General features: G+C 32.0%; 3 protein-coding genes across 3 annotated transcripts in view; 2 read left to right on the top strand and 1 right to left on the bottom strand.

Annotated features, from left to right (window-relative positions):
- The window catches only part of LOC130963022 (very-long-chain aldehyde decarbonylase CER1-like), a 13419-nt gene extending 9593 nt beyond the window's left edge, over positions 1-3826 (top strand). Inside the window, exons 5-8 of the mRNA XM_057889171.1 lie at positions 267-642; positions 1742-2050; positions 2890-2985; positions 3692-3826. Of these exons, the coding sequence (XP_057745154.1) occupies positions 267-642; positions 1742-2050; positions 2890-2985; positions 3692-3715 (805 nt within the window). The 3' untranslated portion in view covers positions 3716-3826. The remainder of the gene's footprint in view (positions 1-266; positions 643-1741; positions 2051-2889; positions 2986-3691) is intronic.
- A 25452-nt stretch (positions 3827-29278) lies between these two features.
- Positions 29279-43045, top strand: LOC130961168 (very-long-chain aldehyde decarbonylase CER1-like). Its single transcript, XM_057886902.1, has 9 exons — positions 29279-29381; positions 30117-30340; positions 32275-32507; positions 33639-33858; positions 38633-39008; positions 40991-41191; positions 41319-41417; positions 41885-42058; positions 42839-43045. The coding sequence occupies exons 1-9, from the start codon at positions 29322-29324 to the stop codon at positions 43013-43015; spliced, it is 1764 nt and encodes a 587-aa protein (XP_057742885.1). The 5' UTR covers positions 29279-29321; the 3' UTR covers positions 43016-43045.
- Positions 43046-44909: 1864 nt separating this feature from the next.
- On the bottom strand, positions 44910-54353 carry LOC130962012 (uncharacterized). Its single transcript, XM_057888093.1, has 13 exons — positions 53907-54353; positions 53492-53569; positions 52043-52200; positions 50917-50980; positions 50475-50542; positions 48948-49212; positions 48624-48758; positions 48399-48505; positions 48269-48322; positions 48082-48165; positions 47317-47480; positions 46423-46576; positions 44910-45332 (listed from the first exon to the last, which is right to left on the bottom strand). The coding sequence occupies exons 1-12, from the start codon at positions 54202-54204 to the stop codon at positions 46429-46431; spliced, it is 1623 nt and encodes a 540-aa protein (XP_057744076.1). The 5' UTR covers positions 54205-54353; the 3' UTR covers positions 44910-45332; positions 46423-46428.
- Positions 54354-72089: the final 17736 nt, after the last annotated feature.

Here is a 72089-nt window from a genome sequence, read left to right as displayed (position 1 = left end):
TTTATTAAATAACACAGAGACTGGTTTAATACTATAAAAAAGGAGACAGATTTATTTTTTTTTATCAAAAGTTTAAAGTGAGAATTGATTTGTATTCGGAATATTACTCCTTATTTTATGTGTAGCTATTTATTGAAACACATCGCTTTGTTATCTAAAATTAATTGTTAATTTCACTCTATTTCATTCTATGATTACAAGCTAATGAATTCTAAAACAAAAATATTTCTCTTCTAATCATGCGTTATCTATAACATTATTTCCAGATTTCATTCTTTGCACCACACCCAATTCAGAACAAATTACTCCCTCTTCATGCCACTCTATGATTACATCTACAACACCACTGATAAATCTTCCGACGACTTACACATCAAAGCGCTAAGTCGCCGCGAAGAAATACCAGAAGTGGTACATATAACACATCTCACAAAACCCGAGTCGATCTACCATCTTCGACTCGGGTTTGCGTACTTGGCTTCGAACCCTTTCGCGACGAAATGGTATTTGTGGTTGATGTGGCCCGTGACAGCATGGTCCATGACCCTCACATGGGTCTATGGTCGAACCTTCATTGTTGAGAGGAACCGATTGCACAAACTTAACCTTCAAACTTGGGCGATCCCAAAGTACAGTGTCCAGGTATGACTAAATATGATATTTTGGGTTACATATAACATGCACTTCTAATTAATATGTTATTTCTTTCAGTTTGAAACATTTGTTTATTAAAAAACTGGTACATTTACAAGTCAATATATTTTAGTATATAAACTGATTTTGTATATTGAATTGTTAATAAGGGGTTAAATTTTTTAAGATAATACTTAAAAAAAAAATAGTCAGAACTTATTTTATTTAATATTTATTAATTGTTATAATAAAATAAGATAAATTTTAACTATTTTTGATTAATTCTTTTTTATTACTAAATATTTATGAAGTTTTTAATATATAGAACAAATAACCCTACAAACTGAAATGAGTAGATCAATCTGATTATCTCTATCTACATTAAAATTGGAAAAAAGTGAGCACAAAATACATTACAAAGAAATCTTAATATATATTTATGTTCATAACTTGATTTTTTTTTTAATAAAGGTAAAGTACTAAATTGATCCTTTATGTTTGGGCATAATTCTGTTTTAATTCTTAAGGTTTAAAGTGTTCTATTTGAATCCAAAAAAGTTTTATTTAGCATCAATTTAGTCCCACAGTGAGGTCAAAGTTAAATAATTAACGGAATATCCTACATAACAATAGTACAAGAATAAAATCGATAATTTGGAGAACAAGTACAAGTTCCAGTCGCACAAAATTAACCGTTGATGCATCAATATATTTATTTATTATTTTTCTTATAATATAAATAAAATATTTTCTATAGAACTAAAGAGAATGATAAATAAATGTATTGATGCATCAACGGTTGATTTTGTGCCTCTGGAACTGGTACTTGTTCTCCAGATTATCGATTTTGTTTTTTACGATTGTTATGTAGGACATTCCGTTAATTATTTAACTTTAACCCCACTGTGGGACTAAATTGATGCTAAATGAAACTTTTTTGGATTCAAATAGGATACTTTAAACCTTAAGAAATAAAACAGAATTACGTCTAAACATAGGGACCAATTTAGTACTTTACCCTTTTAATAATTAATACCCGTTGAACTCTTAAAAAAAATCTTGGTTAACTTATTTTTTCCAAATCATTTATTTATTTGATTGTGTGTAGTACTTGATGCAATGGCAAAATGTGGCTATCAACAAAATGATTGAGGAAGCAATTTTGGAAGCAGACAAAAAAGGCACAAAAGTGGTGAGCCTAGGCCTAATGAATCAAGGAGAAGAACTCAACATATATGGAGGCTTATATGTTAGTAGGCATCCAAAGCTAAAAGTGAAAATTGTTGATGGAAGTAGCCTTGTAGTTGCTCTTGTTCTTAACACCATTCCTAAAGGAACAACTCAAGTTTTACTTAGGGGAAAACTTAACAAGGTTGCTTATGCCATTGCCTTCAAATTGTGCCAACAAGGCATTAAGGTCAGCCAACTTTCTAATTTTTCTTCATTTTTTAAAAAATAGTAATTTTAAAAATATTTTCTGTGTACATATATAGTTTAAATAATTATGTTACATGTACATAAAAAATTAGTTATTAAATCAACTACTTAGATAGAATATATTTATATATTAAAATATAAAATATATATTTAAAATAAATTAAATAACACATATATTTATATATAAATATATAGTGATTAATTTAAATAATTATGTTACGTATACACAAAATATTAGTTATTAAATCAACTACTTATATAAAATATAGATATTTAAAATGAGTTAAATAACATACATATTTAATCATTATATATTACATATATTTATATATAAATATATAATAACTATTTTTTTGTGTACTTGTATTATTTTTTATCTTCAAATAAGCCCGCTTTATTAATCGATAGTTAATTAGTTAGCTTCTGAATTAAAATTGTATATCTTTTATTTATATGTTTTAAAACAAATAATGTTGGACTTTGTTTTTGGTATATTATCCAAAAATTAATATATTTAGATACAAAATATTTTGGATATATAATTAAACTCATAAATTAGTAGCTAATCTCCTACCCGTTGCATTAAATTTTTTGATACAAAATATTTAGATACAAAATATATTTAGATACAAAATATTTTGGACTCACATTTCTATCTGCAGAACATACCCTATAAGAGTAATCCCTAATTTGCATATAACTTATCTAAATTTTTAAAATTTTTATACAATATTTAAATACATTAATTTTTCAATGCGATGATATTTATTTTGAGATTTTAAATCTAAAGCCTTCCCTATTCTGTTAACTTTGTTTTAGGTTGCTACAATGCATGAGGATGATTATGTGAAGCTCAAGAAGTCGTTTAACAGCTCTGAAGCTAATTTGGTCATCGCCCTAAATTACACTCAGACGGTAATAATTATTTTAGAGGCTAATTACTCTGTCGGTTTCTATAATTTTATTGAATTTTTTATTATATCTCTATACATTTTTTTTAATTGAATTTTTATACCATATTAAATTTGTAACTATGTCCTTATCATGATGACAAAAATATTAGAATTAGCGAAATATTTTCTGTTGATCCTAACATTTTTGTTATGACAATGACTTAATTATAAAATCTAACATGATACAAGGACCTATAAAAAAATTATAGAAATCTAATTAAAAATTCAGTAAAATTTTTAGGGAGCGACAAAGTAATTAGAGAAAAGGACAAATAGGTCCCTGCCCTTTTGTCTTGCGGACATTTTCGTCCCTGACCATTGAAAAATACTTTTAAGTCCCTGACCTTCACAAAATTTGGACAGATCAGTCCCTCGTCCAAATGTCTCCGTCAGGGACTGATCTGTCCAAATGCCTCCGTCAGGGACTGATCCGTCCAAGTTTTGTGAATATCAGGGACTTAAAAGTATTTTTTAATGGTCAGGAACGAAAATATCTGCGGGACAAAAAGTCAGGGACCTATTGAAGTAATTAAACTTTATTTTTTTATAATAACCCAAATTTACTTCTTTTTTACTTTTGGATGTTCAACTTATAAGTTGAAATTATTCTAAGGTACTTGATTACTTAGATTTCAATAATTTGAATTAATTTTATTGGATATATAAAGGTATGGTTAGTGGGGAAGGATTGACAAAAGAGGAAGAGATGAAGGCACCAAAAGGAACATTATTTATTCCATACTCTCAGTTCCCTCCAAAGAAATACCGAAAAGATTGCTCATACCATTACACCCCATCAATGGTTGCTCCAAATTCTGTTGAAAATCTTCACTCTTGCGAGGATTGGTTGCCAAGGAGGGTGATGAGTGCATGGCGCATAGCTGGAATAGTACACTCATTAGAAGCATGGAATGAACATGAATGTGGCTACACTATGCACAACATTGACAAGGTTTGGAATGCAACTCTTCAACATGGTTTCCAACCTCTCAATGTCCCTAATCATACAATTACTTAATTAATTATATTACCCCATATACTTAATTAATATAATCAATGCTCTGTGGCTGGGTATTATTCCCAGGTAATGTTAGGTAGACAAAAAAAAAGCAGTCAAAATTTGTCTTATTTAGCATTCATTAATTGTTACGACAATTAATGAATGTTAAATAGACAAATTATGACTGTTTTTGGTTGATTTTCTTTGATTACCAAATATTTTCGATAGTTATTGCCTTACTTTTCTTATTTACAATCAAATTAAGTATGGTATGCTATGTATTGTGCTGAAGTTAATTAATTATAAGCAAGTGATTGATGGCTGGATATTTGGTGGTAGTTATCTATATCTATATATTATGTATGTATGTATATCCGAGATCTACTTCAATCAATATATTTATATGTTGCCTTTCAAATTTCAATTACAATATGGGAACCATGTTAGAATAAATACAATAATGTTTGGAAGATAATAAGAAATTAATCCAAATAACTTAAAGTTATTTTATTTTATATTAATTAATTATTATTGTTGGAATAATGATGTAATTTTAGATATAATAAATGTGTAATTACATGTATATGATTATGTTATGTAGTAAAGTAATTTAGATATTATTGTCTTTTAACATTATTGAAAATCAATTCAAACAACTTAAAATTACTTTAATTAATATTTATTAATTATTGTTAAAATAATTGTGTATTTTTAGATATAATAAATCAAAAACTCTTGATAACTATATTTTTTTATTAAATTTAGCTAGTACAAGTATCAATTTATGTTCAATAAATAAATTTTTTATTAATTTATGTGTATAAATTTTGATAAATATAAATTGTGTTGACTTAAGTGGATAAATTTAGATAAATATAAATATAAATTATGTATTTTATCTATGTAAATACTTATAAATAAAAGTATAAATTTTTGTTGACAAAATACTGACAAAAAAAATAATATTTATTAATTTTATAGTATTACACTGATAATAAATATATAATTATAAATATTATATAAATAAAATTATAGAGGTCAAATATCCAATAAATATCTTTATCTATTTTTTTAAGACACCCTTTTCATCTCTCTCTCCAGCCACCATATTATTGAGGATAGCAAAGTAATTGACCATTAGAGTGATCAAGAAACTGTTAAAGAAACTGCTTAATGGGTTATTTGTTTTCTGTTTTGTTTTCACTTTTAGACGGTTCATATGTACTGAACTTTAATTTGGGTGAGAGAGGTTGAGTTCATTCTTTGAATTCATTACTCATGTATTGTTACCATTTTCACTCAATGTTAATATTCAATTTATGCTTCTAATTTTATTCATAGTATTTTTTTTCTGATGCATTTCATTGGTCTTTTCTTTTTTTCATGGGTTAATCACAAAATAGTTTTGAATTGTTATTTAAACGGTAACAATAATGACCTCCATTTTATTATTAACAAAAATAATCTCGAATAATATAAAAAAAATATAAAAAAATGATAATCATAAACAACGCAAATAATGGATTAAAAAAGAAGGTCAAATTAAAATTAAAATTAAAATTCAGATTCTTAACTAATTAATTAATATCAAATTTTAAATTTGAAAAATTAGGATTAGCAACCAAACACATTCACACTATGTAAAGCTATTTTCAATCCCACTATAACCTCATTTCCGACGTCTGCGGCATAACCCACACAGTCCCTCTCTGATACTCCACCACCACTTGCCGTCGTTGTCAGAAACAGCCGTTCAGACGCAGTAGAATGCTGTTGTTCCTCGTCACCCCGTTCAGACGCAGTAGAAACCCGCAACACATACCAACGCCACCGCAACCTCACCTCGCGCCGCTGTCCCACAACAGTCCGAACTGATGCCGATGCCGTCACAGCGTCACGCTCCGCCGTTGCAGCCTTATGCTGAAGCCGCTATTCATCCTCTTATGGACGAGGTTCTTCTGCGATCGTGAAAAACGAGAAAGCATTTGGGAGAAGAAAATCTGGAGCGGATCACATCTGCCAAGGACACAGCTGGATTCGGCGTTGACACCTTTGAAACGGAAGTCATTTCTTTTCTGTTGGGAATAACAAAACAAAACTCTTTTTTTCTTTCTTTCTTACAGAGAAATGAAAATGGTGGGTGATGTTGATGGTGATAGGTAATTTCTTTTCACGCCCACTTCTCTCTTTGAATTGTTGTTCATTTTACTAGGTATGTGAATGGTTATTTTCATTTTAAAGTGGATATTTATTTAATTTGGATTGGATTTAACTAGGTATAATGAAATTTGCTGGATGTTCATTTTATTAGGTATGTGGATAATTATTTTTCATTCTAAAGTTGATATTTATTTAATTTGGATTGGATTAAGTCGATATAATGAAATTTGATGAATGTTCATTCAATGACAAACACAGAAAATTTATGTTGGGCGCAAAAATAATATACATTATTATTAAAAGATATATTAATCTAAATTCAAAAAAATAAAAGTGCACATTAATTATTCGAATTAAAAAAAATTGTATATAATAAAAATAGAACGAAAGATATTTTTTAAAATATTTTTTCATTATTATTTCTATAAATAAAAAATATATAATCTAAATTAGTAAATTGATCAATTGATTTTAAAAATTTATATGCAACATAATTACATATAATAAAATAGAATGAAAGATAAACAAATAAATAATAAGGATCACTAAATTGAGAATAAAATAAAATATATAAATTTATAAAGAGAATAAACTATAATTGCTTGAATTATAATTTGTAATTAAAAACATCGAAAAGAGAAACAATAAAATTGAAAGATACATAGAGTCATAAAGAGTTATATTAAAAAAAATAGAGAATTTAAAATTTATCTTTTTTGATGAAGAAAAGATGACCACTAGAAAAGGAATAGAAAAAGAATGTTGAAACTAAGAAGAGGATGTAAGAGAATAAAGAAGTGATGACGGTTGGAATTTAAAAATGAGAAAAGACTAAATTTGATTAGGTTAACTAATAGTCAAAATGATAGAAAGATAAAGTGGATTTGAGATTTTAATTAATTTGACTAAATTTATTTGTAATGATGTCATTTAAAATTTAAAATGAGAACATATATATATATATATATATATATATATATATATATATATATATATAAATAAGAGTGGGGGCAAAAGCCCCCATATTACACTACCTGGGTCTGTCTCTGTGTTCATTTTATTAGGTGTGTGGATGGTTATTTTCATTCTAAACCGACAATTTGATGGAGAAGAAGCTCGGCGGCGCTGAAGCTGGCTGGTGACGGAGGGATTGACGGCGCATGAGGGTTCGGGGAGAGGTATATGGCGGTAAAAGGGTTAGAAGGTGCGTGGAGGTAAAGTGTAAAAGGTGAAAGTAGAGTTTTTAGGAGGATAATTTGTGATGAACTTTTTTTTTATCTTCTGTGGGCAACAAATGCAGCCCATTGTTCATGTATTTTACAATCTTTGTTGTCTACCTAGTTGAACTCTAATTAAAAAATATGCACGAAATAACCAACTATCAAATGATGCGTTCTCCGTTAATGAAAGTGTCTAATGTAACAAATAGAGAAACATATATGGCAAATAGAGATGCCTAGTTGGACCCATTTTCAAATTTTCCAATTCATTAACCCTAATTCCCAATTTTAAAATCAGAATGTGATGTATTTGAATAGAGGTTCAATCATGGATAGAACTGGAATGAAGCGAAGGTCTGCATCAATGACAAAAGAATGCAACGATAGGTGTGAATAGTATATTTCGAAGTGGTACGATGGTACGTGTCTCTGCTCTCTTGTTGGTATTGCTCTGAAATTGAAGACGAATGCTAACTCAGGGAGGTGGTTGTTTTGGTGCCCACTATGAAAGGCAACCATGATTTGTTTTTGCTTTTCAATGGGTCTTCATTGTTGTTCCTATTTTAATATTTTTTGGCACCTTTTGATTCATCACTATTATTCATCGCTTGTTAGTTTGTGTTTTTGACAAAATAAAAACCAAAATTACAAATATTTTTAATGTATTGATGAATGGGAAGAGAAATACATGATTAAAGAGGAGGAATGTTCTTGGAACAACAAACCCATGGTCTCTTCACGTAAAAAACTCAAAAAGAAGAGCATTAGGAAGCTGTCTGAGTCAATGGAGTGTGAGGACATAATCCCCATGATGTTGCCTGTTTTTACTAAAGAATTGAAAACAAAATTGAAGAGAATTAAAATTCTTCTAATCATGATATGTATTGGGGTTGTAATTGGCGTCTTCATTAATTTTGTTGCTCTATTTAAGTACTAATTTGTACTAATGCTAAGTAGTGGATGAAGAGTAAATGTCAATTATTAGAGTATATTTTGATAATTATGGATATACTAAATTTAGTTGAAACATTGAATGACAACTCTTGTGTTGTATTTTGATGAGAATCTGATGTGTATTATGTTTTTTAAAGTGCAGTAAAACTAAATAAAATACTTATAGTATAAATTTCATAATTAGCATTTAAATATAATATATCTGATCACATTAACAATAACAATTTACATAACATTTATCAACAATTCTCAAAAAGTGAATTAATATTTTTTTGTAATTTAAGCATAATCTATGATCAAGTGAAACTATTTAGATGACCTAAGCTAAATAATGTACCATAATAAGTATTAAACAGAGTTAAACACAACTTAAACAATTCATCCAAAAAGTTCATTAACACCTAAAAATAAGAATACTAAATTAGTTCCACAATATCAAAAGATCCTAATACATTGGTTTTATGTACAGTAGTTTGATCTTCCTTAACTTGAGATGTCTCAATTGATAGTACATTAGTGACCTGGTCTTTACACCTTTGTTGTTTTCATCATGCACTTCAAAAACAACATTACCCTTCTTTTGACCCTCATCTTCAGCATCATTGTACTAATCTTCTAGCACCTCATGTTCTCCCTGTCTTTCATCATTAGCAGAAACATCCTCATTATCTACCTCTACAACTTCTACCTCATCATCAGATACCCTAACTTGATTTACGTACTCAGAATTTTCTATAACAAGATGCTCAAAATATAAGTGAATCCTATTACTATTTTTCATAGCTGTCTCACACATACTAACAATATTAGCATCCCTTTTAAGCGGCCTTAAACTATTTGATAAGTCAAAATTGGGTTCCAACCAATAAACTTTCTTAATCCCAGTGTAACCTAAATCGAGAAATAATCCTTCTACTAGAAATAAATTACAAATATCCATACATATCCTGTCAATGTTGCTAACAGAGTAATAATATTCCCAGAATATTGCCTTCCACCCTTTTGATTGCTCTTTAACCTACCTATGTGGAGCATTATGAATGTTATGAATGATGACATCTGAAACTCCAAGCGAAAAAGCGACACATTTTAATACTAATAGAACTCCAATCAACTGCTAAAATTATTCTTTTGAAACAGAAAAAAAAGAAACTAACTAAACCGTAACCAATGCAATACAACAAACAACTTATATGCTTGAAAACAAAATTTTAACGCCCAAACATCAACACGGTCACATATTTAGTTGTCATTTTTTTTCATCAAAAACCATATAACAACAACATAAACGATATAAAATTCCTAACGGAGAAGAGAATATGTGTATCTTGTCAGATGAACAACCACCAAGATGTGACAATGCCTTTTTAAACTAACGACACAACGACGATGGATGAACGTTGGTGACTCGATTTGAAGGAGAAGATGGAGAGATGACAATAATTGCAGCGATAATTCTTTTACTCTCTTTGACCTTTTTTTATAATGTTAGTCTATTAGAATGTTTTAACTTCTCAATACATTATGGGAATTAAGTTATTAATTGGAGATTAGGGTTGGTGAATTAGAAAATTTGAAAATGGGTCTGACTAGACATTTTTATTTGTCATATATACTTTTTCGTTTGTCATCATATCATACATTTTTATTAACAGAAAACGCATTATTTGACAGCTGAACACTTCGTACACGTTTTTAAACTATTTAAGATTATTTTTGTCAATAATCAAAGTGAGAGTTATTATTATCAATGTTTGAATAATTTAAAAATATTTTTGGTGATTAATCTTTTTTCATATATGCATCATGCCTTTGGTATTTAGAAAAGTTAGAATGAAGAGAAAAACAAAAAAATGTCAACCGTGTTGATGATTGAAATTATATTCTATTTATTTTTGTCATAAAATTATTAGTCTCAATTTTTAAATAAATCGGAAAAAAAAATATGAATGATTGTAAACTCCTAATTTTTTTTTAACTTGGATGGTTGGAGTTAGTGTCACTCCATCAAAATTCAAAAACGCTAAGACACGTGGCACTTAATTAAAGAGTGATAATCATGTCTGATTCAACTAACCATTTAATTTGACTAATTTTGTTGAAAAAATATCTTATTATAGTGATACGTGCGTGGAAGATGAGATACACAGTGGAAGGAAAAGTTGTTGGATAATTAAGAACACTCACTTTATCATTTTGATAGATAGATTCTGATTGATGGAGAAAGTGGACGAATCAGATTCACATTTTCCACAAATGATTTTCTCTTATAAAACTGGATCCATTTGACGCCGCTCATGCAATGCAACCACAATTTAATTGAATTTTTATTCCTTGTATTTTACATTGACACATACTAAATTGGAAAAAAGAAAAATACTAGATAAATAAATTAATTTTGTAATAAGTTCGATCAATTTTTTTTTAATTTTTATATTTTTTATTTTTTCATTAAATTTTTTGAAAATAATACTATATAATCAATAAATATTATTATTTTTGTCCAGTAATAATTTGTATTATATATAAATAAATTTTACACACACAAAATATATAATTTATATTTATATTTATCAAAATTTTACACACATAAATTAATATAATTTATACCTATATATATTTTTTAAAAATTACACACATGAATTAATAAAATTTATTTATTAAAAATAATCTAATATTTGTAATGACTAAATAATATAAACAATATTAAAAATTATTGGTCTTCAATTTTTTTTTATTTTTTTATTATTAATCTTTAAGTTATTAAATCAATTTAATTAAATTTAATTATTAAAATAATTTAACCATATAACATTATGGCTCCAAAAGTCTCTTTGAATTTGAGGGATTGGAGGATAAGAAGACAAAACAAAAAACAGATTTTGTTAATTTGAAAAAAAAAAAAAACAGAATCTGTTACTTAACAACTAAGTGGTGCAATAAAAGGGAATTTAATTCCTTCAGTGTTCCTTCAACATACATTCGTCTCCATAATAATCTTTCTCCTTTTTCTTCTTAACCCTCTTTTCAAGAATAATCCTTTCACACCACCAGACACGATGACATTGACTATACAATAATAATCCCCCCGGACCCCATAATATAATGTTTCTTATACATAAGACATTGCATAGTTGTTCACGTGTGAGATGTGACAATCATAATTTAACCACTAACAAGAGGGGCTTAGCAATTTATAACAACTTTCTTTCTCACAAAATCAGCCTCTCAAGACCAGATTAAATCCACCAGTTCGATGCGGTTAAGAACCGCCACTAAATTGGTCTGATTTAAGATGATAATCGCTAGACAATAATCGATCATCAAAAACTGAAAAATTAGTTAGATGTAAATTTTTAATGACTAACTTATTTAAAATAATAAATTATAAATCCTTTTTAAAAGAGTTATATATTTTATACATAAATATATTATTTTATTATATTAGATGTAAATTTTTAATGACTAATTTATTCGATTGGAATAATGAATTTTGTGAGGTTATTTGTGAAATAGAACTCTTTTTTTGGTAAACTAACGAATGCTTGGTAAGGATATTCCGAAATGAAATTTGGCAAAGCATACACAGAAGGTTAAGAATTGGAATTGGAGAGTTTCTATTCTTTTAATTCAGAGAAATGTAAATAGTGTTACAGATTATATAACTAAAGCAGCACGCAGACATTCACTCGAATTATTAGAGTCAATCATAGAATGAGTTTCAATATTTAATAAATTTAGATATAAATTTAATCAATTAATTTGGTTTTATCTCTATTTATTTTCTTTTTTTTTGGTTTAATCACACAAAAAATGGAGGAGCCAGTGACCAATACCCAGCTAGTAGCCACCCGACAAATTTTGTATTCGAACGTAGCAAATACCATCAATGAATAAGAGACTTTCCATGCAATAAGATCAGTGGTTCACCTATAATTTGCTAGCACAATCAATGCTCAATCCACAATTAATTTAGGTTATTATTAGGGTGTGTTTATTTGAATTCACTTGTCCAAGCAAGTATCGAAATTATTTGAATCTAAATTTTTTGTTGGAATAATTTATTGATTAATAATAAATTTTTAAATAAAATTTAAATTCATAACGAATTAATTATTTTTCTATCAAGTCCGAATATATCACAAGAAAAAAAAAAGTCAAAGCTCAATAAACCTCGCATTCTTTGTTCTAGTCCTCATGATAAGATGTACACTGGGCTTACTCACAAACCTGCCACGTAACTCAAAGATCAATCAATTTTGCTGGTACCCGGCCCAGTATTAATTAATTATATTGCTTAGATTAGATGGGAAAATAATTTAATTTGCATACCCTATGATTAAGAAAATACCGTGTGTTGAATTTAGGCTATGAGCATGGGTGTTCACCAATTAAAAAAAATAATATGTTTTTTATGAAAATGATTGTGAGAGGAAGATCACATGCATTAAATAAATAGTGCAAACAAGCTTTTCACGAAGAACACGACACTTAATAATTAGTTGAAAGGGAAAGTAGAGAAATTGAATCAAGGACGATTACATAGTCTCTCAAATTAGTTTTATTGGAGTTTAAAACTCCTATATATTCAAATAACAACTCCTCCCTCCAATATTTAAGAATTTGGCTTCTCTAACCTAATCTCATTTCATGTTCTTTTTTTATTATTTCTATTTTTATTTTTTATTTTTATATACAACAACAACAAAGTATTGTCCCACTAAGTGGGGTCGGCTACATAAATCAAACAACGTCGTTATGCTTTGTCATGAATCATGTCTACAAAGAGACTATTTACATGTAGATCTCGTTTGACCACCTCATGGATGATCTTCTTAGGTTTTCTTAGATCTTCTTCTGTCTTTCGTCCTTTATCCATCTTCCATCTCATCCACCCTCCTGACTGGATGTTCTATCGGTCTTCTTCTCACATGTCCAAACCACCTGAGACGCGATTCAACCATATTTTCCACAATGGATGCTGTTCCTACCCTGGCCCAATAATAAAGGCCCAGGTCCAAATAAAAGGCCTAGTCCAGAGGATTGAGCCTTACTAAACACCAACCTTCACACTTAGAAGTTGGTGTCAAACCCGACTTACTCCCAAGAAGTCGGGACGGAGAATAGTTGGCAGATAAGCACTCATTCAAATGAGTAACTGCCCCTAAAATCTCTCTAACTACTTTAATCAAGCCATATCTTAACCTCCCTAAGATAATGGGACGGTTAACACCCTAAAATATGGCACTACTCCAACGGTGGTTATTGGCTCACCACTACAAATACACTGACACCCCTCAGGTATCTCTAAGCCCAATACTCTCTAGACCTGCTCACACCCTTGCTAACTTAGGCATCGGAGTGTCTTTGCAGGTACCACTCCCCATTCACTCACGAGCACAAGTCAGAAGGAGGCTCCAACGTGCAAACTAGCTCGGAAGCCACCATCCGCGGACGATTGGGCCAACCAAAGCCATCCATCTTATTAATCTCCGGTTACCCATCATAACATTGGCGCCGTTGCCGGGGAACCTGAGAGATCATCCAACGATGGCAGATAGATCCCACGAAGAAGGCCATGTGGAGACAGACTCTGAACAAGAGAATCTGGACACAAGCAACAACGATGTGGACCTCACCCTCCACCAAGAAATCGATAATCAACACAGGGAAGGCACTTCCGGAATAAAGAATCCGAAGGTAAACTCCTCAGAAGGGCGCGAATCAGAAAAAGAAGAACCACCCCATGTAACTGAACTCATGGGATTAGTCCACAGCCGCCTGGAACAATTAGAGCAGGAGCGAGAACGACAAAAGGAAACTGAAAAGAGCCTAAAAGAGGAGATGGAACGACGAAAAGAGTTAGAAAGAAAGCTCTTATAGTTGGAATCCTCCCTCAAAAGTCGCAACTCCCGCGACGAACAAGAAGAACCACCCCTAGGTGGGGAGGATCCCTTCAGCGAGGACATCATGAGGGCTAAAGTTCCGAGAAACTTCAAAAGCCCTGACATGGACCTCTATGACGGGACCACGGATCCGAAGCATCACCTGAGCAACTTCAAAAGTCGGATGTACCTAGCTGACGCTTCTGACGCTACACGATGCAAAGCCTTCCCGACCACTCTATCGAAAGCAGCGATGAAGTGGTTCGATAGCCTCCCCCCGAGGTCGGTTACTAGTTTTGAAGACCTCTCAAGGAAGTTTTTGATGAGGTTCTCAATCCAGAAAGACAAAGTGAAACATGCATCGAGCCTCCTGGGAATAAAACAGGAGATCGGAGAATCTTTGCGAGCCTATATGGAAAGATTTAACAAAGCATGTTTGGAGATCCAAGACCTGCTCACAGAGGCAGTCATAATGGGACTAGTCAATGGCCTCAGAGAAGGTCCCTTCTCGCAGTCCATATCTAAAAGACATCCCGTTTCTCTAAGTGATGTACAGGAAAGAGTTGAAAAGTACATCAATATGGAGGAAAACGCCAAACTAAGAGACTTGAGTTGGCGACCTGGGCCCCCTCCCTCAACAAAAGAGAGGGAAAGGGAAACCAAGAAAAAGGAAGAACTCGGTCTCGAAAGGCCAAGAAAATATCACTCTTATACTCCTCTGAAAGTCTCTATAGTGGACGTATACAGAGAGATTTGTAACACTGAGAGATTGCCACCCCCTAGACCCATTAAAAATAAAAAAGGGGGAAGCCGCAACGATTACTGCGAGTACCATAAGATATATGGTCACTCCACAAACGACTGTTACGACCTTAAAAATGTGATAGAAAAGCTGGCTAGAGAAGGTCGGCTTGATAGATATCTCATAGAAAGGTCGGACGGTCACGGAAAGAGAAAGCGAGACGACATGGATAGAAGAGACCCACCACCGCAGACACCAGAGAGACATATCCACATGATCTCAGGAGGGTTCGCAGGAGGAGGACTCACCAAATCCTCTTGCAAAAGACATCTCAAAAGAGTCTATCAGGTCGGGGAAGAGCCATCCGACCTCCCTACCATTTCATTCACAAAAGAAGATAGGCGAGGAATAATCCCTGGACATGATGATCCAGTAGTGATAACCATGATCCTAGCAAATGCCCATCTCCACAGAACCCTGGTGGACCAAGGAAGCTCGGCGGACATCCTTTTTAAGCCCGCTTTCGACAAGCTAGGGTTAGATGAGAAAGAATTAAGAGCCTACCCCGACACCCTATATGGATTAGGGGACACGCCAATAAAACCACTAGGATTTTTGCCCCTTCACACTACTTTTGGAAAAGGGGAAAAATCAAAGACTCTGAGTATAGACTTCATAGTCATTGATGTGGGGTCAGCATATAATGCTTTAATCGGCAGAGCTACCCTCAATCGACTCGGAGCAGTGGTATCTACTCCCCACCTCTGCATGAAATTCCCGACCTCAGCGGGAATAGCAACGGTAAGGGGAGATCAAAAGTTGGCAAGGAAGTGCTACAATGAAAGCCTAAACCTAAGAGGAAAGGGCAGAGAAGTTAACACAATAGAGCTCGGTGGCGCAAGGGCCAGAGAAGAGCTGCGACCACAACCGGGAGGAAAAACCGAGGAGATACAGGTTGGTAAAGAGGAAGGGAAGAACACTCATATAGGAGCCAACCTTGGGGAAACTCTAAAACAAGGGTTGACTAGGCTCCTAAGAGATAATTCCGACCTCTTCGCCTGGAAGGCCTCTGACATGCCTGGGATTGATCCCGAGCTCATGTCCCACAAGCTCTCGGTTTATCCAGGATCCCGACCTGTACAACAAAGAAGACGCAAGCTCGGCCCAGAACGAGCCCTAATAGTGGAAGAACAAGTACAGGCGCTCCTGGAAGCTGGCTTCATCAGAGAAGTCAAGTACCCAACATGGCTAGCCAATGTAGTGCTAGTCAAAAAACAGAATGGCAAATGGAGAATGTGTGTCGACTACACCGACTTAAATAAGGCATGTCCTAAGGACCCTTATCCCTTGCCAAGTATTGATACCCTAGTAGACTCTAGCTCGGGGTACCAATACTTATCATTTATGGACGCCTACTCGGGATATAATCAAATCTCAATGTATGAGCCAGACCAAGAGAAAACATCATTCATCACACCCAGAGCTAATTTCTGCTACGTGGTCATGCCATTCGGATTAAAGAATGCGGGGGCCACATATCAAAGGTTGATGAATAAAGTATTTTCCCCTCACCTGGGGAGTCTAATGGAAGTATACGTCGACGACATGCTGGTAAAAACAAAGAAAGAAGACGACCTCTTGACAGACCTCTCGCAAGTCTTCGACACTATAAGGCTGCACGGGATGAGACTAAATCCTGCAAAGTGCGCCTTCGCAGTGGAAGCAGGGAAACTTCTAGGATTTATGCTAACACAAAGAGGGATCGAAGCCAATCCCGACAAGTGTAGAGCCATCATAGAAATGAAAAGTCCGACTTGTTTGAGAGAAGTCCAGCAGCTAAATGGCCGACTTGCAGCCCTCTCCAGATTTTTGTCAGGATCGGTACTGAAATCCCTTCCACTATTTTCCTTATTAAGAAAGGGATGCCAGTTCGAATGGACTCCTGAATGCGAGGAGGCATTCCAGGAGTTCAAAAAGTTTTTAAGCCAACCTCCTATTCTAACCCGACCCGTACCTGGGAAAGACCTCGTCCTGTACTCATCCGTAGCAAACAAGGCTGTCTCGTCAGCCCTGATAAAAGAAGACGAGGTCGGACAACATCCAGTCTACTTCATCAGTAAAGTTCTACAAGGCCCCGAACTAAGGTACCACAAACTAGAAAAGTTTGCTTACTCCTTAGTAGTAGCCTCGCGAAGGTTACGGCCTTACTTTCAAGCTCACACCATAAGAGTCCGTACAAACCAACCCATGAAGCAAATCCTCCAAAAAACGGATGTTGCAGGGAGAATGGTTCAATGGGCAATAGAGCTCTCCGAGTTCGACTTAAGATATGAAACTCGGACAGCGATCAAAGCTCAATGCCTCGCCGACTTCGTTGCAGAATACGCAGGGGATCAAGAGGAAAAACCAACTACATGGGAACTCTATGTAGATGGATCCTCCAACAAAATGGGAAGCGGCGCAGGCATAATATTGGCGGATGAAAGAGGAACCCAGATAGAGGTTTCCTTAAAATTTGAATTTCCGGCTTCAAATAATCAGGCAGAATATGAAGCCTTGATTGCTGGACTAAAACTAGCAGAAGAAGTCGGTGCTACAAAGGTGATTATATACAGCGACTCACAAGTGATAATCTCCCAGATAAGTGGAGAATACCAGGCAAAAGACCCAAATATGAAGAGGTACTTGGAAAAAACTTTGGAGTATCTCAGGCATTTTGAGAAATCGAGGTCAAACACATAACTCGGGATCTAAACAGCAGAGCAGACGCCCTATCCAAGTTAGCAAGTACCAAACCAGGAGGGAACAACAGAAGCCTGATCCAAGAAACCCTCCAGGAACCCTCAATAATAAAAGATAAACAAGAAGTACTTGAGGTAGGCGGTTTAAACCTCGGATGGATGAACCCCTTAGTTGAATACATGAAATTCGACATCCTCCCTAACGAGGAGAAAGAAGCTAAAAAGATCCGAAGGGAAGCACAACACTACACCTTGGTGAAAAATATCCTCTACAGAAGGGAGATATCAACACCATTGTTAAAGTGTGTACCGACCTCGAGAACCACCGAGGTATTGGAGGAAGTACATAGTGGAATATGCGGAAACCATCTCGGAGCAAGGTCACTAGCCAGGAAAGTAATCCGAGCTGGATTCTATTGGCCGACCTTGCAGAAAGATGCCACAGAATTTGTGAAAAAATGTCAACCATGTCAAATGCATGCAAATTTCCACGTGGCTCCACCAGAAGAGCTTATCAGTATTACTTCTCCATGGCCTTTTGCAAAATGGGGAATGGATTTGTTAGGTCCTTTTCCCCAAGCGCCTGGACAAGTCAAATACCTGATCGTGGGAATAGATTATTTCACAAAGTGGATAGAAGCAGAAACATTGGCCACCATCACCGCTCAAAGAAGTCGGAGGTTCCTCTACAAAAATATCATCACAAGATATGGGATACCTTATTCCATCACTACGGATAATGGAACCCAATTCACCGATGCTACCTTCAGAAACTTAGTAGCCAGTATGAAAATCAAACATCAGTTCACCTAGGTGAAGCACCCACAAGCCAATGGGCAAGCCGAGGCAGCCAACAAAATCATACTGGCAGGACTAAAGAAGAGACTGCAAGAAGCAAAAGGGGCTTGGGCTGAAGAGCTCCCTCAAGTGCTATGGGCTTACAGGACAACACCCCAATCCGCCACTGGAGAAACACCCTTCCGACTAGTCTATGGTGTGGAGGCAATGATACCAATAGAAATCAATGAGCAAAGCCCAAGGGTAATTCTCCACGACGAGATCGGAAACATACAGGGGCACAAAGAGGAGCTCGACCTGCTCCCCGAAGTCCGAGAAGATGCCCAGATAAGAGAAGCAGCGTTAAAGCAAAGGATGACTACAAGGTACAACAAAAAAGTCATTCGAAGAACATTTGCTCCAGATGATTTGGTCTTAATCAGAAACGACATTGGAGTCAACAAATCAGGAGAAGGAAAGCTTGCCGCAAATTGGAAGGGACCATACAAAGTCAATGAAGTTTTAGGAAAAGGTTATTATAAAATAATCGACCTGAACGGCACTGATCTCCCGAGGTCGTGGCATGCTTGTAACATGAAAAGGTACTATAGTTAAAAGCGAACTCTACTCCCTGATGTACTCTTTTCCCAACTTCATGATTTTTTCCCAAAAGGGTTTTTTCTGGAGAAGGGTTTTTAACGAGGCATCATAGTAGAGGCTAAGGGAAATAGATTATCAAAACCCTTAGTAGCAAAAAGGTACCTCCCCGATTAATAAAGATCTTTTTCATCTACGATATCTCTTATAAAATCCTTTTCATTTTTTATTTTTTAAGTCTTTCTACGAAACGCGCCGACTTAAGCTCGACAAAACGTGAAAATCCCATGAACCGACCTAAAAGGTCGTCAGGATAAAACGACGAGGTACAAGTCGGTGTAAAGAGGTTATAAGAAGTCGATCGTAAAAACTCGGGAACAAATCTGACTCATAAGTCGAAACGAGATCCCGGGTAGAAAAGCTCGGGAATACTTCGATCCATAAATCGGAGTGAAGGACCAAGTAGAAGAAAAACGCATCGCAAAAATAACCTAAGTCATAAGAACTCACTAAAACTAAGTTGAGTATGAGGGATAACGAAAAGAGATAGGAAAACCTAGGAAGAAGTTTAAAGGTTGTCCCAAAAGTCCTTAAACAAAAAAGCTCAGAAAAACAAACAAGCCAAAAAGAAAGATTTTCAAGAAAAGGTCAAGGGGAATTCAGAAAATCAAAAAGACATACACGCATAAGGTAACTTAAACCCTTATCCAAAAAAGGGTATTTATTTTGTTAAGTTAAAACCCTTATTAAAAAGGGCACGCATAAAATATTTTGTTTATGGCCTCAAAGGGCCAAAGAAAATTGTTCAAACTAGAAATAAATAAAGAGTTTAAAAAACGGGGGCCCACAGGCCGGACCCCAAATAGCCACAAGTCATTTTTTAGAAAGATCACCACCACCGGAATCAGGAGGAGCGCCACCAGAGGTATCCATGGGAGATGAAGAGATAGGAGGAACTGCTGAAGAACTCGGAGCGTCTTTGGAATGAGGAGGGGACTCAATAATCCTCTGCCCCCGAGTCTTCAATTCTGACTCGGAAACAATTACGGGGGCAGGAGGATCCACGATGGCACCATCAATAACAACTTTGTCAGGATGTAAAGGAGAAAGATCCAAGTCGGGAGCAATCACCCTGACTTGCTCCAAGAAAATCCTCCAAGACTCCTCGGCGCCATCAGCAATTGAGTCCTCCAACTCATTATATGCCTTCCAAGAATTCAGCAGATCATTCTTCACAGACACAAGATCCTTGAATAAGCTTTGATAGCTGGCCTGCGCCGTTTTTCTCAACTCCATCTCCATGTTGTACTGGGCCTGCAAAGCCTTCCCTTTCTCCCGGAAGGTATCTCTCTTCTCCCTCAGCTTGGCAATCTCCTTCTTCAACTCTCCCTCATGCTCCTGATATGAGCGAAGCCTTCCCTCTAGCTCCTCGACCTTCGAGGTCGTCCCTAAAGAGCTAAGGAGAGCCTTCTCAAAAATATCCAAGAGCTTGCCACAAACCCCCGCCGCCTTGAGACTCTCCTCGACCATAGTGGTAAGGTGGCCCCGAACAGACATATCATCCATGCCTATACGAACATGGGGATAGATATTCTTTCGGACAAACTCAATAGCATCCGCCTTAACCTCACCAGAAGCACCAGACTCTAAAGTCTTGCGCTTCTTTGGATCAGGGGAAGGTCGGACAACGGGGAGCGACTGAGGGGGAGCTGAAGAAGAAATTACGATAGGCTTGGAAAGAGTCCCAACGTTCCGAGGAGGAGGAGGAGGAGAGATAACCCTGGCACCACCGGCCCGAGCGCGAGACTTGGCCTTGGCCTCCTGGACTCTTTGGAAAGATTCTTGAGCATTTGTCTTAGCCATTTCTGAAAGAGAAAAACAATAGCTAAAGAATCAAACAAGTCGGAATGATCAGTTGATAAGTCGGAAATTTAAAACAAGAAAAAGCTACCTAGCTGCGCCTGGACAAAGGTCGAAGACCCTTGGAGAAACTTCTTAGTATCCAAATATGGGGCCCTCCCCCACACTTCTCGGAGGAACCCCACAATGGCAGCCTCTACTTCATCCAGGTCATCCAGACCATATTTCTCACAAGGGGAGGCCTCCAGCCAATATAAGGGAAAGCGAAGAGAAGAGTTATCATCCAGAAAAAAGGGGTGGTGACCCTCTACAGCTTGCACTTTGAAAAAATAATTTTTGAAGTCATGGAAGGATTCGTCAAAAAGGGTGAAAATCCTCCGACCTTGTATGGCTCGGAAGGACACCCATTGCTGTTTGTTGTTTAGCCCACTAAAGGGCTTAGTCATGTGGAAAAGAAAAAAGAAAATCCTCAAAGAAGTCGGGAAGTCCAAAGCTTGACTAATAAATTGATAAATTTTCAGAAAACCCCAAGAGTTGGGGTGAAGTTGGGTAGGGGCAACTCGACAGTGGTGCAAAACAGACATTTCAAAATCCGAAAAAGGAAGAAAGACACCCAGACGGGTGATCATACATTCATACATAAAGAAGAAATGAGAAGACGCCTCATTGGCCCTCCCAAAGCAAACCCGGTCTTCTGGACCCGGGACTACCAACTCATACTCCGGCTCGTCATCCTCAGAAACACAAATCCTGTGGTGAGTACGAAGATGAGTAATAAACTCCGCATCAACCAAAGGTTCCTCTCCTAGGACTGTGACATCAACCCATTGAGAAAGAGCCTCTACAGAAGACATTTTCTAAAAACACGACGAAAACCTACAAAGGAAAAAGGAAAAAGAATAAAAAACGAGAGTCCCTAAGGGGATACGAAAGCCTACAACGTCACTTCTCCCTCTCCAAAGAAAATAAAAGCATGCAATCACAAAGCATGTCATAAAAGTAAAACGCTAACCTTTATCCGAAACCGAAGGTTGAAAGAAGCAGAGGTCTCCGAATGCAAGAATGAAGTACGAACAAAGCAAGAAGAAATTTGAACAATTGCAGAAACGAAAAAATGAAAGAGAGGGAAAGTATTTATAAACATACTAAGGGGCATAATGGTAAAAGCGGGGCAGTCATTAATGAGAATGCACCGTTACCAAAGTCTACGCACATCCCTAACGGACACGACACTTGATTAGACGTAACCGTCAGAACCGAAGAGACACGGAAAGTCACGTCGGTTTCAGAAAATCACGTCGGTCCTCCAACAAGTCGACTACGATCCCGAGTAAAATACTAGAACCCAAGTCCTATAAAGATCTTGGGCTCAAGTAGGGGCACTGTTCCTACCCTGGCCCAATAATAAAGGCCCAGGTCCAAATAAAAGGCCTAGTCCAGAGGATTGAGCCTTACTAAACACCAACCTTCACACTTAGAAGTCGGTGTCAAACCCGACTTACTCCCAAGAAGTCGGGACGGAGAATAGTTGGCAGATAAGCACTCATTCAAATGAGTAACTGCCCCTAAAATCTCTCTAACTACTTTAATCAAGCCATATCTTAACCTCCCTAAGATAATGGGACGGTTAACACCCTAAAAATATGGCACTACTCCAACGGTGGTTATTGGCTCACCACTACAAATACACTGACACCCCTCAAGTATCTCTAAGCCCAATACTCTCTAGACCTGCTCACACCCTTGCTAACTTAGGCATCGGAGTGTCTTTGCAGGTACCACCCCCCATTCACTCACGAGCACAAGTCGGAAGGAGGCTCCAACGTGCAAACTAGCTCGGAAGCCACCATCCGCGGACGATTGGGCCAACCAAAGCCATCCATCTTATTAATCTCCGGTTACCCATCGTAACAGATGCTACTCCAACTCTCTCCCTTATATCTTCATCTTTTATTTTTATATATATATATTTCTAAATATTAATAGAAAAACATGACTAAATAATATTGTTAGCAAAAAACAAAAAAAATATATCACTGTTTATTTAAAAAAAATTGTGTCACAAAATTATTTTTCTAAAAAAATTAAACTTATTTAAATAAACATAAATGATGATATATATATATATATATATATATATATATATAATACAATTCTCACACAAGAATTTTTTTATTTTGGATTTAAAACATGAATTATGCACAAGTTTTTTTTTCTTTTTTTTATATCTTATATTTAATTTTTTTCTTTAGGAGACAATAAAATCAAATATTGTGACTTTTTGGCCATATAAATTCTAATATTATATTATAAAATTATTTTTCTCAAAAACTTAAGTTCTTAGGTAAACAAACATGAATAATTACATATATAACAAATTATAATAAACATATAAATTATATTGTAAAGATTTGAACCAAAATAATGTTAATATATGAAATAATATAGTTTTACATCAAACTAAACGGATTATTAATTTCAAAAATAATGAGGAACCAATTTAATAGTGTCTACTATTGCATTTAAATGTTGCTCTGTTCTTCATCAATTAGATATGGTCACTAGATTGATCTTTAAATATGACAAATAATGGTTGATTTAGTGATCAATATGTTAAATTAATAACCGATTTAGTGAAAAAAAAAGTCCTGTTCCTTTATTTATATAAGTAGTCTAAAAACCCTTATTTATGTTCACAAAAAAATAACCCTTATTTATTAGTTGTTGAAGAAAAATAATGGAAGAAACTTTTATGTAAAATTAGGCAAATATTATAAACAAACTTACAATATTAGCTGTGTATGTATCTTAATTGATTTAGTGGACCACTTATTTATTTATGTTATGGACAGAACATAGGCACTAATGTGGCTAACCGTTTCATACTAAACCGTTCATTCATGAGGGGAATGTGTTAGAGAATTGAAAAAATGATATCATGGCCTGGTGAATAGTATTTTTATAAGAGTGATGATCGAAAGCTAGTAAAAAAATAATTACAATATAGAAATATTATATAAAAATTTTATTTTTTTGATAAATAAGTGACATATATTTCTTTATTATTTAGTCTCTTTATTACTTATTATTTTTACTGTATGTTTGGAGTCATTAATGTTCTTTTCAAAATTAATTTCAGTTTTTTTCTAAATGAAATCCCTAACATCTCTTAATCACATTATTATCCATTAAAATGCAATAATTCTTTGCAAAAAATATGGAAATTAAGTTAAAAATTTTTAACAATTTTTACTATACAACTTATATTTTACATATAAATTATTAAAAAAAATAAAATATAAAATATAAACAAAAATTAAAAAATAAAATTTTAAAAATAATTATTAATTCGTCATATTAAAATCAATAAATAAGCATACATATGAATATTAAATAAAAATATTAAAATAATTAAAATCATGACCTATTAGTGCACATATGAGATAATTTGAAAAATACAATAAGACGTATAGTTTAAAATTTGATAATATTAATTATAAAAATTTATTAATTATAAACATCATAGGTATGAAATTATGAATATTATGAGTATAAATTATAGATGTTATTAATATGAAATAATGGATATTATATGTATGAATTTATAGATGTTATGAGTAAATTTATCAATTGAATAAATTAATTTAAGAATTTAATATTTTTTTTAAATTCAACTATGATCAAATTTAAAAACATATGTGTTAACTTTATAGTTACTTATGCAATAATTAAAAAATGATATGTGTATGGACGTAATATCTAATAAATATAAATTTAATTTTTAGATGTTAGTTGTATGTAATTATGGATGTTATGTATATGAATGTATGAATGTTATGTGTATGAACTTAGTTAGTACAACGATGAAGATGACATCATGGTAATTCCTCAAAAACAGAATGAGGCATTAGCTCAGAAGAGGAAATTAGCGAAGCAGAAAGAGAAGGCGCAACAATATAGACCCAAAAATCTCAAAAAAGGTGTGTAAAATAGTTTTAAAATGATTTTTAGCTTTTAGAATATTAGGGGGTTAAGGGGCGTTAGGAAATTGAATATGGTTGAAATTGATATGCAAGTTGTAACTAAGTTTGATGTAGTACGTATTTGGGGGAGTGATGTTGTGGGGTAGGAGTTTGTAGGGTCGGAAGGCATATCTGGAGTCTGTTGTTAATATGGGATAACATGCAATTTAAGATGAATAATTATTACAAAGGAGAAAGATGGTTATGTGTTGAAGGAGTGCTTTTAAAAAATGAGTTCAGCTGTGCATTTTGTTTAGTATATGGTGTTCATACTAGGATGGAGAAATTGGCTGTGTGGGAGAAACTGAACTTTGTAACTGGGTTATGTCAAGATTCGATATGTTATATGTGAAACTTTAATAAGGTCATACAAAATAAAGAGAAGAAAGGTCAGGACAGGTTAATAGTGTCAGCACCAGAATTTAGGTATGGTGTGATTGGCTATCTGATTTTGGGAGGTTGTGGTCTATTCAAAGTTCACTGAAAAAATATTTTGAGAGTTGGATAGGCGGTGCTAATAGAAAAGAGGAGCGTAACAAGTGGCTCTTTCTTACCAGTTATTTGGAATGTGTGGTTAGAAAGGAATGTGCAGATCTTTAATAACAAAGAATCCGGAATAAAAGAGGTGCTTCACAGATCCTTGACCAGTTAGAGGGATTGGTGTAACTTGGATCTCTGTTATTGTTGATGGCAATGACGGAGATAATATTAGGGATTTTTCTTAGGCTTTTTTCTTTATTTTTGACGGTTGTGTCTCTGTTTGAGATTCTATCGCTCCACTTTATTGTGTTGAGCTCTTTTGTTAAAAAAAAATTAGTTTATTACCATACCTCATCAAAGTCAGTGTGGTTTTCTATATTCTCGAAAATTGGTTGACAGACAACAACCTCATCGAATGAGTCCGTTTGTTGTTCAAATTCTTCATCAACACTTTCTACCATAAGTACTGTATTAAGATCGAATTCAAATGTCATACTATTTGCAATGATAAACCGACTTCTTGTAAAATTCTTGCTTGATTGATATTAAATGCCTTAAAGAAAACAAGGAATGAAGTGCAATTAACTAAATTAATATATATTATTGTTACTGTCCATTATTATTATTATTATTATTATTATTATTATTATTATTATTATTATTATTTAATGTATCTTTAAATATAAAAATTAAATTATAAAAAAAAATATTAAATAGTGATTACAAGAATGGCTAATAGTTAGGGGTATGATATTATAATTATTTAATAAGTGAACTGATAAGAATATGATAAATAAAATGATAAAAAAGTAAAATAAAAGATAAAACTATTATTAAGTGATATAAATGAAGTAAATTATGAAAAATTTTAGCTAATTATGGCCAAAAAATTTTTATTACCAAATTTTTGTCTATAATAAATAGTAATTTATATTAAAAAATAATATCTTTTTATAATAAAAAATAAAGACATTATATATAATGCATACTTCTTTAAAAAATTTAGTTATAATAATTATTCTTCACCAAAGAAATATTTTTGAAAAGAGAGAGAAATTTACAACGGCTGAATTTGTTTTCACATAAAAGAAAATTGACAACTAACATGTGCCATGTTATTATTGAATAAAAGAAATTACTTTACTTTTAAGGAGTGGTTTTTTTAATATAATCGAACCAATTGAATTTTTTTTTTAATTTTGCAACAGAATCACTCATTAAATACAAGTTAATGTTTTTTTGTTGAACTACAATATGATACGAGTAAAAAAAAAAAAAAAAATCATTCTGTATCTTTACGGAAAGAGAATTATAGTTAGGGTGAGTACGAATTTTAAGATAAAATTAAAACTGAACCAATTAAATTGTAATTGATTCGGTTTGATTTGAATTTATATTTTTTTTTGTGTATCCAAACTAAATCAAACTGATTAAAAACAGATTAGTTTAATTTGGGTAATTGAGTATTTGATGAAACAGAAATTCATAAAAAAATATAAAAAATAAAATTTTTATCTTAAAAATTTTGTAAGTATAATAAACATGTAATATTAATAGAAATAATATAAACATATTAAACACTAAATACACTAAAAATTAAACACATTAAAATCCAAACATATTAAACGCTAAAGATATTAAAATCCAAATATATTAAAAGATATGCATATTTTTTAAATTTTTATTTTTTATTTAATTAATATATGATCGGATCTACGGATTGGTTCTGATTTCGCACTTCCAGAACCGTTACCCAAACCAATTATTAAAGAGAGTCATTGGTTTGGGTCGGATTGGACCCGATTACCCATTAGTTCTAGAACCAATTTAATTAGTTCGATTCGGGTTCGGACGGGTAATCGGATATCTACGATCCATACTTACCCCTAAATGTAGTCATCTTTATATAAATAACTACTTAAAAAATAACAAAAATAAAAAAAATAAAAAAAATATATATGTAATTGAAATAACACAGTATGACTGCAAATGTAATACTTCTTTGGTATTGTGTCCAATAAATTTTTGGTCAATCCATATACACGTACAAAAATCTAGGGATGCAAATTCCAAATTGAAAAACGAAGATTATATTTATAGAAATGAAGATTTATGATAATCTAATTGAACGTCTAAAATTTAATACCAAAAAAACATTCAAACACCATAATAAGAGAATTTAGTTGTGTCAACAGCAATAACGTCGATGTTGGTAGTTATTTTTAAGTTATAGGAGATAACTAATAATTTTTTTTAACAACATAAATAATAGATCTTAAATTTGACTATTATTAGATATTAACTACTCATGTCACTAATTAAATGTAAGATTAATTTACTTTTTTAATTCCATTTTTTACATTGTTCAACAATATTATTCTCTACTTATATTTTTTCTTATTTTTATCAACGGACAACGGCTCAACCACAAGTGAAATTATGTGGATAAATGATCCATTCAAAAAATTTGGTCTCAATTCACTAATGGGTTAAACTGTCGGTAATATTAAAATAATTATAGGCATGACTTGATCATCAATAATAAAAAATTATTAAAAAAATAATTAAAAAACAATTTATATTTATAAGTCATTGGTAATAAATAAAATTTGTTTTTTATTTAAAAAAATTTGTATTTCCGTTGATAATAATTAAAAATAATTTTTAATTCATGAAATAATTAATTTACCAACATCCGAACAATCGATAAAATTAATTTTTTAATTATTATAATTACATCCATTCATTATAATTTTTAGTAGCATAGTAACTTTATTTTTGGATAAAGCTTTTCTAAAATGGATTCGGTAAAATAATAAAGTAAAAGATTAATTATTTTTAAATAAAGATAATAAGACTCATATATATAAATTATAAATTTAAGAGTGACTAACGTTTCCTTTGATCTCTTTATCAATTTTACTATTAATAAGACTAGAGAAATATTATATAAAGTTATCTTATATAATATATATAACATTTATAATTATATATATATATATATATATATTTATATATAGTATCAATAATTAAATATTTATTATATCTAAAATTATATAATTATTTTAATAATAATAAATAAATATTAAATAAAATAATTTTAGATTACTTGAACTGATTTTTATCATCTCCCATCTCATGCATTATTGCTTCACCATATTTAAATTCTTTGCTTTTCTTTTATGATGTACGGACACTGACACGAACACGGGACACGACACGACACAGGATACGCCGACACGCGAATTTTAAAATTTTACATGACACGGGGACATGCATATATATAAAATATAAAGTATTTTTTAGATAAATTGTAATGATATTTTGATATTTTATTGATATTAAAATATAAAATATAATTTTTAATTTTTTTAATGTTTTATTTTAATTATATCAAGTATTTAAATATTTTTGGTTTTAATAAATAATAATATATACTATATCTAAATTTATTTTAAGAATATATGTTAAGAATAAGACTGGACACGCGGATACGTGATGGTATTTAGGTGTATCCGAAAATTTTTTTTATTAAGACACAGTTAGATACAGCAGACACATGTATCAGACAAGTGTTGGTGAGTGTCATGTCCAATATATGTCTGACACGCGGACACGATAACTCATCGAAGTGTCCGTGCTTCATAGCTTTTCTTCCTTATTTAAGAATGCGAACAAGGACGCCATGCATGGGCCACAGGGAGGTTTTGAATATTGAAAATATCTTAAACTCTCATAAATATATGTTTATAGTTTTTCGGCCGCTATAAATAGAGCTACCAATATACCCGAGTGATTCCAAGATGTTATGAGCAAAGCTTCACATCACACACACCTCAAGCATTTGCATCAAGAAAGATATGGCGTCCAAACCTGGCATTCTCACTGATTGGCCATGGAAACCTCTTGGAAGTTTTAAGGTTTCATCACTTCTTATTATACCTATCTTATGTTTATCATATCATAGTATTATTTAAGCCTCACAAATCATATATAAACCCCATAATAAGTCTTTGAATTCTTTTTCATCTTTTGAGTTTTTTCGTTAGAGATCTTAACATACAAATTTTATGGTGTGGTCGAGTATTATTAAATGGAAGATATTCTTATAAGGGTAGTGCTAGGGAACCAATGGCCTAAGCGTATAATGTGTACAATGGATTAAATTTTTTGTCCATAAATAAAATGAACATCACCTATACTATCCAGAATAACCATCCGGATACCAGAGATAATAAATATCTCATATCATAAAATCACTCATCCCAAAAACTTAAGTTGATTTTGGAGTTCACCAAGGATCGAATCCTTGACCTTTTGAATCTAGAACTCTAATACCATGTCATGAACTCACTCATCCCAAAAGCGTAACTTGACAAGACAATGTAACACTAATAGTCATATCTCTACTACTTCCTAAACCTCTATTGTACACATTGTACGATTAGACTATTGGCTCCCTATACTTTCTCTTCTTTATAAAGACATCTTTATATTAATAAATTAAATAGTTCAGTCAAATATATTCAGTAACGATTTATAATATCATTTTCATCGTGTGTTTTATTATCATGTAGAGATCATGCATTACAATATATTTTATTTTATAAAAAAAACATAATTTTTGTTTGTTTGTTTTGTGATGATATGGAAAGTGGGTGATTTTGACACCATGGATAGCACACAGCACCTACTCTTTCATAACGAAGGATGAAAATGAAAGAGACATTGGATACTTTCTAATATTTCCATATATGATGGTGAGAATGCTCCATGATCAAGCTTGGATCACTCTTTCTCGCCACAGAACCTCCATAGGCAAAACCAGAATCCTTGACAAAGGAATTGAGTTTGAACAAGTTGATCGAGAAAGCAATTGGTTAGTGCAAGTACTATTACATATATATAATTAAATTATATAATTCAGATGTAATTAACCTCATGTGAAATTGGTAGTCGAGAATTGTTAGACTTATTAAATTATTTAACAATTTTTGACTATCAATTTTATATAAAATTAATTGCACATGAGTCTTCACTATATCTAATATATAAGAATGATTCTAGTATGATTATGTTACCATAACTACGGTGATTATAATATTTTAAAAATATTATTAAAATTAAAATAATATTTTTTTATTATTAAACAATATTTTTTAAAAAATATTATTAAAAAAATAACTAAAATATAAAATATAATATTATAAGATCAATATAATTTATTTTTTTATCAACACTTAACTATAAATGTATTTTATAGGTTAATGTTAAAAAAAAGCCCTAAATATTCTAATAGAATGTGTCTATGCTGACTACAATTACTAGTATGTAAACTTTTTTCTTTTATAAAATGAGATATTAAATTAAACTAAACATCCCTATCTATAAAGATAGTTAACATTAGCTTCTTTCTAAAAATTTAGATTACTTTAATACAAACAAATAGAAGAAAATATTATAATTAACTTCACCAAGCCCAAGGAAAAATCATTATAATTTGCCTACATAAAATTATAAGAAATAAGTTAGAAAAATGTTATATATATACTTATTAAAAAAGGCATATTTATTTGAGCATATACTTTTGGATTTGGATCCTCTAAAGTTTGAATTTCACTTTAGAGAGTAAAGTGTGATCTTTCACCATTGATTTCATAGGTGGGACCAAGAATAAATATGAAAGAGAAACTATTTAAGGGTAGAAGATCACATTTTACTCTCTAAAGTGAAATTCAAACTTTAGAGGATCCAAATCCTATACTTTTATATATTTAAATGGTTACAAATAGTGGTTAAATAATTAAGAAAAATTTTCAAACTTTTATCATACTTTATTTAATATATGAGAAAACTTTTTAGTAAAAAAAATGACCATTCAATAGGAGCAATAATGTTAACTATAAAGAACTGTTCTCAATATTCTCTTTACTGCCATGATTTTCAGGTTTTCAGTTTTCCATCGTACCTTTGATCTAACCAGAGTTTTGTTATGCATTTTTTGTTGGGAAAAAAATCCAAAAATAAAAATATATTTTAAGAAAAATAATAATTGGATTTTTTAATAAAAATCATTCTTGATATAAATGAACATGATTATTTAATAATTATTTAATTATTACAATTAAAAATTAATATCATCCAGATTAAAATAGACAAGTAATTAAACATCAAATGGTTCATTTTAAAATAAATATTTTAAAATAGAAGGAATAAGCAATTGAAATTAAAGAATTAAATATAAACGATGGATAAGCAAATGCAATATGAAAAAAAAATTCATTGTTTCACAAGTTCTAGTTTTTTGTTTTTTTTTTTATTAAATATTCTTTTGGCTCCTAATTATTTATCTGAAAAAATTTATTTTTTTATAATTTAAATTTTTTTAATTAGTTTTCAACTATTTAAATAATTAATTTAAGCTGTCTTTCTCTCTTATACTTTAACAGATTATCAATTACAGAAATTACTTAAACTGGTTACTTAAATAATTAAATTTTTTAAATTATAAAAAAAATTTATTTCTAGAAAAAAGATGAAGAGACCAAAAATGACAATTGTTTTCTCTCTCTTTTCTCTTTTAGTATATAAATATGTTTCATTAGTATATAATTTTGGTAATTGTTATGATTTGTCTAACTTACTAAAAAATAATTCTTAAATATTCAAACTTTGGCATAAAATATAATTTTTTAAACTAGCATCCACTACTTAGCTTTAAACACTTTTGATATGAGTGGTGGTCTAATTTAATTGATAACTAAGTTTGTAATATAATATGGTATGATGAAAATGTAATTGTAATTGTTGCAGGGATGATCAGATATTGTTGAATGGGTTATTATTCTACATAGGTTACATGTTGGTTCCAGAAGGTTCTCACCTACCAATATGGAAAACAGATGGTGTTATTATTACAACTCTGTTGCATGCTGGACCTGTTGAGTTTCTTTATTATTGGTTGCATAGGGCACTCCATCACCATTTTCTCTATTCCAGATACCATTCTCATCACCATTCCTCCATTGTCACAGAACCCATCACTTGTATGCTCTTTCTTTTTTATTATTATTATTACTTTTGAAATTTTGCTTCTTTTCACATACTTATATTTTAATTAAATTGAAAGTAAGTCCATCAATCAATGTTTACTAAATAAAACAGGCCATATCAAGTTAATTAGTGCTTAACCAAGTGAAATACTAAGTAGCCAATGAGTACTGGAAAAGTCTAGAAGACAAACAACTTTATTAAATTTTGACCAGCATGTAACCAGTAAAAAAAATGAGTCATTAGATAAAATTTTACATCAATTTCACACCATTAAAATCATTATTGATGGTTGTTTGATGGGTATAAGTCACAAAAATTGCTGGTCTCCTAGCATTTCTTATGAGTAATAGCTCAAATGGTATAGTCTCCCCATACTCAATTAAGAGATTGCGAGTTTGAGTCTGCTATCTTTAATAAAAAAAAAAATGAAATACTAATTAAGCTTTTGCCACTTCAATTGTATACACCTAATAAGGAAAAATATTAGGAGCCATTAAAATTGAAAAATATTAGGGATTGTTAAAATTTATTATTTTTTATTATTATTTTGTTATTAATTTATTTTTTTAGTTTAATTAATAGTAATTCACAACATATTTTATCTTATACTTTTAAATATTAATAGTTAATTAATAAAAAAATAATAAATTTTGATAGTGCTATAATATTTTTTCACCCAACAATTTACTATACATCATGTACGCATATCTAAAAATAATTATAATTTAAGAAATATAGATAGGATAAGATTTTTATATTTACAAAATAGCAGGAAAAAAAATTCCTATTTTGATCTTTAATTTACACTTTACCAAATTTTTATATTTTCCTCTTTCTCAAAAACAGATTTTTTAATTTCAAATTAATTGTCTGTTTTAGATTTTTAATTCATTAAAAAATTAATATATTTAAATAAAAAATGTTTAAATAACTAAACATGTCAATTTTCAATAAATTTAAAATATAAAAAAACTCTAAACTCATAATTAACAAGATATCTTTATTATATAAAGATAATATTATAAATAATTAAAAGATTGAGTTAAAGATGTTAAACCATCTAAACGGTTGATACTATGATTTTCACATAACAATATGATTGTGATGAATGGTTGTTGTTGCAGCTGTGATCCATCCATTTGCAGAACACATAGCATATTTTGTGTTATTTGCAATTCCACTTTACACAACAGTGATTACAAGGACAGCTTCCATTGCATCCTTCGCTGGCTATTTGGCCTACATTGACTTTATGAACAATATGGGTCATTGCAACTTTGAGTTCATTCCAACCACCCTTTTCTCCTTCTTTCCCTTCCTCAAATTTCTCATCTATACTCCCTCGTAAGTTCTCTCTTCTCTTCTTACTAATTATTTCTTATTATTATTAAGTTCATTATTATTATTTGTAGCTTTCATTCGACTATTCCATTTAGATCATTGAAAGCGATTTATATTATACTTTCTGTCTTTGAAAGAAGACAATGACTTATTTGTACAATGTGTATAATGAGTTATATGAGTTATAAAATGAACATTCTATATTATTTAGAATAACTATTCGAGTACTAGGGATAATAAATATCTTCTCAAGAGTTTAAACTGATTTTTGGGTTTACCAATGATCGAACTCTTGACTTTTTGGATCTAAAACTCTAATACCATGTCATGATACTACTCATCCCAAAAGCTTCAACTGATGGGAAAAAATAACACTAATAGTTATATCTCTAATACTCCATATACCTTAATTGTACACATTATATAAATATTCCATTGGCTCCTCATACTTTTTCATAGAAAAATTAATCATAATAAATACATTCATCTTTCATCATGATTGTGTCACTCTTAGAAAACAGCAAATTATCTATGGATTTTAGTCTTTACTTGTCATAAAATTATTTTTTCAAAAGTTTAAGTTATATAAAAGACACATAAATAATTACATCTCTAATATATTCTCTTACATTAATTTTTTTTTATTAATTTTTTACATAGATTTTATTTTCCTTTTTATTTGTCTTTTGTTGGGTTTTTTTTGTTGTGTATGTTACTAAGGATTGAACTTTATATTTTTAAGTAATAGAAATTTGATATTATGTTATAAAATTATTTTTTAAAATTTAAATTGATAAAAAATACATAAATAATTATATCTCTAATATTATTGACAGATTCTTTTATTACTATTTTGTTCAATGTCAAAAGATCCGTCGGTAAAATCCATGCATATTTACATGAAATAATATATTTAATTTAAAAACCAAATTGAAGTTCAAATTTAAATTTGATAATTAAAATTAAATAATATATATCCTAAATAGTAACTAATATTAAATAAAAAAATTAAACTTTTGGTGACATTTACATTTTTTGAAGGATTTATATTTATATGAATATTTCTTTATAATAATTTTAAATAATAAGTAGTTGAGTGAAACTAATTAATACTATATATTATAACATTTTTTGGGGGATAAGATATGTACGAGGGACCAGTTATATAGATAGAGATGCATCCATGCAATTTAGGGATTCCATCTTGGTACGTAGCTAGTAGCCAGTGGTCATCACTAGTATTGTTTATATAATATGGACACATTAAACTGCGGTGGGTACTCCCATGAAGATATTATAATTGTCTTCATGTGATGATTTTTTTTTTTGACCTTTAGATGATGAAGTGTAGGGTTAGATTTTGATATATTATAAAAGTGTTGTTTTTATTTGAAGTGTGGCCAAATCAATAAATCACACTTTTATACAAAGCATCTTCATAAAAAGATGTTTTTACATCTTCATTTGAGTAGCTCCCTTAAACTGCATCAAGCCCAACATTCCAATAAATTATGTGACCAATTTGGATGACTTTTCCTCTTTTATAGGTTTCTGTTACTATCATCAAAGAGCGTTGTAACTCAATTAATGATTTTTGGTGTTGCGGATGAGTATTATTAATTGCAGTTTCCTTTTAGGGTAAATTGAAAAAAAAAAAGAGAAATAAAATGAGAAAGAGATGTATTATGCTGTCAACTAATAAGAACAATGGTAAATTCTGAGTGAAAATTTTATTATTAAATAGCGAAAACTCATATACACAGTTCATAATTAAAAATAATTAAATATAAATTTCACTTTATTATATATATATATATATATATATATATATATATATATATAAGAAATATTAAGAGACCATAATAATTTATTATTTATTATTTAATTATTTATTTAATTTTTTTAATTTATTAATTTAATAATATATTTTATTTCATATTTTTAAATATTAATAATTAATTAATGACCAAAAATAATAAAATTTGATAATCCTCTAGTATTCCTATATATATATATATATATTTTCACACATTAGGAGAGTAGGAAAGAAAAGGTTAAATAAATAAATTATAGAAGATTAAAATCATATTTTATAATATTAATTTAATTTTATTTGTTTTAAAATAACTATCTTTTATTTTTTTTAATAAATCTAAAAATAAAAAAACACTTATTTTAAAATAAAAAGAGTATAAATATTAATAATATTTCCTCTAACTAAAAATTATCTAAACATATAAATATGACACAGCCAAACTGCATATTAATATCTATAAAAATATATTATTAATAATAATTAAATAAAAATCATGTATATTATTTACCCCGAGGTGGTTGTACATCGGTGCATATCGCTAGATAATTAATAAGTAATGCTACACATTTAAATTTTTTTATAAATTAAGTCTAATAAAATTTGGAATAATATTATTTTTATTATGTTAGACTAATTTTATTAGATTTGATTAATAAAAAAATTTAAATGTATAGTATTATTTTTAATTATATAAGTGTTAGATATATTTTTTTATAATAATAATTATGTATAACTTTGCATGCATTATTGCATTAAATACTTATCATTCTATTGATAGTTCCATATATACTGAAACCACCTGAACTGGGAAGACATATGTGATTGAATAATTTAGATAACGTAATATATCTGATAACGATCTTTTAAATAATAATGAAAAAAGGTGCTTTTGAACTCAAATAAACATTTACACACATTAATTATACGTGCGTGTATATATATATTAATAATAATGACATGTATGATGTATCCGTATTTCTTCGGTTGTCTACTCCTCCCTGGACCCGGTCAATCTTTTAAGTATACTTTGAATAAGAATTTTCTCTAACATCCATTGAATAAGCTAAGAAATTGAACTATATATATATAAGATAAGACAAGAGAAGGTTACAGAGGATAAGATCTAACCCTGCTAAAAAAACAAATTTAAACAAAACAAATCAATTTATTTTTTTAATCTCACTCTTAGTAAAAAATAAATTTATTTAGAATAAAAATAATATAAATAAAAATAATTTATTTATATATAATTAAAAAATAATTAAATAATTAAAGTTATATTATTAAAAAAATTAAAATTTATTTTAAAGTTAATAAAATTTAATTAATTAATTAAAGAAATTTAATATATTAGAAATAAAAAAGGATAATTTATATTTTATTGTATATATACTATATTTTTTTAATTTATCTATTAGTCATTTTACAAGTATTTCAAGTATTCTATAATAAGTAATAATTTTTAAAAATAAAATTAAAAAAATAAATTTACTTAAAATGAAAGTAATGTGATTACGAATAATTTATTTAGAGATGGTTAAAAATAATAGAATAATTATGCAGAGTAAAAAAATTGATATTATTAAAGGATAAAATTAATTTTTTTTCAAAGTTGAAAACAAAGTTTATTTAAATTAAATATTAAAAAAGTTCGGTATATTAAAGACAAAACGTATAATCTATATTTTATTGTATATGTATCATACTTTTTTTTTATTTTTTAAAAATTTATCTACTAGTCATTCTACAAGCATTCTATAATGAGTAAAGAACTTAAATTTATAATGTAATTTCTTTTATTAAAATTCATTTTTATTTTATTTAATAATTTGATAATTCTTTTAAGAGTATTGTATTATTTTTGTCCTTAATATTTTTATCCTATATAAGACAACTTTGTTAACAAATCACTAACAACATAATAACATTGAGACAATTTTAAAACATTGAAGATTAAAATAGAATGATTTAAATATTATGAGCAATTTTAAAACTTACTCTAAATATTAGAGATAAAATAATACTTTACTCTAATATGTTATGTTGTACATTTTGTGATTTTGTATTTGAGTCCCCTCACTCTCATTTTGAATCTTTTTGAGGGTTTGAGCTATGAAAAAAAACTCTGCTCTCATTAGTGAAATAATAATTAAAAGTAGGTTTAATTATTATGTTGGTCTCTATAGTTTCGTGAAATTTTTAATTAGGTCTCTATATTTTTTTCTTTTTAATTGAGTCCCTACACTAAATTTTTTTTTCAATTAAGTCCTTCTTAGTAGTAATTGGCTTAATTTTATAGGGACCCAACTAAAAAAAAAAAGAATTGGTATAGGGACCTAAATAAAAGAAAAAAAATGTAGGGACCCAATTAAAAAAAAATTGGTGCAAGGACTCAATAAAAAGAAAAAAATTATAGGGACCTAATTGAAAATTTCGCAAAACTATATGGACCAAAAGAGTAATTAAACCTTAAAAATATTTCATTAATAATAATCGAAAAATTTTTCCCCTTAACCTTTGAAGTCAATTTTGGGTTTTTAGATCAAATCTAATTAAGAACCTTGTATTATTTTTAAGGTTTAATTATTTTGTTGATCCCTATAGTTTCGTGAAATGTACAATTAGATTTTTATATATATATTTTTTAATTGAGTCCCTACACTAATTTTTTTTTTCAATTAAGTCCCTCTTAGTAGTAATTGACTTAATTTTATAGGGACCCAACTAAAAAAAAAAGAATTGGTATAGGGACCTAAATAAAAGAAAAAAAATGTAGGGACCCAATTAAAAAAAATTTTGGTGCAAGGACTCAATTAAAAAAAAAGTATAGGGATCTAATTGCAAATTTTGCGAAACTATAGGGACCAACAGAGTAATTAAACCTATTTTTAAAGAATACTTACATTTACTTTTTAATTTTGTACATGCACTAACTAATATAATTTGCAATATATATGGCAGGTTCCACTCATTGCACCACACACAATTCAGAACTAATTACTCACTTTTCATGCCAATTTATGATTACGTGTATGGAACAATGGACAAGAGTTCAGACAAAACATATGAAATGTCACTGAAGAGAGAAGAAGGTTCAGTAGATGTGGTGCACCTAACACACCTTACAACCCCAGAATCAATATATTATCTTAGGTTGGGGTTTTCTTCATTAGCATCCACACCACAATCTTCAAAATGGTACCTCTATTTGCTGTGGCCACTCACACTTTGGACTTCTTTCATGACTTGGTTTTATGGCAAAACATTTGTTTTGGAGAGGAACAATTTCAAAATGCTCAATTTGCAATCTTGGGTTATACCAAGATTCCATGTTCAAGTAAGATTTCTTTAGTTATATATAGTTTTGGTTTTTTATTGCGAAAAAGTTTTAAATCCTTGTAAATTTGGTAAATTTTGGTTTCGGTAATGCTCAGAAAAAAAAAAACCAAAACTTGTCTTATTTAGCATTTATTAATTATAGCGACATGAATAAAAACATAAAATATTTATAGTAGATAACCCAAAAAAAAAAATTTACAAGGACTGTTTTTTTTTATTATTATTTTGTTTCTAATAAAGGGGGAAAGTGAGGTAAGTATTTGGTTGAAAGGTTGAATTCGGTGAAAATTGGAAAAACATTACTCTTAAAATTTATTCAGAAATATTAACATCTATTTTTAGCTCTAGTTATCAAATAATGAAGAATATATTTGGTCTTTTGAACCAGGCAAGTATATATACCTTTTATTTTTTGTGTGTATGTGTTTTATATATATATATATATATATATGCTAATTAAGATATACTATTGTCAGTCTAATGAGAATATGAGATGGTTAAATCAAATGCTAATTAAACATATTTGTAAAAGGATCATTTTTACATGATTAACAAAAGCCTGCTTCTTTGGTATATCATCACTTCTCAACATTTTCTCAGATGGCATTTGTTTCCCCTCCCCATACAGAGGTTTTAGATTTGAGTCTAATGATCAAATTAGTCCTTAAGATTGTGTTTGTTTTGAGGTAGTGAGACAGAGACTGAAAAATTGAGATTCAATATTATGTTTGTTAGTTTAAAGACTGGTATTAAAATTTCTATCTCTATCTCTAAAATTTCAGTACCTCCAAAAAGTAGGGACACAGGGGACTGAAATTTTTAGAGATGGAGACTGAAACTTTAATAACATTTTATACCTAAAATACTTTTATTTTAATTAATTAATTCTAATTTTATACTTTGTGCAAATTAAATTAAAGTTTCATTTTTGTTTCAATTCCTGTCTCCCATTTTGCACCAAACAGAATACTGAAATTTATTTTAATCCATGTCTCTTAGTCTTTGTCTCTCAGTCTCAGTCTTTCCGTCTCTGTTTCTCCACCAAACGCTACCTAAAAGATATATCATTCTTCAAATTTGTCCCTAAAAAAATTTATTAATCAAATTAGTCTTTCAAAGATTATAAATTAATCTTTTTTATCCTTCTATCACTCAATTAATAATTTCCATCAACGATTGATGATATAAAACGTTAACTGATAGCATATATGTCACCTAACATGTCTAATTGAACGCTAAACAAATATATTTATGAAAATATATCAATTTAGTCAATTTTTCTAATTATATAAACTCTAATCCTAATATAACCTAACGACACTAGATTGATAACTTTTGATAAATATATTTGTTCAACGTCTAATTAGATAGGCTAGGTGTTATGTGTGATGTGAGTTAACATTTCATGTCATTAATCGTTTACTAAAACTATTAACTGAGTGACTGAAGGACGAAAATGATTAATTTATAATCTTTGAAAAATTAATTTGATTGATAAAATCTTTTAAGGACGAATTTAAAAAACAAGTCATCTTTTAGTGACTAATTTAACTATTGACCTGATCTTTTGAGTATTTCCTAATGTATGTGACCCAAAAAAATAAAGGTTTAATTACTCTGTTGGTCCCTATAGTTTCGCAAAATTTTCAATTAGGTCCCTATACAGTTTTTTCCTTTTAATTGAGTCCTTGTGCCAAATTTTTTTTAATTGGATCCCTACACTTTTTTTATCCTTTTTATTTAGGTCCTTATACCAATTCTTTTTTTTTTTTAGTTTGGTCCCTATAAAATTAAGCCAATTACTACTAAGAGGGACTTAATTGAAAAAAAAATTAGTGCAGGGACCCAATTAAAAAGAAAAAAAAGTATAGGAACCTAATTGAAAATTTCACGAAATTATAGGGACCAACAGAGTAATTAAACCAAAAATAAATAAATTTAATAGTTTGTTATATACTTTGAATGTATTGGATGATGCAGGGAGATAAGCTTAATAAACTTGGTGAGGTTTACATAAAGAGCTATCCGCAGCTTAAGATAAAGATTGTTGATGGAAGTAGCTTAGTTGTGGCTATTGTTCTTAATAACATTCCCAAAGAAACAACTCAAGTCCTTCTTTCTGGTAAACTTACCAAGATTTCATATGCTATTGTCAATGCTTTATGTGAAAGGGGTACCAAGGTACGTTACATTATTACTTTGATTTTTGCAATAATCTTGTTATTATAATCAATATATATTCATATTCAACGTGCATTTAAAAAACAAGTTGAATTCCTTCATTGCTATCCCATGCAATTCTTTTCAGGTTACAACAATGTACAAGGATGATTATGATAATCTTCAATCAAAGCTCTGCTCTGAGTCCAAAAAGAATTTGGTTTTCCCAGGATCCTACACTGCAGAGGTACATGAAAAAAAAAATCAAGGTTTAATTATTCCGTCGGTCTTCATAATTCTATCGAAATTTTTAGTTAAGTGCTTATACTTTTTTTCTTTTCAATTAGGTCCTTATATCATATCAGATTTTGTAATTAAATCATTGTCGTGACAAAAACATTGGAATTAACGGAATATTTCGTTAAATAAAATGAATATGCCTAACAATTGATTGAATATTCTATTTTGATTAATAGAATATTCAGTTGATTTCAATGTTTTTGTGACGGCAGCAACTTAATTACAAAATCTGATACGGTATAGGAATCCAATTGAAAAGACAAAAAAAAGTATAAGGATCTAATTAAAAATGCCATAAAATCATAGAAATTAGTGGAGTAATTAAAACAAAAATCAATTAATTCCATGAGAAACGAAAATTAAATTAAAATGTATTATGAAAATAATGTATCTGATTTTAAATTTAATTTCCAGATATGGTTAGTAGGAGATCAAATTAACGAGGCTGAACAGAAGAAGGCACCAAAAGGAACATTGTTCATACCTTTTACACAATTTCCTCCAAAGAAACTTCGCAAAGATTGTTTCTATCATACCACACCATCCATGCTGGCTCCCTCTTCTTTAGTTAACGTACATTCCTGTGAGGTAAGTCTTGTAATAACTTTTAAGGTTTAGCTAACATTTATTTGTTCTTATGACATAATATGCTATTTTTTTTTTTATTATACCAAAGATAAGAGACTCGAACCCGCAACCTCTTAATTGAGTATGAGAAGACTATGTCATTTGAGCTATTACTCATTGGCAATATAATATGCTAGTTAGTTAAATCGAATCCGTTATTTGATATTCAAAAATGGTATTTTCATATTAAAAATCAGCTATCAAATTAATTATCATATATTTATATATAAATATATATGGTTTAATCTATTTTTAATATATGTTTTATATTTTAATATATATTTTATATGATTAGCTAATTCAGCGACTAATTTAGTTATTTTTCATTTATATTTTGACTATAAAAAATGCTCTACAAAAACAAAAAATCTATCACTGTACATATTTCTTTAATAATGAATAAAGTTGGAAAAGTCTACGGGGCCAGCAGTTTTATTGAATATTGGCAAGCATGTAACCAGCAGAAGAAGGTGAGCCATTGGATGAAATTTCACACCAATCTCACACCATCAAATCATTATTGATGGCTAGTTGATGGCTAACAATCACAAAAATTGCTGGCCCCTAGCATTGCTCAATAAAGTTATCAATCAGGCAATGTTGTATTTTTAAACTTTTATTATATTTTAAATATAAATATAAATTTATTTTGATTATATTATTTTTTAAATTTGATTATAAATATGAACCAAGTTAGAATATATTATTTATCGGTAACTAAATTTCAAAATTCAATTGCAGAATTGGTTGCCAAGAAGGGTGATGAGTGCATGGCGTATTGCAGGGATATTGCATGCTTTAGAAGAATGGAATGTTAATGAGTGTGGAGATGCTATGTTTAGCATTGAGAAAATATGGCAAGCAAGTATTCATCATGGGTTTAGGCCATTGAAAATAAATCCTCTTATTAAAGCTTAAATAATTAATAATTAATATTTTTTATGTGACTATATTAAATATTATTTCAGTTATTAAGTTTATTTGTTTATGATATTTAAAGATATAAAATTAATATTATAAAAATTGTATTAATTATACATTTTACCTAAATTATCATAAATTATTTGTGTTAGTAGTTATATCTTACAATTTATGTAATGTATAATTTCTATGAATTAATAAGAACGTAAAAAATTAATTCTAATTGAGCATTCATTGTGTTAATCTATATATGCATGCATAGAAAATATGAAATTATTATTATAAATAAATATGAAGTACTATATTATGAACTCATTATTACAAAGTAAACTTCATAAGATGATTGGATGAATATGTATAACAATTATTTGTTAAAATTTTTTAGCATAACTCAAACAAAAATGTTGCCTTTTTAATTTAATGTCCCCGTTAAACAATATTATTAGACAACATAACTTGTAAAGTAAAAAAAGAAATTTGTCAACCAAAAAATCTCTACTTCCAACTTAGGTCTATTGTTCATTATAAGTTTTGTTTTAGAAAAAAGTTTAGTATCTCCACCTCTAAGATTGGGTCTACTAAAAGGTAGCTTGAAAAAATTAAACAGATTTTCTAAACTTACATATATGTATAAACAATTAATAGTTTTTTTTTATAAATGTTAGTAGATATAGACAATTTAATTTTAAATATTTAATATATTATAAGAATTTAAAATTTGTTTATCTAATTTACATAGTAAATTACATTTAAACCTTTCTTATGGGGGATTGATATTGTCTTTCCCCTTATGTCATACAAATTTTTTACTGTACATGTTATATAAAAAAGGTTTAATTACTCTATTGGTTCCTATAGTTTCGCGAAATTTTCAATTAGGCCCCTATACTTTTTTTCCTTTTAATTGGGTCCCTACACCAATTTTTTTTTCCAATTAGGTCCCTCTTTGACTCTTAGTAGTAATTGACTTAATTGTATAGGGATCTAACTAAAAACAATGGTGCAGGGACTCAAATAAAAGAAAAAAAAAGTATAGGAACTCGATTGAAAAAAAATTAGTGCAAGGACCCAATTAAAAAAAAAAAGTATAAAAACCTAATTACAAATTTTGTCAAACTATAGAGACCAACAGAGTAATTAAACCTATAAAAAATAACACTAAGGTGACAAATAAATTTAACATACGATTCAATGTCCATTTTTTTTCCTTCAACTTGTATTAAGTAAACCTATCTCAGCATTTTCCATCTCAATCTCTTAAATTTTATTAATAAAAATAATGAAAACAATACATCTCTTTCATTAACAACGGATTAAGCCCCAAAATACAGTCAAATTAGTTATCTACTTGATAAGTATATGCACCATTGGGATAATTTTATACTGACATTTCATAATTTATTTTCACCAAGTAATCAAGTATTAGGAGTGGAAAATTAATCAATTTTAAATTAAATTATTCACGTGAAAGTAAAAGGAAACAAATCATGACATATTTAAATGATATTAAAATAATAATAGATTAATGAAGGGAAATTTAGCACATTCCAACATTTCCTAACCAAGATGAATATGTTCAGTTTTTAATAAGTAGGTGGGTTCCAACCATAAACGAAAAAAAATAAAAAATAAAAATCCTACTCCAATAAAGATGCTAAAAATATCTTTTCACAAAGATATTTGTGTTAAAAATATGACTTATTTATTTAGATATACTTTAAATAAAGATATCACTTTTATAACATACCAAAATCACATTAAGATAATTATAGAATCTTCGTTGAGGTATCCAACAAAGAAAATAACAGGAAAGAAAGTAAGGGTGGATTGTTCGTAAAATATTTGTAACTTTGGGAAAACTTAAAAACATTAGATAAGCTAAGCAACAAATCAATTATTTTTATCACAACTGGAATTGATCATCAATACAATTTACCACGCTAAGCAACAAATTGTTATTTTTATCACAACTGGAATTTATCATCCTTTACCTGTAAGATAAAGCTAAAAAAATGGTGGTGGTGGTGATGGGGAAAAGGGGGGTGGAGAATCAACATGTAATTGAGTATGGGACGTAATCAAGTCAACACCAAACCCATAAAGAAAGAAAGCAAGAAAGAAAGAAAGGTGGAGGTCAAAGAAAGCAGAAATACTATGCTGAAAGAATCTGGCAATTTCAGAGTTAACCAATGATGCCAAATTGTGCCAATTTTGGCTCCTGTAAAAATTTTGTACAAGAAAAAGATAAAACTTGGAATGATACTTAAAGACAAAGATGGTAAGGCTGCACACGTTTCAGCTTCCTTCTTTGTTGCTGCATAAAACAAATTAATACCAAAATCAATTATTGGATGACAACCAAACTAAAAAAAAACATCTTATTGGATTATCTACACTACAGAATTGGTATCCATAAAGGCTTTATTGGAAACTTCTAAACTATAGGACTAAATTGAAAATTGAGTAAAACTATGGGAAACTCTAACACAACTAAGGGTGTGTTTGATAAACACGTTTGAAGGGAAAAAGTACATTAGCTTCTTGAAAGCTTCAATTTTTGGTTTGGCTCATTTTTTCCTTTACAAATGCAAAAGTGGTTTTGTTTACAAAACCACGTTTACAAGAAGCAATAATTTCTAGCTTCTCCGTTGCACTAACGTGCTCTTAGCCACTACATTCAATATTTATTTTTCTTTTACCAACTTTATCCTTTATACATGTTATTGCATTATTTATAGAATTCCTATTATTTCTCTCTTATATAAACTCTTTTTTTATTATTTATTATTTATATTTTTTATTAATTTTTAATTTGACATTATATATTTTTATAGTTGTGATTTTTGTGTATTATATTTATTATTATCTTTTTATAATAGAATTTATTGATCCTATTAGGTAAAATAAATTAAATAAAAAAATTAACCATAAATAATAATAATAATAATAATAATAATAATAATAATAATAATAGTTAAAAATTATAACGTACTAAAAAAGAGTACTGAGAGTATTAAAAATATACTATATAAAAAGCATATAAGAAAAAAGTATAAAAAAGAAAATTAAACATGTATAAAAAATAACATTATAATTTAATGTCATGTCCTTTTAAGTAATTATCTATTTAAAAGTGATTTTAACTAATATTATCCAAACAATATTTATTTTATCAAAATCAATTTTGGTATAGAGTTGCCAAACATAAATCATGTTGACATAAACTTACTTTTAGCCAAAATCAATTCTATAAAGTCACTTTTATTCAAACTCCGGTTTGACAAACCATAATCCAAACACACACTAAACCTTTTTATTAAAGTAATTGCAGAAATGTGGACTTTTAACTTAGATTCCTCAGCTAATGAAACGGAAAACAAGGTTGGATAAGGATTCATTAATACCTTTTGTCAATTGTGCCCCCATGAAGGATCCAATGAAAAATGCTTATCATTTCTTGTGCCGGAAGGAAGAGCTCTACTCGGGGGAGCATGCACAGTAATTGGAAGAACCCATTCAGTTTTATCCCTTCCCTCAATCAGAAGTGGATGCTCATATCTGTGGTTCAGAAACAATACAAGTTTAACCGATACAATGTTAGATTCAGCAAATATTATTTTAGTATCTGCAATTAGGATATAATAGAATCAATAAGGATATTATTAGTTCATCGCCCGTTCTTATGCAAATTTATTCCATGCAGGCTATATAAACCAGCCCCTAGCTGCATTTTGAAACAAATTGTCTCTACAACAATACATGAAGGATAAACAGAAATGAAAATGACTAGTAGGTTTTCTTAAGAATGTAGATCAAGATGAGAATCTATCTCTGTAACAAGTTGGCTGCCAAAAGTATTCATAGAAGTTATGTTGGTCATATCCTTGAGTAATGGAGAATGTAAAAGGCACTCCTCGTGCCCAGAACTGGACATTTAAGATGTGTTCACGAATTTGGTTTAGGAGAGGTTCTAAAGGAAAGAGAAGGGCATTGGAGGGTTTGACATTGTTGATGAATTTTATTTTTCGAGAGGCAAGGGTTTCAGGAGTTTTTTATTAACCTTCCAAAACCCTTAGTTCATTTTATTTGGGGGGAGGGGAGGAGAGGACAGGACAGCCCGTTGTACAAGCATCTTGCATTAACGCAAGGTCCGGGGATGGTTCATAATATTTTACTTTTATATTTTCATTCCTAGAAAATTATTGTTACAGAACATATTGATTCGAATTAATTATTTTCAAAAAAACAATAAAAATATAAAAGTATATGCTAAGCCTTCATAGATGGGAAACACGTACCTTCTCCAATCCACGTTCTTAGGAGTTGTGAAGAACTCAAAACGAAGAACCCATTGCACAGATACATGTGAAGTGGAGAAGGACATTGGACCATCCATTGGAATAGAAAACAAGAAGCTTGTCTGCACCAAATCTGCAACAACCTCATGATGGTCGCTCTGAATCTAAAAGCAAAGTTGAGAACATAATTGTCAGAATCAGATTCCAGTATCATTTTGAAATATTAAATGCTCATAGATTCAGTTTTCCACTAGTTAAATCAAGATCTCATTGCTTTTTCTTTCTGGATATTCCATGAAAAATCAGTAACACAAACCAAAAGTCAAGACAGAGGACATAATATAATGCAGACAGATACTGTTAGTATGTTAAGTAGAACAAAATAAAGAATTGCTTCATCTGCAATTTGCAATCACAGAGTCCCTATAAAACTGCTACATGATGAGGAATGCTTTACAGTTGTGAATATTGAGAAGTAAAAGTGCCAACAAGACCCAAAAAAGCACCGCATCCGCATAGAATGTTAAGTGTATAAGCCTATAATCACAAGTACATGTAACTACATATTTGCAAAAGTTCACTTGGGAGAAAGCAATAGTAGCATCTCTTGAGGAGGTTTATACCAAGAGAGGCTAAAGGAGACAATTAAATAAACAAGAGCGAGTTCAATCAAAGAAGGAAATTTTATTTTTTTATGACATTTAGCAGTGACACATACAAAAATTAACATGGATTCGAAAAAGCTTGAGCAGTAAGGGTACATACCTTGGTTATTGTCGGGGAATTCCTCCTAGAAGGGTGAATAAATCGCCTACTTATAGTTTCTGAAGTTTCCAATGTTACTGAGATCTGCAAAATGATCATTATAATAATAAATTCCTTCCATTGCATCAATCGTGCTGAATAATTGGTTAGTTATTAGTTTAAATAAAGCTCACAACAGGCCAATCACCTCAAGGCATCTCCTAGCTCCTTCTTCATGAAAGAAAGTAAGAGTCCCACCTATCTGCAACAAGTTGTTTGTGATTAGAGATCCCAACAAGTGCACAGGATGTATCAAACTCTATTAAGGCTATCATTACCATATCACTGAAGTAATAAGTTGCATCAGAATTTTTTGGTGAAAATTTAAGCAAAACTTGATCATCCAGTTTGATGTTATAAGACCTTCCTCTAGTGAAGCCTTCTGCTGTGGAAAATGTATGAAACAGATTAGCTTAAGCAGAATCTATATTGAATGTTAATATCCAAAATGTATCCTTTGGATATCAAAATCAACTTGAAGTGAAGAAAATTTATCAATTTACATGCTAAAGACTCATTCGCTCCCACTTCTGGTGAAGTGGATACTCCAGCATCATCTTCTGCAGAAAATGGTTTCCTGTACTTCTGTTGCTCACTTGGTGAGGCAATAGCAAGTGATTTCTGGTTTGATAAGACATCTGTTATACGAAAGATTATTTGGCAAAGCAGGTCCTTGGAGAAAGCAATAGCAAAAGATGACACCTATCTATGAGACACTAATAAACCAGCATAACTTGAAACTTGTAACTGATTGCTTTCTCAACAGAACAATAAGCAGTTTCAAACAAACTGTCCTATCTGAGTACAGGTACAGGTAACTAACTCACCGGCGCCAGGATCAGATAACACCTCAGCAACAGAAAGTCGAGGAAGCGCTATATTTGAAGATAAACTTGTTCGATGACCTTCTAGAGCAAAAGATTCTCTGTTCAATGATCTTGCAGAAGAAGATCGTAATGATAATGAACTTCCAAACCCTCTGTAAAGATTTTCTTTAGTGGGGTTATAATTAAAAGAAGAAACAGAGGACACATCATCCCTTGAGCTGTCATAGTCCTCCTCAGCAGCATCGTAATAATCATTTGCTCTAACCTGGACAGAAATGATTCTATGTTATATCTATTGTGTGAAAAAAAAGGCTATGGGTTAAGTGAACGTCAATACATTACAGAAGTGTATGCCAAGTGAGGGATTTGCATAAAACCAGAAACAAGAAGAATAAATAGTTCTCAGAGGAGGATTTGAAATATATAATACAGTTTAACAAGCACTAAATCCTTATAGGAAGAAGGATGACTATAGAAAAAGTTTACATTCAAACTTCCAGCATGAATGAAGGAATACAACAAAGGACAAGAGCCCATTAAATAAAAGGGAAAAAATAGAACAATATCAGGATACAACGGTTGCTATTGTAAGAAAATTTTTGCCATATTTGAGAAAGAGTATTTTCTTTAGCTTCACATGCACTCTGTAGTGGTCTCGCTCTGTTAGATATGTTCATTTTCTATTTTCAAAACTCATTATAAAAATTCTATTTTCAAACCTGCCTGTTTCAAGATTTTGTGAAGAAAACAATGGAAGTTGCAAAATTTTGTTTCAGTGTACCCTTTACAAAATGCTGGAAACAGGGAAAATTGGAAATACTGTTTTATTTTTCTAATTAATTTTGGAAACAAGAAATATAAACCAACCAAACTCTTATGTGCTGAGAGATTTGCATGCTGCCAGTCTGGTCAAGTAGCTAAATTTGTTTTGCACATTCTATGTTGCTTCACTCTTTGAACAATATTTTATCCTCTCCCTTGGTACTATTTCTTTCTCATTAATGTTTTTCTTTCTATCAAAAGCAAAATAATACATTTAAGGAAAACAAGCTTAGAGATGCAATAGCATTGTAAAATAACAAAAATAGAAGCAAAAGCATCATAAATTTATGACCCAATTTTTTTCCCTAGCTAGTCACTACTCACATTCTTTGTATTCCACTTTCCCAAACAAAGAGCATTGTTTTTTCTTTCTTTATAACCAAAATCAGCTGAACCTTGGTGTAATAGCAACTGGATTCAATTCCTGAAAGACACTGCTTGCAAAGATAAAAGTTGTGTACATCTAAACTCCCCACAGTAACAACTTGTACATTGGACCACTTTGTTTTCTAACCAAAATCCCATAGTCCATAGATAACCAGTTTAGAGCATAATTTATCAAGTCATTTCACATTGCACACAAAATATTTGACAATTACAAAAACAAATAAACCAGATTATTTAAAGAAAGGGTGACAAATGAGTTTAGGCTACACCACAGATAAGTTTAAATTACCCAATTAAAAAATATCACCAATAGCATACCCAATCAGCATCTGCATCCACCTCTTTCCAAAATAAATCCGGTTGGATAATAGTTGGAGGAACAATATCTGAAAAAACAAGATATATCTATATATAAGTATTAGTATGCAGGTGTTTCCGCAACACACCAAAAGCAATGAAATGGAAAGTAAAACAAAACAAAAATCATAATAATCAGAATCTAGAGCAAGGAGCAGAAGCAAAAAAAAAACTGAAAGAACTATGAGAAAATACCACACTAACATTCAAAAATCAAAATCAAGTAATAAACTTGTCAAATGAATAACATTCTCATATGCTAACAGATAGCAGTAAAATGATCAATCACTATTGATTTTTAACTTCAATAATTTGAGAAAATAAAATGTTAATGGAAGTCAAAAACTATTAGCAGGTTTACAATGCATAGGAAATAGAAAAATAAGTTAGCTATTCAGGTAACCTTCATCAGATTGAAAGCCATTGATTTTCTGGTTTATCCATATTTGTAATGGAACACGTACTTCCTGTAAAAGTGAAAGTAAACAACTTAAAAAATATGTAAAAGCAACTATATCAAAATATGTTACAATGTTATAAAATAAAAAATAGAGTAATATTTCATATCAGTCATAAGAAATTTTAGTTGGATACTTTAGCTCCAATGAATTTAATTAACCAAATCAGTCCCCCAACATTTTATTTTGTTAGGCAAATCATCCCCATGTCATATTCTGCTTAACATATGAAAGTTTAGACAAATTAGTTTCCATCGTTATTTAATAAACATATGAAAGTCCCTAAGAATTTTTTAAGATTCTCAAGTCAGTCCCTCCATATAGACGAACAATTTGATGTGGGAACCAACTAGCTATGACATAAAAATTTGGAGACTGATTTGGTAATTAAAATTCCTTAGGAGCTGATTTGTAGTATTGCTCTAAAAGATAAAAAATATTTTTGCAATTTAATATCTTCATGCATCCCCACTACATGATTTTTATGCATTGCAGATATCATAAGGAGAAAACTTCATAGTATTGTTGAGCAAAGAGTCTAGCAACATTTTTTCAAATTCATAACCTGAGCCCAAAAGCCACCTGCCTATACATTAATCTGGCATATGGCTCATGATTACAAAACAAGATTGCACCTCAATGGTTTCGCATTGAAACTAACAAACTTGTAATGGTAGACCAACAATTAAAATTAAAATCTCCTTAGTGGTTTTCATATATAGGTTCTCTCCATGTCTATCTACCTCTAGCAATTGGGCTATTTTCCACCTAATCTATAAATAAGGCTGATAATCATCCCCCAATAAGAATGACATACTACTCCCATGGAATTGCTTAAAATGAGTGCAAATCATCATGGCATGCCAGAGCCTTCCCTCTCCTGCTATTATTAGCTCTCTAATAAAGCTTGAATTATATAAAATAAAAATAAAACATGGGGGAAAGGCAAACATTTTCCTGACAATGCAAAAACCAAAAAAGATATGCCAACATCAGAACCATAATTCAGCATGAAAATAAAGTGATGCAAAAGCATTTCAGCATATGTCAGGAATTCATTCGAAAACCAACCAAATCATTAACATCATTTGTGGTCTCTGGACGAGACTGCCCGTTTTCAAGCACTAGCCACCCTCCCATTAATGCAGTTCTAACATAGTACAAATAACGAATATTTGAACCCTTGTACGACGGAGGAATAGTGTCAGGCAGCAGCATTCGTACAACATCTGCAATCAACAATGCCCCATACAATCAACCTTCACCAATTAAAATAAGACAACCATTAAATCATGACGTTTTCAAAGGTAGTCTCATAAGTAGGCAACATGCAACGGGATACATTCAAGAAAATTCCAGAGTTCAAGCTTAAAGAAAACAGTTCAATGATTTTGTCCCCAATGTTTCTAAATAGTTTCAGTTTTACCTCCCCATCAAAGATTGGTCAACTTTTTCATTTCGAGTTTTCCCATTTTCCATCCAGAAACATGAGAATTAAATTGAAGCAGTTCAGAAAAGTTAAGGGGTAAAAAATGTTATTATAAAAAATCTTATTCTCTATTTCCCCTTCCCTTCTTCCAACACTGCTACTACCATCTCCACCACCAAAGCTATTGATATATATTTTTAGCTCCCCCCCCCCCCTTCTTTTTTTCCAACTTTTCTGGATCCATCCCTGATGGTATCTTCAAAAGTAATCAGGTAAGTGATCACTGTGCGGGTACTAGCTAAATCTAGAGAAAATCTTGAAAAAGAAAAAGGCCGCTAGCTCTGCACAAATAGATGTGAGCCACCATATCTTATTCCAAATAAATGATGCATTGAAGAAAGGAAATGAAATTTTTGCACTAGTCAAATACACCATAGCGACGACCAATGATTCACATGAATAGTCAACAATTCAGGATCGTGTATTATCACTTGTCAAATTTCAACTCTTTTATATATCCTTTTATAACACTCTCCTACATGCTGACCTTGTGTTCTCCCACCCCTCTTTCTCATGGATGGTGCCCCAAGTGTTAAGAATCATCATAATCTATTATTTGAATTTATGGATAAAGGTTTGAGTTTCCTCGGTAATGTTGGAATTTGGAATGAAATGAAGTTTTCTAAACTTCCAATCCTAACTGCTATTACAAACAAATGGTCCACAAGCTTCCAAATTCAAGCACATTTTACGTTTGAAAGCCTTTAATAAGAATTGTGTTATAGATATATATATTTGCGTTGAGAAGCCTTTAATAAGAATTGTGTTATAGATATATAGATGCATTCATTTGCCTTCATAAAAAAGCTTAAGCATTTAAAAGAGATGGTTTATGACATGCTTTTAGATAGGACCAAAGAGTTCATCTTTGTTGTGCCATTCTTCTAAGTTGTCTAACTACAGGAGCTAGGTACCAAAAATCATCAATAACAATTTTGGATTTATTCTGCTAGAATGAAGAAGGATTAAAGAAGCAAAGAAGAAAGCAAATTGAAGAGCATATATATACTTAAATCTAGAACGCCACGTACATGATTTGCTTCTTCCAAAATTAACAATCTGATTTGCCACTAAGACTGGTGTTGAGGCATCCAAAAACACATTTTCACCTGAAACAAAAAAGCAAAAAATCAATTAACAGTGTAAGTAGTAGAAAACATTCCCATACCCAAACAGAAAAAATAGCAAAAGCTATAATTGAGCAAGTAATACACATCTAATTCGGCAACACAAATGGCTCTAGCCAGATTACTTAAGAATCTATAGAACTTCTAATTCTAACCCTCGAACAACAACTATGCCTTATCCCACTAAGGTGTAGCTTACTACATGAATCAAAAACACCAATAATAACAATAATCACTAATTTGCAGTTAAGACTGAAACAAGAAAAACTCTGAAATTCAAATGTTGCAAAGGAATGAACGACTGAAGGAAAGAACGAACCTCTCCTTTGCTTAGAACCAGGAAGAGGCTTCGGTGTAGCGAACCACTGAGTGTCCAATTTCTCAATCCCTTTGATCTCAAAACCGAGCCTTTCCATTAGAAAAGAGTACTCATTGGACGGGTTTGAGATCTGAATGGTCACAACGACTGGATCACCAGGCCTATATACTTGCCTATCCGTTTCGAGATTCAGTTTTGGACGCAGTTCTTCACCCTTCGATAATGATGAATAATTCTTGGTGTTGGTGTTGATTGAGTTAGAAGAAGCCCCGAAGAACGAGAATCTCCCTTTTAGCATTGTTGCACCTTTTACACTCAACTTTGGGACTAGGTGGGTTTGAGAAAGAGGATTCTAGATTGGAAAGAGGGAAATTGAATTGCTTTGGTTCCTTCTTTCTTCCTCTTATTCTCTGATCTGATCCGAGACACTGCAGCAATTTTTTTATAATAATAAATAATAACAAAACTCTGCTCCCAGCTTCAATTTTTTAGTGTAAGCTTATTTGGGCGATTTTATCCGTTGGGTAAAGTTTTAGGAATAAAAATAAAAATAGTAGAAAAAATAAAAAAATTAAAAGTTATAATTTATATTTTTTATTTAAAAAAGTATTTTTTGTTTAAATATTTTTAATATTATAGTTAAATAAAAATATCTTATATATAAATATATTTTTATATAAAATATCAAAATATAATTTTTATTTTTATTTTTTCAATTTCATTAGACGAACAATTCACTCTTACACAAGATTAAAAAAAACAATTCACTCCTAATTACCTTCTTAAAAATCCATTATTCACTTATTTCACTTAATTATCCACCTTTTCAACTCTTTTTACAGCAATTTTGACACACCCAAATTTCTTGGATTGTGTTTGTTTCAGAAAATAAGACAAGACACAAAAAACAAGACATAAAAGACAGAAACATAAAATTTGGTATTTTTATATATTGTTTGGTAATAAATTAGAACAAATTATAAAAATATAATTTATTCTCTTTTTTTATTCAAAACATTTAAGACGAAAAATATAATAATAAAAAATATAATTATAAAAAATTAACAAGAATAATGAAAGAAAAAATAAAAGATAAGTTGTGTCTTTTGTTAGTGTTTTCGTGTTTTTTCTGTCAGGATGGACACAAAATACACTAATTCAGTGTTCTTGGACACATTGTTTCTGTCTATGTCTCTTCTGTCAAACACCATTTTATATCTCTGTATCACCGTCTCAATGTCATGTTTCTCTAAACAAACATAGCCTTGTAGTGTTATCACTCCCTGTCTTTCTAGCAAACCTCAGTGCCACCAGTTTTCTTTTCTGTTATTTCTGTCGGTGCCATGCCAACTTCCATACTTGACACGTGGCATTGCTCTTCTACCACTATTTTCCTTTTTTCCTCTCCTCCACACTCTCACGCATGGTGTCGCAGCACCATCGTCTTCCATTAGTGCCGGAGACCGGCAACCAGCGCCGCTGCAACAGAAGGATGGAGCCGCACGCCAAAGGCGCCAGTACATCAGCACCCAGTTGGCGCCACCACCACAACACTTAGTCGGCCCCATTGCCGTCCAGCTGTGCCGTCACCATCATTATAAAGGTGACGTGCGAATTATTCCACCGTACCACTTTGCTTTTTCACTCATTGATCTACAAAATGTTAGTTGATAGTTAGGGTTTCATTTTTTCAGAGGAAGTATTAGGCTTCTGATAATGTTAAAGCATCTTAAATTAGATGTTATTTTATTTGGTTGAATTAGGGGATTTATGAATGTTTGAAAATATGTGACTGTATTTGGATGTTCAGTTTATCTTGTATGTAGATGTTCATTTTATTTTGCAGGTAAAATTTTGATTAAAAAGTTAGTAAAAATCTAGTTTAGTTGTTACTGATTTGAATTAGGTTTTTGGTAATAGTTAATCCTATTTTAAATTAGATGTTATTTTGTTTGGTTGAATTAGTAAATTTTTTTCTTCATATAAGCCATTTTAAATATCTGAACAATTAATATCAACTGAAAAACAAAAAATAACTGTCGCTGATTTGCTTAATTTTTATTTTTTTTATAGTATGTGTTTCTCATCTTGGTTTGGTTGACTTGATGTTGGAATTTTTTTCTAAAATCTTTTTAGCGTCAATAAAAATAACCACTAATATATTTACCGACAATTAAATATTAGTCATCTTATAATTTATTGTTAAGAAGTTTTAGTAGCAATTATACAATTGCCAATAAAGATTTTTTTAATATCTGTAAAAGTATAAAATTACCATATAATATATGATAATCATGACAAATATATAATTGTCGCATAAACATAAGTTAAATAAGGCATATAATGATTATTATGTTATTGACTTATTATCACCAAAATTAAATTTTGTTGTAGTGAATACACAAATAGAAATTTAGATGATTTCATGTGTAGAATTTTTTTACATTATTATTATATGAAAATTAAATTTATTTTTAATTTTTTATAAAGTATATTTATTCATTTTTGTTCAAAATAAAGGTTAATTCGTCTCTATTTATTATATTCATAAAGAAGAATAAGAGATTAAAAATGTTTAAACATGAAAAATGAATATATAATGTGAAAGAGAGGAGAAAAATAAATGAATAAAAAATAGAATAAAATAGAATAAAAATGAACAAGAGAAATGAAAAGGAAAAAAAGAAAAAAAAAGTATCATCTATAATTATAAAAGAATTAAGAAATGATGTGTATTTTTGAATCTTCATTCAAAGTATATGTCTACAACAGTATAACTACAAAAAAGAAGGCTTTGTATGGAGGACGTTTTTCGGTGGAAAAAGTATATTCAAGACCTTGGTAGACCAGGTAATGAATTTAATTTTTGACAAAGATTGGGGTCGGTTCACAAATAAACAAAAGTAGCGGTTGGGGATGAAACTAAGAAACAACCAAAACAGGGGAGGAGACGAGAATCCGGTAATAAACCAAAGCCCCAAACTCCATTAATAGGTAGGTGAAAGCTGTAGTTGGGGTCAGTGTGAAGGTTTGTTTGGTCGACTTGCACGGAGATGGCGGTGCACGACGGAGGAGAACGCGGGATTGAACGGCGCGGAAGCACAGATCGAGATCTGGCTGTCTCGAGGTTCACAATAAGGGAAGAAAATGGAGCACACAGGGCAACGAGATTCACAGGTACGCTTTGTCGGTGTCACTGAAGTTTTTACCACTCAATAATACCGGGGGAGGTGTTTTACCGAAATTGATTTCAATTGGGGGGTCCGTGCCTCACCGGTTTCCCCAACAGTTTTAACCATTTGATTGTTTGAGGTTGCCGTTTATTATGGCACATAGCCGAATTTGATTTGTTAGTTTTTAATTTCTGTACCGAAAATTGGAGTTGGTCCTTACGGTTGAATGAGTTTTAGTTGGGTTATTTTAGGATGTTTGGAATTATAGCTGCGTGTTCGTAGTTAGGGTTGATAACGCCGATGTTCTATTGGCTCACTGTGTTTTTTTAAACTATGACAGCCGAACGGGTTTGTGGAGCCTAGCTACGAGTTTTCATCTATTTTTGACCGAGTCCATGCGTCACAGGTGTGTTTGTTGCTCATGTTATGAGTTTTTGTTGACTGATTTATGTTGATGTGGCCCACCGCCTGTTGTCACACATGCCGCATGTTGTTCATTGCAGGATGCTGATGATGGAATGAGCGGCGAAACCGTGCCGGTAGAGGAAGCAGAAGCGATGGATTCGTCCGCCGCAGATGCGGACATAGATGCATAAGCAGGAGTGAGGATTGTTGAGGGGATAGGGTCCTTTGGCGCAATTGAATTTTCTTCCCTCACAGCCAAGGACGTCCTCACGACGGAGTTCACAAGCCTACAGGCAGCTTATGACTACTACAACGAATACGGTCGCATCAAGGGATTCTCGGTCAGGAGGTCCAAGGTGGGTCGCAGAACAAAGCAGGGGGCGGAGGACAAAATAATTTGGCAGATATTCATGTGCTCGAAGGAAGGAGATATTCATGTGCTCGATCACGCGGTGCGGGTGTGAAGCCCGGATTAAGGTCCACGTTGATGATGCCAACGGGCAATGATTTGTTAAACAATTCTGCGATAACCATAATCATCCCATGCTGGATGCGAGGTTTAGGGGTCTGTCGCGGTCACACAGAGCAGTCAAGGAAGGGGATTTGCACCAGATCAATTCCATGAGGAAATCTGGGTTGCGGGTGCCGACGATTTTCCACGCGTTTGCCAATCAGTCAGGCGGATTCGAGACTGTTGGGCTCGAGATAAAGAACATATATAATGCGATAGAGAAGCAAAGGCGGGCTAGCGCGACAGATGCGAAGTCCGTGTTGAAGTTCTTGGGAACTTTAAAGACCACTGATTTTGGGATGTTCTGGAAGTACTCGCTGGATGTTGACAAGAGGCTGGAAAATCTCTTCTGGTGCGATGGTACAAGTCGTTATGACTACAGTGTCTTCGGTGATGTCCTGGGTTTTTATGCAACTTACAGTCATAACAAATACAAGTGCCCTTTGGTAATATTCTCAGGGGTGGACCATCATATGAGGACGGTGGTATTCGGCTACGCCATCTTGAGCAACGAGAGCGAAGCAAGCTTTGTGTGGTTGATGCAGTCATTCCTTGAGGCAATAAAGGAAAAACAGCCGAAGTCTGTCATCACGGACGGTGACCTCACCATGAAGAGTGCGGTTAGCACAGTTTTTCCCGGTACACATCACATGCTGTGTAGCTGCCATTTGTTAAGGAACGCCACTGTTAGAGTTGGACGGCCGGGTTTTCTTAGGAAATTCCGTCTATGCCTCATGGGAGATCTAGAGGTTGACGAATTTGAGAGAATATGGACGGATAGTGTGGCGGACCACGGGTTGGAGGATCATCTGTGGATAGTAGAGATGTATGCCAAGAAGCATTCCTGGTCTAATGCCCATATTCGAGGAAAATTTTTCGCAGGACTGAAGACGACATCCAGGTGCGAGGCTTTGAATATGCAGCTTGGAAAATTTATACATAAACGGGTACAATCTGAGGGAGTTTGTAGAGCACTTCAAACACTATTTGGAGTTCATGAGGAGCCTTTTAAAATCCTGGAAAGCCTGCTCGCAGTCCATTGTCCATTTAAACCTCTTTTCCTTCCTTAGAGTGGCGTAGAAGGGGAGAGATCTTATTGCTGATCTGGCTAGAAATCCGGACAAGGCTGTCAATCTTCCATTGAGTTGTTGTACCTCTTTGACATAGGTCAGACTCTTCATGTCGAGTATAGCCCGACATTTATCAGGATTTGCCTCGATTCCTCTTTGTGTGAGCATGAAATCCAGGAATTTACCAGCTTCTATTGCGAAGGTGCATTTTGCAGGGTTAAGTCGCATGCCATGCCTTCTTATGGTATCGAATACTTGGGTGAGGTTGGACAATAATGACTCCTCGCTTTGTGTCTTTACTAACATGTCATCCACATATACCTCCATGATTTTCCCGACATGGTCTGTGAAGACCTTATTCATTAATCTTTGATAAGTGTCTCCTGCGTTTTTGAGTCCGAATGGCATGATGACGTAGCAATAGTTTGCTTTTGGGGTTAAGAATGAGGTTTTTTCTTAATCAGGTGGGTACATCGAGATTTGATTGTACCTCGAATAGGCGTCCATAAACGAGAGGTATTTGTATCCGGAGGAGGCATCCACCAGAGCGTCGATACTTGGGAGAGGATAAGGATCTTTTAGGCAAGCTTTGTTGAGATCAGTGTAATCAGTACACATTTGCCACTTTTCATTTGATTTTTTACCAAAACGACGTTGGCTAGCCATAGTGGGCACTTGACTTCTCTTATGAATCCTGCCTCTAGTAAAGCTTGTACCTGTTCTTCCACAGCTTGGGATCTTTCTGGTCCGAGCTTTCTACGCCTCTACTGTACTGGCCGAGATCCTGGATATACTGCCAGTTTGTGGCACATTAGTTTGGGGTCTATGCCCGGCATGTCTGCGACCTTCCATGCGAAAAGGTCGACATTATCTCTTAAGAACTGTATGAGGGACTCCTTTACATCTCCTTTTAAGATTGCACCAATATTGGTTGTTTTATCTGGGACATCTCTGATCTGGACTTTTTCTATCTCATCTTCAGGTTGTGGACGAAGTTCTTCCTGACCTCGAACTTCCCCGAGTTCGATGGTGTGGATTTCTTCTCCTTTGTCTCTGAGGTTCAGACTTTCGTTGTAGCAGCGGCGTGCTATTTTCTGGTCTCCTTTTATCGTAGCGATCCTTTCTGTAGTTGGAAACTTCATGCATAGATGTGGAGTCGAGACTACTGCGGCGAGCTTATTTAGCATTGTCCGACCTATCAGGGCATTGTAGGCTGAACTTACGTCGACCACGATGTAGTCTATGTTGAGCATTCTTGACCGTTTCCTTTTCCAAAGGTTGTGTGTAGTGAGATGTATCCAAGTGGTTGGATTGGAGTGTCTCCTAGTCCGAATAAGCTGTTTGGATATGCTCTAAGTTCTTTTTCCTCTAGGCCGAGTTTGTCGAAGGCGATTTTGAACAAGATGTCAGCCGAGTTTCCTTGGTCCACCAGTGTGCGGTGGAGATTAGCGTTGACAAATATGATAGTGATGACCATGGGATCGTCATGTTCCGAGATGATGCCAGCCGCGTCCTCTTTAGTGAAGGTAATAGTAGGGAGGCCGGGTGCTCCTTCTCCTCCCTCGAGGTGATATACTTCTTTAAGGTCACTTTTGCGAGATGATTTTGAGGTTCCTCCTCCTGCAAACCCACCATGTATCATGTGGACATGTCTATTCGGGGTACGAGGTGGTCACTCAGTTCGTCCGACCTTTTCGTCCCTTCTTTTTTTTCTAGGCTCGTCTGTCTTGTTGGCTAAGTACCGATCTAGTCTCCCTTCTCTCACCAATTTTTCTATGACATTCTTCAAGTCGAAGCACTCGTTGGTGGGATGTCCATAAATTCGATGGTATTCGCAATATTCTGTCTAATTTTCGCCTCCTTTTTTACTTTTAATTGGTCGAGGTGGTGGGATTTTTTCAGTGTGGCATACTTCTCGGTAGACTTCCATAAGAGACACCCGAAGAGGGGTGTAATTGTGGTATTTCTTAATCTTCTCTCCATGTTGATCTTCTTTTTTCTTGGACTCCTTGTCCTTATCTCGGGAGGAATAGGAGAATCTGGATTTTGAGGTCTCTCCGAGTCGAGAGTTTTACTCCATGTTGATGTACTTCTCTACTCGTTCTTGCACTTCATTCAGAGAAGTGGGATGTTTCTTTGATATGGAGTGACTAAAAGGTCCTTCTCGTAAGCCATTGATGAGACCCATAATGGCTGCTTCTGTCAGCAGACTTTGTATGTCTAAACATGCCTTGTTGAATCTTTCTATGTAGTTGCAAAGACTTTCCTGATCTCCTTGCTTGATCCCTAATAGGCTTGGAGAGTGCTTGGTTTTGTCCTTCTGGATGGAGAACCTGGCAAGAAACTTCTTGGCTAAGTCGTCAAAGCTTGTGATTGATCTAGGGGGCAGACTGTCGAACCACTTAATTGCTGCCTTTGTTAAGGTAGTCGGGAAAGCTTTGCAACAAATAGCATCCGAGGCGTCAGTGAAATACATTCTGCTTCTGAAATTACTGAGGTGATGGCTTGGATCTGATGTGCCATCGTACGGGGTCATGTCAGGCGCCTTGAAGTCCTTTGGGACTTTGGCTTTCATGATCTCTTTGATGAATGGGTCCTGATCTTTGCGGAGACTATCTTCATGACTGGATCGTGTAGCTTTGGCTTTGAGATCGGCCTCGAGCTTTAGGAGTTTATCCTCTAACTCCCGGCGTCGCCTAGTTTCTCTTCGGAGGTCCTTCTCGGCTTCCCGTTGATGCTCTGCCTCTTTTTCAAGTTGTTTGAGGCGATCCTATTGAGTTTGAAGTGCCTCCATTATTTCTGCATTTGGTGGATTCTTATCTTTATCTGGTTGAGATGCATCTTTTGGTGTGGTGTCCGCGTTCTTATGCGGCCTCCTGTTTTCTACATTAGAATCGTGGTCGTCATTAAGGTTGTCTGCCATGATGATGGGATGACTTTCAGGTTTCCCGGCAACGGCGCTAATGTTTTGAGGGTTACCAGAAACTGTAGGTCGATCTCGGACGAGATCTTCTGTGCTGGTCGGAAATGACGTCTCCGACTGGTGGGTGGTGGCCAGAACAGTCGTGTCCGACTTGTTGGACTGGCAATGCTGCTGGTCTTTCGTCACCGGAGGGTAGTGGTACCTGCAAAGGACTCTGATGCTTAAGTTAGCAAGGGTATTGAGCAAGTTTTTAGTAGAATCAGAGTATCAGCTATACCTGAGTGCTCCAGTGTATTTATAATGGTGTGGAGTGACATTTCTGGAGATAAGATAGTTATCTTATCTTATCTTTGAGTGAAGTCATCTTATCTTTAAGAGGACCGCCTTTATCTTTCTAGGCTTTGGACTGCCTTTAGATTTGGGTCGTATTCCTCTGTTTGGGCCTTCTTGTGCCTCTGTAGCGGTTTGGCCGACCTCTTTTATAAAGAGGTCATGTAATCTTGGTCTGAACAGGTCGGTCGATTTGTCTTCAATCAGCCCGGGTCATACAGCTCGACCCAGGGTATGAACAGTTCGGGATCATTATTGAACTGCTTCCTCTTTAATGCAGCAGCCCTTGGGAACCATAATAGCAGCCGAGCAAAGAACCACTGCCACAACAAACTGAACAACAAGAGCAGGCTCCTGAGGGATCTTCACCAAGGAATACAGAGCTAGAACCTTCAATTAATGTGTAAATTTTAATTAATATCATTTTTATAATCTTTGATCTAGCTGGTGATTAAAATTCTTTTTATTAAAAAAATCTGTATCATTACTGAAATCTTTTCTGTTTAATGCAACAGCACTCTCAAACAAGAAGAAAAAGAAGAAAAAGAAGAAGCACAGCCTGAATTGTAAGTTTTACCATTGTTCACCACATTGTTTAATTTTAGTTTAGTGGGCTCATAAAATACCTTTTATTTATTTTTAATGGAATACTCTTTAATGCAGCAGCCCTTTGGAACCGCAACAGTAGCCCAGCAAAGAAGCAACAGCGCAGCAATCGGAAGAAGAAGTACATGTTAATGTGTAAGTTTTACTGCTTATACATATCCCGATAATTTCACTTCACTACATGCTTTAATTGTAAGTTTTATCTCTTTTGTTTCTTACAACTGCCCTCTAGAACCCGAAAAGCAGGCTGTCGAGATATCTTCCCTGAGGAAAACAGAGCCAGAACCTACGTTGTCGGTTATGAGTTCTGTTATTAAAAAGTTAATCAACGATGACTATATCTATGAAATTTCTAATAATGAGTAAGTTGCACATAAAAATTCTTTTTATTAATTTTAATGGGTTATTTTTGAACTATTTTCTGTTTAATGCAGCAGCCCTGCCAAAAAACAATAGCAACCTAGGCAAAAGGAAGATGATATGCCTTCTTTTAGCCTTGGGATAAGTCCACCAGCATCTCAATCAACTCATCCCTCTGAGCTGCCTGTTTCACAGCTTGAAATCCTGGCAAAGGCGATGGTAGATACTGGAGTGATAGCAGCATTAAAGTTTACTGAAGCAACATCTTTTGAGCTAACCTTACCAGCTGCTGAAGTTTTCAAAACTCCGGAGAAAAAGATAAAAATCTCGAAGGAGTTGATCGAAAAGTGTTATCATTGGATGATACATGTGAAAAGGACAAAAGATAGCAGCAATGAATATGATACAATATTCGTCTTGAAACACGAGGCACTTTACGAGGGGTTAAGAGAATATTTCATGTCTTTAATGCCCAAAGAACAAGTGCATGCCACGATAAATTCTTTGCCAATTGCGTTAACGTTAATGATTTTTCTAAACACTCTTATACAGTATATCTCATAAATTTTCTTTGTGTAGGTTGTCAGTATACATAACATGATTCTCAACCAAATAAAAGTTCGCCGGTATGAGGAACAAATATACATTGTGCCGCTGGATATTGTAGTAAGCTAAATTTCTTATTCCCTGGTGATTGCTGTTCGGTTCAGTGGGAATGTTAATATTGATTCACCTGATTGTTATGTGTTGTGTTGAGTTCTTTTGCATGATTGAATGATTTTTACGTTTTATTCAGCATATGAATTGTATTCGGTTCGGTGGAAATGTGATTTAACTGATGTTCATTTTGTAGAATTTTATGTTGGGAAGACATGGCATGGACTACACTGATAAAACTACAAACAAGGGTTACAGGTTCGATATTGAGCAGTATGCCCACCATCGCCAGTTTCTTGACAAGAGAAAACTTGCATCGCATCCATTTGTAAGTTGTAATTTCTAAAAATTCTTCAATAATTATCTTGTTTGCGATTGTTTTGACTAAAATATTCTATCCTTTCTCCAAACTTCAGCTATTTGTGCCAATTTATAATGGAGCACAATGGTGGTTGTGGATTGCTGATGTCAACAAAAAGAAATTCTATGTCCTTGACCCTATCAATAAGTCGAGAAAAGATATACCTGAAGCAAGAGTAAAACTGAACAAATTTTTTGTAATTTATTTTGTTGTAAATTATTCAAATTATTCAGTAGATGAGAGAAGTTCGGTTTACTGTTGTTGCTTCTCTTTATTTACTTTTTGTGTCTCTTTAAGGATTTAATAATTTTCCAGATAAGGGTGTACGCTGGGGTAGAACCCTTAATGGAGGACGGACTGGAGAGGAAGCAGAGTATATCACACTGAATGGTCAATGTACAGAGTAAGAATCTTTCTCATCTATAGTGCTATTTTTAATGTGTTTTATTTTGTATACTATTAATCGTATTATACTGAATTCTTGCTAAGCTATGATTGTGGAATATACATGATGAAATGGCTCGAAACAATTGATCCACGAAGATCAAAAGCGGGAAGAGATATAAATATAAAGTTTGGACGCAAGTAAGTACTTTCTAAATTCTTTTCTTATTTCATTCAGTTGAGTGGATAATTTAACTAGGGCTTTGAAATTGGTTGTTACTCTATTCAGTACTCCTTTTGTATGGAGAAATACTATTCTTGTTGATTCAAAGTTAATCACCATTTATTCACCACATGAACATTATTCGGTTCGGTGGCATTGTGATTTTGATTTACTTGATATTTAATGTTATTAGGCTTTAGGGTTATTGTGATTCTATTTTTACAATATAACTAGCACTTTAAATGATATTATTCTTATTTCAGTTGGGTTCATTTCTTATGTAACTAATTCCTTTCAATTGAAATGTAGGAAGAGATTGATGACTTCAGGTACCAATATGATCTGAATCTTCTGTTGCACGAAATGAACAAAATCAGAGACCAAGTGATTTAGAAATCTGAAGCAATAAGACTCCCAAAGCCATCTGCTGTCTTCTCCAGCCCTTATTATAAATTCACATATGGGGATTTAGATAGTAAATAGCATATACTATGATTGACTAGTTATAATTAACAATATTTTGTTTAACTTGTTAAAAAAGAAAACAGTGCTTCTTTCAAATGTATATATGTCAATATTAATGTAAATGTTAATGTATATATTTGTTCTTAATATCAATGTATATATCAAATGTTAATATTTATATTTGATTCAAGATGGATTACTCATCTGAGATATATATCTGTTGGAACTGTCTGGCTGATGTTTTATTCTAGGTTCTCAGTGATTGCAATCAGTGTATTTACCAATACATTAAGAATACCAAAAAATACAGTGAACCGAAATTAATACATTTGTCAAACCGAAAGTTGCAAACAAACTGTATAGAAATTCAGAGAGCTAATTATAATCTCTTTGACATAGCAAAATAAATTGAATATTCAATAAAGAAAAAAATTGACTTTTGGGATAAAAAATTTCACAAAAAAGTGACTATTCATTAAAGACTAACAACAGTCAGAAAATAACCCTCCTATAACCTTGATGAACCGAAAGTTACTCATGAGTGAACAAAACTCTATATTAATAAAAATTAAAACTCGTATAATCCTCTCTTGGATAATTCATATCTGGTGCATTGTAAAGAGTGGAGCTTGACTGAATCAATGATCTAGCATCCAAAAGGTTCAACTACAAAACACATAATTAATTGTATATTAGCAAAATGCACAATTGAATTTTTACCTAATCGAAAGCAAGTCAATTTTACCTCGCTTAGAGCTGTCTTTTTCTTTTTCTTCATGGCATTTAAGATCTTTTTTTCCAAGTTTGATCCAAGTCGGTTCTTGGGCCGGCCTCTTGTTTTGATGCGTGGCGGGCTTTGAAGGTCGCTCACATCGCTCAACGTCGCTTCTTCGTGGGATAACAAACTTTTTCCTTTGCTTCTCTCTTGATATTCTTGCATCTCAGCCATGACCTTGTCAAACGCTCGATGCAGAATTCCGGTCAACTCTTCGGACTCGGATGCAAATTCGCATATATTGTGCGACCGAAATACCAATTCGTCGAATCTTTTCGCATATAATCAAAAGATGTACTACTTTAAAAAATATGTTTGTATTAAAAAAATATGTATTTAATATAAATCCAAATTAAAATCTTTTCTTTTAATATATATTTTTTAATACAAACATATATATTTTTTTTACATAGGACATCTTTTGATTATATTAAATACAAAAATATCAAATAGTTTTAACCTTGAATTTCTTGTAAAATAATTTTTAATAATTTTATTATTATTATTATTATTATTATTATTATTATTATTAAGTGACTATATATATATATATATTATATATATATTATATATAATATATATATATAAGAATTTAATGAATAAATTATTATTATTTTTGTCTAAAAAATACAAAAAATATAGCACAATATTAATGTGCAATTAATAATAATAATAATAATAATTTTATTTTATTTTATTTTTGGACGGAGGACTATTATGTCTAATAGAGAGAAACGTTGGGGATTGATTTGTACATTAATTTTTCTTGGGGATAAAATATCCGTTTTTAAAATTTTGGGGATTGATCTGGGTAATTATTCTGCCAGAAAATGAACTGGGGACTGATTTGTCTGTCGGAGTAAATCCTTAGAGATTGATCTGTGTATTAATTTTTCTTGGGGACTAAAATGTCCAATTCTAAAATCCTTGGGGACTGATTTGGGTAATTACTCGGGATTAAAAATTGAGAGTGATTAAGTTAGAATGGAGAGTCAATTTAAAAATTTTTGATAGATTTTTAAAATTCGTAGTTTTGTCTATGAAATTTAATTTTTTATGGTTATAAATTAGTTTTAATTTTTTTATGGTCAGATTTGTAATTTTTTATAGTCAGTTTTGATATTTTACTTATTTAAAAATTTCAAATGTTTTTTTTAAGAATGTACATTAAGAAGTAAATGAAAAATTGAAAATAAACAATACTTCTAAATTTTAGAAATTTTGAATGTTGTTTTTTTTTTTATAATTTTCGTTATTTTTTTTGTTAAATTTAAATGTTTTTTCTATAAAATTTTGGATATATTTTTTAATAATTTTAAATATTTATTTTTGTTCGATATTTTATTATAAAATTGACTGATTTATTAACATATTGGCTACAAAAAATATTGATTAGCTAGAATTTTTCTTAAGTTTTCTATGAATATAAACACATCTTGACCACTCTTATCTAGGACTGTACATAGTTTGGTTAATTCAAAAACCAAATTTTTTTTTGGGTTAGCAAAAAATATAATTTGATTAATTAACCAAATTAGTTTTATATGATAAAATTGGTTATTAACTAATTAAAAAATTTAAAAATTAGTTTTTAATTGGTTATAAAAATAAAAACCAATTTAAAAAAAACTATATTTTTTAAAAAATATCCGATTTTTACATAAAAAATTTGAATTTTTCAAAAATCAAAGTTAAAAGTCAGTTTTTAATCGGTTAAAAACCGTTTTTAACCAGTTAAAAATCGGTTAACCAATTTGATCACAAAAATTGTATAAAATTTAGTTTTGGTTTTAGTTAATTGAATATCGATTTTTTAAATTTTGTTTTGGTTAACCACCTTTTAATAATATAAAAATATAATTTTTCAAATTATTTTATTAAAGTAGTTAATCAATTTTTTAACCAATTAACCATAATTTATTTATTTTTTATACACCCCTACTCTTACCAAAGATAAAAGATCTTAGTCTAATATAATTGTCATGGCCCGAACCAAGCCATGACTGGCGCTCAAGGGACAAGTCCCTCAGCAAGCCAAACGACCAAATTTTTAGAAAAACGGACAGAATCTCCTCTGTTTCTAGGACCTTACCCACATACTTTAACTCCATATAAAAAAAACAATTCAAAGACAACAACAACAACATACTCCAATCATATCCACAACCAAATATCCAGAATACGCATCATATATATATATATATATATATATATATATATATATATATATATATATCAAGTTGATAACTAGAGTATATAGTTAAAACCATAAGTCTTACATCACCAAATCATAATTACTACCTAAACAGTATATAGTTAAAACCATAAGTCTTACATCACCAAATCATAATTACTACCTAAACAGTTCAAGATTCAAAATAACATAACCCACACGAGGATCCTGCCTGTGACATATGGAGCATTGACATAATCTAAATTTTTTGAGCAAAGGTTCCATTACATAATTACTTAGCCCTTGGAAAAAAGAAGGGCTCACCAAAATGACTAAGATTTACTGAGGGGCAGGTGGAATGGAACCGGGAATGACTCCTGTATCTGAAAAACATGGGAATATAATAGGGTGAGTTTTACAACTCAGTGAGCAAACATTACATCTATAACCCACACGAGACAATACAGAGTTTACCTTGAAAATTATATTTCCTTTCAGAAATGAGAAATTTATATTAATTAATTATGCAAACAAAAAGATAGGTAGTTAAGCGATGAACTGAAATGGGAGTTCTCATTCAGAAGTCAAATCAAATCAAATATTACATACTTAGGGCGGCTCCACCTCTAAGGGTAGCCCTTTCCTCTAGTGTGCCCGTACGGTATAACAGATCCAACGTGTGGCCTACACGTTGGGCTAGCAACGCCCCTGCTAGCTGAGGTCTGAGTTAGATGCATCTAAGTTAACGTCATAACCGCCGTTAACTACGGTTTTCAAGTCAGAGTCTCCCAAACCAATCCAAACCAAATCATTTATAACAATCTCTAATAATTATACATATTACTAATTCTTTCATATTAAAAAAATATATATAAGAATGCATACTAAAATTTAATTAAAATTTAATAAAGTCAAATAAAAAAACATGTATGCTTTACAAAATTATAAATATCGTCTCGTGTATTTTATAAAATTGTGTTTCACGAATCATTATTCATTTCAAAAATTCAAAATCACAATAGTAAAATATCTTCAGACTCCAAATTAATGATTCAACAAAATTGATAATATATATTAAAAACAATTATAGATATAATATCCACTCACACTTGATTTCAAAATCGAAGCAACTCTGAGCGCGCCAATGAGCTACCAATGATGTCCAATAACTCTACAACTTTAAAATATGACAATAATGATGTTTGTGAGCTAACATTGTCAATTAACATAATCTAACTCATCTTGACCAAAGTCCCAAATTTCCTAATTCTAATAACCCTAAATTCGGATTTATATATACCCATAAATATAGAGATGACAAAATTAGGATGGCTAATTATTGAGTCAAAGAGTTACCTTGAAACCTCAATAATAATTGGAACTCAAAGTTGAATGCTTCTTTCACTCATTAAGTTGACATTCCATGATTTCGGGTTTTGAGAAATGGATTCTGAATAAATAAGATAGAGTAGAAAAGAAAAGGTAAGATGATGAAGATGAGTTTGATAATGGGTGAAATTGCAAGAAGATGAGAAGATGAAGAGTTGAATGAGAAGAAAGAAGAGAAGGTTTAGGTTTTGTTGGAAGGAAATAAAAGAAAGTGAAAGAAAGAAAGGGGGACGGGACGGGTCTTCGAAGGAGGGGAGGGAAATAGGAAAAAATTTAAGTGGGGGCATGTGCCCCCCACGTGCTTTCCTTTCCTTCTCTTTTTTTTTTGGTCATTACATTCTTTCCCCCTTAAGAAATTCGGTCCCCGAATTTCGAATTCATATATGGTGATAAGTGTGATAGTTACTTTCGGACTCAAACAAATACGGATATTTGTCGCGCATAGCGTCCTCTACTTCCCAAGTTGCTTCTTCTACCGAATGATTCTTCCAAACAACCTTCACAGACGCTATCTCTTTAGAATGTAGTTTCTTTACCTGGCGATCAACTATAGCCATTGGTTCCTCTTCAAATGATAAATCTTCCTTCAGCTCTATGGCTTGTGGTGCAAGCACATGAGATGAGTCAGGAAGGTATTTGCGCAACATTGATACGTGAAAGACTGGATGAATCATGGACAACTCAGGCGGCAATGCCAAGCGGTAAGCAACTGCATCTATTCTGTCCAGTATCTCAAATGGACCAATGTATCGAGGACTCTTGCTCTTTTTCCAAACCTCATCACTCCTTCATAGGCGAACTCTAAGAAATACCTGATCACCCACTGAAAACTCTAAGTTACGCCTTCTGTTATCAACATAGGCCTTCTGCCTACTCTGAGCTGCTAATAAATGTTCTCTTATTATGCGAACCTTCTCAACTGCATCTTGTACCAAATTTGGCCCCAAAAGCTTAACCTCACCAACCTCAAACCACCCAATAGGTGACCTGCATCTTCTCCCATAAAGAGCCTCAAAAGGTGCCATTTGAATGCTGGCTTGATAGCTATTATATAAGAGACTCGATCAAGGTAGATAGCTGTCCCAATTTCCACCAAAATCTAGAACACAACACCTTAACATGTCTTCCAATATCTGGATCGTCCTCTCTGATTGTCCATTGGTTTGAGGGTGAAAAGCTGTGCTAAGATCCAGACGAGTTCCTAACGCTTTTTGAAAAGATTTCCAAAAATGAGAGGTAAACTGGGGCCCACGGTCTGAAATAATGGACACTGGAATTCCATGTAGCTTAACTATCTCATCAACATAAAGTTGAGCATATCGAGCTGCACTAAAAGTTGTTTTTACCGGAAGAAAGTGAGCTGACTTTGTCATTCTATCCACAATTACCCAAATTGAATCAAAACCCTTAAAACTACGAGGTAAACCTGTTACAAAATCCATTGTAATCATTTCCCACTTCCATTCAGGTATCTCAATCTGTTGCAATAACCCAGCAGGTCTTTGATGTTCAGCTTTAACCTGTTGGCAAGTTAAGCAATGAGAAACAAAAACTCCTATGTCTTTCTTCATGCCTTCCCACCAAAACAATTGTTTCAAATCTTGATACATCTGACCACAACGCAAGACATCTTGATCCTGTTCTATTAGGGAAGATTGGGCTCGAACGTGTGCTAAGAAAACTCCTGATTCTCCAAGGTCAATTGAATTCCACCGGCCTCCAATTGATGGCTTCTTCAACAATTGGTCTCCTTCAAGAGTGATATGGGCCAAGCTACCCATAGATTTTCTACTGAGGGCATCTGCTACAATATTGCCTTTCCAGGATGATACAAATGGTACAATCGTAATCTTTTAGCAACTCCATCCATCTCCGTTGCCTCAAATTAAATCCTTCTGTTGAATATATACTTCAAACTCCTGTGATCCGTATAGATTTCACAGGTTTCACCATAAGGTAGGTCCAAATCTTCAAAGCAAAAATGACTGCTGCCATTTCCAGGTCATGAGTTGGATAATTCTGCTTATGCTTCTTGAGTTGTCGTGAGGCATAGGCAATAACGCGGCATGCTGCATCAATACACAAACCCAGTCCTATCCGAGATGCGTCACAAAAGACTGAGAATCCCCAGACCCAGAAGGTAAAACAAGAACTGGTGCTGAGGTTAGACAGCCTTAAGTCTGGAAACTTTCCTCACAAGCTTCTGACCATTGAAACTTCACATTTTTCTGAGTTAACTTGGTTAATGGTGCCGAAATTCTGGAGAAGTCCTTGATGAATCGCCGATAGTAACCGGCCAATCCTAGAAAGCTACGAATTTCCGTCACTGTAGTAGGCCTTGGCCACTTCTGAACGGCTTCCACTTTCTTTTGGATCCA

The sequence above is a fragment of the Arachis stenosperma genome, chromosome 2 (assembly GCF_014773155.1).
Source record: "Arachis stenosperma cultivar V10309 chromosome 2, arast.V10309.gnm1.PFL2, whole genome shotgun sequence".
NCBI lineage: Eukaryota > Viridiplantae > Streptophyta > Magnoliopsida > Fabales > Fabaceae > Arachis > Arachis stenosperma.
This window is presented reverse-complemented; position numbering and strand designations above follow the sequence as displayed.

Bases quoted from the DNA above. Each gene is read 5' to 3' on its own strand.
- LOC130961168 (XM_057886902.1), top strand. From the start codon at position 29,322: ATGGCGTCCAAACCTGGCATTCTCACTGATTGGCCATGGAAACCTCTT. The intron at 39,009-40,990 runs GTAAGATTTCTT...TGGATGATGCAG, and splicing joins TACCAAGATTCCATGTTCAA to GGAGATAAGCTTAATAAACT. The intron at 41,418-41,884 runs GTACATGAAAAA...TTTAATTTCCAG, and splicing joins CAGGATCCTACACTGCAGAG to ATATGGTTAGTAGGAGATCA.
- LOC130962012 (XM_057888093.1), bottom strand. From the start codon at position 54,204: ATGCTAAAAGGGAGATTCTCGTTCTTCGGGGCTTCTTCTAACTCAATC. The intron at 48,759-48,947 runs GTGAGTTAGTTA...TTCGTATAACAG, and splicing joins GTTATCTGATCCTGGCGCCG to ATGTCTTATCAAACCAGAAA. The intron at 48,506-48,623 runs GTAAATTGATAA...CATTTTCCACAG, and splicing joins AGCGAATGAGTCTTTAGCAT to CAGAAGGCTTCACTAGAGGA.